We start from the raw sequence: 70,815 nt of genomic DNA, 5'->3' as shown, positions 1-70,815 counted from the left end.
TTTGGCGTAAGGTTTCCATCTATATCTATTTTAAAAAGAAAATCTCCTATATATTAATCTCGAGCATTACAACATGTTTTTCATAGTCACGTGTCATCACTAGGATGTTTATTAAAATCTTTAGAAAATATGTTTGGTCCATCTAAACATATATTATAACTTTTATTAAACTAACTATTAAATTGAGTAGTAGTGTATAACAAAATATTCTCCATAATTTCCTTAAAATAAAAACTACGAAATTAACTAATTTGATTAACACATATATGACAATTAATGATTATAAATAATAAATATTGATAACAATTTTTGTATCCTCCTTCATTTTTGTTTAATTTTATATTATTACAAGAAATGAAACAATCACATTAATTATATAATAAAAATTTAGGTTTTTTCTTATATGTTATATTTTGAATTTTTAAATGAGTATAAATTACTAAAATGTTACAAATTTCACTTTGAAATTTTTTTTGATCAATGACTTAATTCTTTTTTATAACAAGAGATACAAAGACCATAAAATCATATGAATATGAATTCTCATCTAATAGATATTCATATTAAATATATTTTCATTACAAGAAATCGATACAACTAAGATTTATTTAGAAGATATTGAAATCATATGGCGAGAGCATGGATTGCACAACAAATTTGTTTTCCTAATCCTAACCCCCTTTCTCTTAGTCGCAACACTGACAAGAATAATTTGGAAGTGTCGAATGACAATCTGAAATGGTAACGTTTTTTAGTTCAGCCCATCGAATTTTCCTTAAATTAGCCTAACAATTTTTAATGATTAACTAAATGAGCCACGTACGTAGTAAAATGTGTTATATATTAAGTTTAAGTATTTTAGCATAAATTATTCAAATTATATGTTATATATTATTTTACTTTTAGATTTTGAAAAATTTAAAATATATACGAACTTTAATTCTAAAAAAATAATTAAATGGTTTATTCGAACCCAATCCCAAACCGAATTCCCAAAGTTTCGAACCGAACCGAACCATACTCGTAAAGATCTAAACTGAACCGAACCTAATGGTATTCGAATGTACACCCCTAATCAAAGGTAAAAAAGAGTTGTTGATAACAAAATATGTATTGATTATAATATTTAAGTACAACATATTTTAAAAAAAAGAACTTATCTCGCGGAGAACGCCGATTATCATCTGAAATTGTTACTTGTAACGTCGGAAACATGATATGTGAACACTATAACTGCGGCATTGTGAAAAAACATATAAAAACATATTAAAAACTCGTACAAATAACTATATAATGCTAAAATCATATACATATCATCACATTTTCGACCTTGTAAAGTTTGTTTAAATTGTCGATCATAAACATTATCTTTTTTTTTTTTGAGAACGACCATAAATATTACTCTTTCTATTTCTAAAAGATCCACGTTCTGAAAAAAACCTTCGTTTCAAACATTTTTGTGTTTTCAATACATTGATTAAGACAAATTGTACATTTCAAAAAGTATAATTGTATTTATTAAAATCTTATTGGTTAAAAATTATGGGAAATAGTTCATTAAGAAAAATAATGCATTGATAACTACAATTTTATGTTTTTTTTTAATAAGTGTGAAATTTTTTAAACATACATCTTTTAGTAAGGGAGAGAGGGAGTATTAATCAGTTATCACCATACGTTTTTTAACTTTATTTGTTTGGTTTGTTTTCTGTTAGCAATTAGCACAGTAACAAATAAGAGGTTAGGTGGCAACACAATAACATGGCTAATACAGATCATATACAGTCATGTCTGGTACTGTGCATGATTCCAAATTTTATAGAATTAATATAAATATGGTTTATAGCTGTCAAAATTCTAAACAATTTTTCACTGGATTTTACATTAAAGATTATGATAAACAGTTTATCCCTTAGATTTAAGAGCCTTTTCTGATCATACTAGCCAAAATTTCGTAGACATCAGCATATGTATTTTTACCATGCAAATTTTGTTTCCGTAGGTTTAGGTATGGATTCTTTCAACTTTAACCGTTAAGCACTATTGTAAGAAATAAATTGTCGAGCACAAAACATCTTTGGACCGGGCCTAACAACTAAACTAAGCAAATAATGATTAATCTCTAGACTGAACCGTCGTGAATGCAACTGCTTACATCAGTGGTTAATGCTGAAACACTTCCAAAATTTCCAAATATGTTACTCACCGTACGAGTATAATGCTGAGAAGGGGGAGGTGGTTAGTTTTCCAGAAGTTAAATTAGAACCTTAAGTTTTCGCTAGTTTGCTTCAGTTGAGCAAAGGAAGTCGGCCTATGAAGATTCTTATTCACTAAGGAGCAGAGGAGGAACACAAATTAAACCATCAAAAGAATTTCAAGAAGTGAAATGGACTACAGTTGGAGGACGAGACAAACACAGTCGAGGAGGTTGCAATGGCGGTGGCCAATTCAACTAGCTCGGTTATAGAGAGAGTCGGCTCTAATCTCTCACTCTCTCATTTTAGCCTATTTGATATTGGTCTAATATTGGTCTTATTAAGACTTAGCAGTCTAGTACTTTCAGCAACCTGAACTTTGCTTAGACAACTTTCACTTTATTGGTTTTTTATGGTCTTCAATGGTTGATAAGTCGGTTTTGTTAGAAAAATAGAATGGTTACCTCATAAGTTCAAATGTGACAGTGGAGTACAAGAAAAACTTTAGAGATATTGTATATACACAAGATATGTTTTTGGTGGAGTAAGAGCAATGCAGAAAAGTACAAAACTTAGAAGAACTAATGCAAACAAAAAAGTGAAGAAGACTTGGTCACAAAAATATTTTGAAGAACAAAATATATATTCTCCTTGTGTATCTGAACAGGCAGTGCTGTTGTGCACACCAACTAACCTTACCTCAAGCTTGATAACGTTTATTGTTGAGCCTTTTTTTCCTTCCCTTTCTTTTGTTCTTCTTGCATTTCTATAGAATATTGCCTTTCTCTGTAGTTGATTGTTGTTGTTCCACTCAAGAAAATGGCTCGGATTTGTTGTGGATAGGATCTGATCCTCGTCTTACACGTCTCTTGCTTGATTGGAAAGACTTCTTTGTCATATTCGTTTGTTGTTGTGTCTTCCCAGGTTTAACTTTGTTCTTGTTAGCCTCCTCAAGAATGCGCCAGTTCCCACTGAGCATAACTTGATCTTCACGGTTGTGCCTATGGAGGCTCCTTAGCTTAGCAATTTCACCTGGATGAACTCCAGCTCCGTCTCCTTGCGTTTGTCTGAGGAAAAACTCTTTGTTTCTCAAGGCTGAGACCTTAGATATGTTGTCTGATAGTAATCCTATGCAGACAAGAAGTAAAAGCATCATCCTTGTAGCCAGCATTTCTGCTCTTAGGCAGACAAGAAGATTCAGATTATCTTTCTTGTTTTCAAAGAAATGAGAGAAGGTTAGGGATAATGAGAATGAGATTTGTATCCAATCTGATTTTTGAATTTCATGTGTGTTCCCTTCCCTGTAGATATATAGTCATGTTATATATCACTTCTTGGGATTTGGAGGGGAGCTTTAAAGTGTAAAAGCACACGGTGGGTCCCTGGGACCCTGAGGAATTTAGATTCACTTGCTTTGGAAATCTAAGTAAGATTAAGGCTGTTATTGGAGGAATCTGACAATGATTGTACAAAAGAGTTCAGTACACGGAAAACCGCTGGGAAGTTAAGTATCTTTCTTCATGTGTTTCTCCACATCACTCTTCATTTGTCCTTTGCTTTTCTCTAAGTATATACTTTGTCCATACCAATCTTCATTGAATAATCGGCCTATGTAGTTTCATGTCCTGCTAAACTGATAAGCTTATACTTTAATGAACACCTTGCTCATGTTTTGTGAGATTCTCTGTAATTCACCATCTACAAATTGCTTATTAGCCTAATCAAATGATTTGGTTATAACTTATAAGCCTCTTTAATATGGTGCTAATAGTCTATTTTGTTATAACGGATGCAACAAGATAAACATCAGCTAGATATATTTCTGATTATCATTGTAGTGAATCATACCAGATTTGAAGTATAGTAACATAAACAAAATGAAAATTAAGTTTTTTTTCTTATCTGGTTTCAGACATGGTATATTCACCCCCATCGAGTGCTTTTTACTTGATTTCACAATTTGTACTTTCGAAACATAACAATGCCTTTATCTTTTTTTGGGACAGTGTTTAATACTAATCATTCAAGTTTACGCCCTTTTGTGCTGTGGATTCTGGTTATGTCATAATTCCTTTGTTGTTAAGGAAAGTGATATTGTTTGTTAAACTCGGGAGCACAGCGGACGAGAGCCGTGGGCCATGCAAATCGCTGCTACAGCTACATGAACAAGCTACTCTTATAAAGCATTAAACTTTGGATAACAAAGGTACTACAACAGAGTAACATTCTTCGAAAAGAAACAAATACATTTTTTTCTCTTTAAAATGATTCTTTATATTACTCTAAGATATTCCTACCTTCACTTTAGGATTCATAGCTCACCTTTTTTTAAGCAAGACATCGGCTGCACTGCATGTTTTCTTGTGCTATCTCATCTTTTTCCTTCTCACAAAAATCACATTGATATCCCAAAAATATATATCTGTACTGTTAAAACAGAAGCAGTTTTAATAAATCTACCTATGAAAATTATTTTGGACTCTTTCATTTAATTCATTATTTTTTGGTCTTACCTTAAATTTAGATGAACAATATGTTACCATATATTTCTCTAACAATAATTTATTCATTTTTTTATTTATTCAAATCTCACTCCTAATCATTACTCTTACTATATTTATCATTTTGATTTTTAATAGTAAAAGCATCGAAACTAATATTTTATATTATCACTTTTATCATATACTAACATATGATTTAAAGCCAGAGAAGTTACATATATGTATACATTCTAACTTCCTCTTTCTTGTATAATAAAGTAATAATATCACACACATATATATATATATATATATATATATATCATATACTAAACTTTTAACTGTTTATAGTTTGATAGATATTTTCATATTTAAAAATGAGTTTTCTGAATATTCATGTTACCTTCACAGAAATGCAGAAATTCATTGGTTCTGTTAAAGCTAACCTGACTTCAAGGTATCAGTGTTGATTATTCACGTTTTTGAAAATTATTGGTTTAGATATTATACTTTCATATACTTTTCACTTAAAAACAAATTTATACTACTAAAAATATCATTCTAAAATCTAATATAAAAAGTTGTTGGAGTTATGTATAACTATTTATTAGTTTTTTGGTAATACCATTAATCATTCTAACCATACAATATTTTAAATATTGTTAACAAATCCTAATATTATTCTTTTATGATATCTTTTCTCAGAAATTTTTTTATCAACCACAATAACGTAAAAAAATATATATCAAAAGGTTGTTGGACCTGATATGGATGTAATGGGTCCACATCTGTTCGGGTATTTAAGATCCTAAAAAAATTCGAGATATCTAAATAAAAAACTGAAAATACTCGAAACACGAAAAGTACTTGAAACTCCAAAAAATACCCAAAAATTCAAATACCTAAAATTTTAAAATCTTATACAAAATCTGAAACGATGAACTGAAAAAATACCCAAAATTTTATCTAAATACCCAAAATATTTCTAATGAAAAATTTACCTGAAATCAAAAACTACAGTCTTAAACCAAAAACTTAAAAAAATATCCATAATACAAGAAAAATATTCGAAATATCCAAATATATCTAATATACACAACATATTTATGATCGGATTTAGGGTAGAACCGGACTCAAACAAACACATGCGGATCCAAAAAAATCCAATAGGTTATCTTCTCTGGATCTGAACAAAACCTATATTTTTTGGGTTGGTTCGATTTGTTTGTTTAGTCCGGATAAAATTATCATGCCTAGGAGAAAATTATGTAAGAGTATATATAAAAAATCACAAATAAACTAATTTATAAATAATCAATATTATTAAAAGGGAATGAGTTTTAATAAATCTACTTACAAAGTTTGTTTGGATAATTTCTTAGGAGCTAATAATTTCATGGTCCTACTTAAATTTCGTCTAACAATATATTATCATAATTTTCTCTGATTTTCTTTAGATATTATAAGTGTGACACTCCTATATTTATGGTAACTACATATTACTTTCTATAAATCTCATCCTTTCATTATAAATTTCTCCATTTAGTTATTGATATCTCATGTCGGGTCGTTCGTAGCCAAGTGGCTGCTGAGCTCTGCCTTCGGGCCCTGACGTCGGGGGTTCGACCCCCACTTACCTCAGTTTGAGGATTAAAGGTCCAAAAGTGACCAGTTGACAAAAAAAAAAAAAAAAGTTATTGATATCTCATAACCAACATTTTTTGATGCAATAATATAAACTCGTGGGTCCATAGACTAATCTATTACGTCTGTGACCATGTATATTATATAATTTTTACTTTAATTCTTAAATTCAGATCTATATAAAATGATATATGTCATTTGAATTAAAATAGTCTGGTAAGTAATACATGTATTAAAAATTAGTTAATGAATTATTATAAATAATTATCACAAAATCATGTTTTACTATAGAACCGATCAAACTTAGTAGCATATTATATTATTTACAGTTCATAAAAACGATATTAACATACAAGTACTGAACAAATTTGAAAAATGCATATGAAGTTAGTTAAAGATAATCCTCGGGCCAAATTATTTAATTGAGTTTTTACTATAATTCAGATACAACCACTTAAACTATATTATGGAAAATAAAAAAAAATACAAACAACTTAGAATAAGTATTTTATATCAAATTTTACTTTAAAACTCATTTTTCAAGTTGAAATTCAAGTTTATGATTATAGTATACATACTTTTTCATCATCTTTTAAATGTTGTTTTATGATAATAATATTGATGCTTTTTCAGTATTAAAATTTTAATATTTTTATCAATAGAATAGATACAATAAAATAAAATTATATGTTTTGATAATTAATATACACTAGATCTTGACCCGCCCGATCGGGCGGGTATTTATTTTATGTTTTTAAATTTTCTTTTAATTTTTAATGATGTTTTATAATATTTAAATATAAATTTAAATCGGAAATTTTTTTTTGTTATAATAAAAATAAAAATTAAAAATTTTAATAAAATTTTCTGATATAAATTTTAAATTTCCTAATGAAAATAATATAAAGGTGGGTCATAATTTTTTTCAATTCAAACATCTTTGCATCCTTCAAAAACAAAGAAAATAAATTTATAAATACATAAAATATATAACCATATTTGGAACTATAATTTTTATTAAAAAATAAATTTGTTGAAGAAAAATAATGTTGCGCTGTTTTTGTTTATTTCTAGAGCTTGACCCGTGACATTATAAATATTTCTTTCACTTTAAATTTTTTCTCTGTACTAATGGTATACTATATATATTTGTAAACTAAAATGTATTACATAATTGTTAATATAGCATTTTTAAAACATAACGATTTTATTTATTACTTTAATATAATTATATTTTGTGATTTAATAGTCTATTATATCACAGTGTATCATATAAACAAAACTTATATTTATGACTAATTGGACTTATATATGGAAGCATTATGCTAATAATATATGAAACAAATTATTTTATAGTTTATTTATATGTTATATAAATTGATAATGATGTGTGATTTTTTATTTTGTTTTTTATTACTAATAAATATTAAAAATATTTAATATGTCAATACGAAATATATTGGGAAATATATTTTAGTTAAAATTTTATTAAGGAAATCTTTTATTTAAATTAGTAAAAAATATTAAATGCTTAAATATATTATTTAAATTAGGAAAATACAATCATACTTAAATATAGCTTCATTTAATACTTCAGTGGCATGACAATGTAAATATAGTGAAAAACTAATGGTTAATCTAATTTTGTTCTTCTGTTTTAATAGAATAGATATAACTAAATTTAATAAAAAATATTGCTAATTACACTTTCATTCTCTTAATTCTATAATGTAAAACACATGAATTTATCTTCAAATATACAATCTAATTGACAAGTATTTTAGTAAATTTAAACATGACTATATATGAGTAACTGGATCTAAATTCTTAAACGGATATGAAACACACAAAGAAAACATTGTTTCAACTTCATACATTAGAATTTAACATCTTTAAATAACTTATAACTAATAAATGGTTAAAATTCTTTCAAACGGATTTATAAAAAAAAATATTCACGCTTCTTAGGCGCGGATCAAAATCTAATCTTAACTTAAAAGCCGGTTTTGCATGTGATATCATGTAGTAGTTTAGTATAGAACCTACTGAAGATTAATTAAGGAAATTTAAATAGGATGGATCCAAGAAGTTATTGAAGAACTCTGTAGTCTGTAGACGAGATACTCTTCTAAGTATCTACTGTAGAAATGAGAGATTCAATATTTCTTTGTGAAGTTTAAGATTCACCATAGCTAATTATAAGTTTCCTGCTATGCTTTTTCCCACCTTGTTTGATTCATCAACAGATCTTAATCCTCAATGCAATGATTCAAAGAGACCCACTTTGGTTTGATATAGTTCCCGTAATTATTAAAACATTTCTAATTTATTCATAAGGGATGATCTTTTTCTTTATCTGACCTCCCTTTTATTTACTATTGCCATTTTTTTTTTTGAATTATGTTTAAGCAACAAAATAAATGTTTTATCACATGGTACTTGGAACATTCTAAAGCATCAGGTTCTGTCTTAAAGCAACATATTATTTAAAATTGAGGATTGGATATTGCTTGCAGCCTCTAAAACAAAGTAGGAGGAGACTAGTCGTTGGTCCAGGAAAACAAAATACCCATTTGCTGATTTTGAGCTCCCACTTTTTTTTTCTCCATTATCGAGGTTAGTCCTAGAGTTGCAACTTTTCCTTTACTTAAAAATACACAAAATGTACATTTTTAAAATAGAGAAGGAGATCTTGAATGTTGAGACTGTGTTTGTTTTGTATATTTTCTGATTTTTGAAGTTAAAGTAGTAATATTTTTTTCCGATTGGGGTTCTTTGATGTGACTAATGAGATCTCTGATGAAAGGATCCAAAAGCAGTAAAAAGCAAACTTGGGTTATAACTGAGTTACTAGATCTTGACCCGTGCGACTGCACGGGTATTAATTTTTAGTTTTAGTTTTTATTTTTTTATACTAAATAGTATATTTGTAATATCTGATCGTTTTATATTGACTAAGCTAAAGGTGGATATTTGGGTATCCACTCGAATTCGGTTAAAATCTATTCGGATTTGAGTTTTTTGAGCTTAAAGATTCGAACTCTATTCGAGTATTTATAACCTTTGGTTCCGGTTTGATTCAGATCTTTGCGGATTTGATAACCCGTTTAAACTATTTTTAAATTTTCAAAATTTATATATCTTTAAATTTCTCTAAATCTAAAGCCAAAGTACCTAAATTAAAAATTAAAAATAGGTTTAACTTGAATATTTGGATGAAGAATAAATATATATTTTAAATATTTTTGATGTTTTGTATATTGTTTATCTACTTTAAATGTTAACTTTTGATTATTTTTTATATTTCAAATATTTTAAACAACTTAAAATAGCTTATATCTTGGATATTAATTCGAAAAATAGCTAGCATATTGAAGTATATAAATATGATTTAAATACATTTGAATATCCAAAATATTTCGTTCGGATAAAGTTTGGTTATGGTTCTTTAGATACCAAGTTTGGATATTATCTAGTTTCGGTTCAAATTTACTAATACTTTTTTCGTTCAGATTTTTTTAAATGAAAAGTTGATATTATAATTTCCAGAACTGTTTGTCTAACAAAACATATTTTTTTTTTTGAATTTGACATTGATTTAATGGAGAAGTTAATGAAGTGTATTAAATTCAAATTTAATTTTGGAAAACACATTAATCTAAGTGGAAAAAACAAAACATTAAAATAGGAAGTATCATTTAATTGTGTATTTAATTTAAATATAATTTTGGAAAACACATTAATCTAAGTGGAAAAGACAGCATTAAAATAGGAAGTATTATTTAATGTCAGTGGCATATCATTGTAATTAAAAGTGAAAACTAAGGGGTATTTTATATGGGTACTTCTCTTTTAATAATATAGATATTTAATTTAAATATAATTTTGGAAAACACATTAATCTAAGTGGAAAAGACAGCATTAAAATAGGAAGTATTATTTAATGTCAATGGCATATCATTGTAATTAAAAGTGAAAACTAAGGGGTATTTTATATGTGTACTTCTCTTTTAATAATATAGATGGATAGATGAAAGATGATGGTGATATTCCCTCGGTGGATAAACGTTTGCTGCACAATCATTATAAACAAATGGTTGTGATTGATTTCTAAACAAATAGTGATGCTGCTATGGACAAATCGAATCCCTATCTTGATTTAGTCTGGTCCTGACCAAGCTGAACTATAGACCGCCCTAGGGTTAACTGCTAAATTAACATTAAGAAAACAATGATCTTACCGATCTAAACCTTGGCTGGCATTTGGTTTAACCTAATACAAGCTAAACTTTTTTTTGTAACTTAAGCTAAACTTTTTTTTTAAAACTGAAGTTAGACTTGTGTAGTTGGAAATTACAAAACAACCACTTATCAAACCGTTCCTAGGCCTTGATTGGTAGAACATTAGCATTATGCTATACATTATTCAATCAACATTTATTAGAAAAACATTAAGAAAAACAATTATTAAATGTTAATGTTTTTTCAGGGCCGGCTTTAATCTAAAGCCCATAAGGCTTTGGGCGCCACCAACAGCTTTTTCTTTGATAGTAATAACATTTTCCTTTCTGAAGAAGATAACTACTACAGATAACGACCCATATATTATTAGATAAATAATTTAATCAACCAAACTTAATTATATCTTTTATTTCTTAAAATCATTTTTTAACAACCATCTTAAAATCAGTTTATCTTCTCTGTTTCTCATATAAGTATTTTTCTTTATTTCTTTTTTGAGAAAATCGCATAAAAACCTTCAAAATGTTACTTACTAACACTTTAAACTTTGAAATTTTTCACTAACAATTTTAACTTTCAAAATGCCAATTGTATTCATAAAAAACTTCTAAATTAAAAAATTGACCTGTAGAACTAGTCAAAAAATGAAGTGTCAGTTTTTTCTCAAAAATAATTATTTAAATAATATATAGAAAAATTAAATAAAATTTCAGAATTTTTAAATAATAAGTAATATTAATAAAATTAAATAAAAAATTCAGAATGTTTTTCAAAAAGTTCAGAAAAATAAATAAATTCTTATAAAATTAAATAAAAATAAAAAGGTTAAAAAGTTAAAAAAGACTAAACTAAAATATAAAAAATAAAAAAAAATCATTAATTTTTTTTTTTTTTGAAAATTCAGAAGTTCAAAATAGTTTTTTTTGTCATTTTCATTTATGATGTTGGAAGCTATTATCAAGATATGCCAAAACCATCATTGTTAATGGTTATGTGAAAAAAACATCATTGTCATAAGTGATATATTTAAAATTATTATTGTAAACAATTTGGGGGAAATTGCCACAAATACCACTTTCCAAATATTTTACAAACCCTTATAAATTCTTTTATTAGACTTTCTATATGGCTATAAACTATTTAAATGATTTAGAGTTCTTCTAACTAATTTATTTTACCTTTGTAAACCCTTATAAATTGTCTAAGCAGAGATATTTTTTTCTGTTTTATAAACCTTTATATATATATATATATTATTCAAATACTACTTTATAAAAACTTATAAATTGTTTTGATGTATTATCAGAATATCATAAAACCCAGATTTATAATAATATTAGTTTTAAATGTGACATAAACTGATTTATAAACCATTTAAAACCCTTATAAACCCCTCATAAATTGGTGTATAAAATTTATAAATTGTTTTTATAAACTTTATGAATGTTTTATAACCCTTATAAATTATTTAAATGATTATATAAAACCTTATAAATATTTGGTATATTCTTATAAGTGATTTTATAAATAATTTATAACTGATTATAAATGATTTATAATTCTTCATAAATGATTCATACACATTTATAAGTTTATAATACTTACAAAGCCTTATAGAAAACTATCTTCAAATTTGTTATACATATTCTTATAGACTGATTTTATAAACTCTTATAAATAACTTAAACTTTAATAAGATATTTAGAAAGCCTTATAAATTGTTTTGATAACCAATTATAAATAGATTTATGAACCTAATAAATGGTTTTATAAATCCTTATATATGATCTATAAATTTCTTTATAAAATATTATAAATGTCTTTACAAAAGATTTATAAACCCTTATATATAATCTATAAATTGTCTTATAAAAACTTTTAAATTTCTTTATAAACTTTATGAATGTTTTATAAACCCTTATAAATTATTTAAATACCTTTATAAACCTTATAAATTATTTTACAAACCATATAAATTGTCTTACAAGCCTTTCTAATGGTTATAGACTCTTATAAATGATTTAAATACATTCTAAATTTCTAACTGATTTCTTTTATAAACATTTATAAACTGTTTATAGACTTTATGAACTTCTTTATAAGCCTTTATTAACTGGTTATAAACTCTTACAAATAATTTATAAACATTTATCAATGATTTAAAAACTTTATAAATGATTTACAAACTTTGTAAACTGTTTTTTATAAACTTTACAAAAGATTTATAAACTCTTATTAACTCTTATTGATTATTTACATATTCTTGTAAACCCTTATAAATTATGTTACAAACTCTTATAATTTTTTTATAAGCCTTTCTAAATTGTTATAGATTTTTATGAATGATATAGGGACTTTATAGAAGCATGAAGAAACAAATTGTTTACATACCACCCTTTATAAAAGATTTATAGACTCTTTATAAATGATTAATAAGCCGTTATAAATGGTTTCTAAACCTTATAAAAACTTTTATGAAGTTTATGAATGTTTTATAAACCCTTATAAATTATTTGCATACCTTTATAAACCTTATAAATTATTTTACAAACCATATAAATTGTCTTATAAGCCTTTCTAATGGTTATAGACTCTTATAAATGATTTAAAGACATTCTAACTGATTTCCTTTATAAACATTTATAAACGGGTTATAGACTTTATGAACTTATTTATAAGCCTTTAGAAATGGTTTATAAACTCTTACAAATAATTTATAAACATATATCAATGATTTACAAACTGTATAAATGATTTACAAACTTTATAAACTGTTTTTTATAAACTTTACAAAAGATTTATAAACTCTTATAAACTCTTATCTATTATTTACATATTCTTGTTAACCCTTATAAATTATGTTACAAACTCTTATCATTTTTTTATAAACCTTTCTAAATGGTTATAGATTCTTATAGAGTAACTGCAACCGGTGATCTTTGATATGCTTCAGCATTTATTTATTTATTGGATAACTAAAGCAAAGCAGAAGGGAACGTACCAACAGGAATGAAGGTGAAATCTGAAATCCTTTGCTCAATCCTCTCAACAACTTGGTCATGTCCTCTTTTAAGAAAAGTTCCAGAGCTCGTCCTTACTCTGAACAGGGAGGACTATTAAGAAGAAAAAGGAAAACAAACCTTCCCTAGTTTGAGCTATTAAGTGCAAAGATTGTGGGAGGGGAGGGGGGGGGGGAGACAAACCTGCTATCTTTGCCACCACCGGTTTTCTCATCAACCACAGTTGACTTAACCATGTTGGGTTTAGCGAGGCTGATCAGGTGCTCACATTCTTCATTGGTTTGAAGTGTGTACTGAAACCCAAATTCATAAGGAGTTATAATTTTTTCTAATGTAATGTTCTGGGGGGGGGGAGACAAACCTGCTATCTTTGCTACCACCGGTTTTCTCATCAACCACAGTTGACTTAACCATGTTGGGTTTAGCGAGGCTGATCAGGTGCTCACATTCTTCATTGGTTTGAAGTTAACTTGTACTGAAACCCAAATTCATAAGGAGTTATAATTTTTTTTAATGTAATGTTCACTATCAGAAACTCTTTTCTTTTATATGCATCTATTCAAAGATCAAGTCAAAATCAATCCTATGTGGTATTCGAAATAAAATCCTAAAATTACTTGAAACCCAGATTTACAAAGGGTTATAAATTCTCAAAAACTGAATGTTCACTATCCAACTCTTTCTCTTAGATCCTACTATTAATATGTAACTATTTCTCTTAGATCAAAGCAACAAAATCCGAGAAAATTACTTACAACTTGTAGTTCTTGCTGAGGATTCGACATTTTGAGGTTTCGAGTCTCGATCTCGTCTGTTTTGTGAGAGAGAATACACTCGATCTCGTCACCGTTGCTCGATCTCGTCGCCGTCGATCAATCTCGTCGCTGTTGCTTGTTGCCGTGAGAGAAGACGCTTTGTTTTGGTCGCAGAATTTCATTTACAGAGAAGAGAAGAAGACGATGGTTGAGAAGAGTCAGTTTAGTAATTCACACTGTGGTATTTATAAAAATGCCCTTCTAAAGTAAAAATGAATAATGGTACTAAACATGTGGTAAAAGTAAAATTTCTCCAATAATTAGAGAAACAATTATATGATATATTTTTTAAAAAAAATAAAAAATGAATTTATAAAAAATTAACATCCGCACGAACGTACGGGTCATACTCTAGTTATAAGTTTATTTTAGAAGTGATACTATGGCCAAACCAGATTGAGAAGAAGTATAAACTAGATGTAAAAGGAAGAAGTAGAAACTAGAAAGAAAGAAAAAAAAAGAGAGAAAAGTTAGCAATGGTTTGCAGGCTTTGGTAAAAGAAAACATGAATCCTTTTTTTTTAACAAACAAGAAAACATGAATCTTATGGACTTTTTGTTAAAGGTGGCCTTAGTCTATGTAACCGGTTGCTGTAAGAAACTAATGGACTGATGCACATATGCTATATTGTTTTATAAGACAGGCCGATTTGGAGATCAGTTTTTATGGGTGCACTTAAAACATGGACAAAGATCAGTAATTGTGGGGTTTAGCCTGCTTTGCTAATAACTAGGGTTTTAACGACTTACCTACCTCAGCTCAGCGCAGCTTACAGTGAGTTTGAATATTTTATGAGTTAGTTCAACTCGGTTTTTATTATATAAGCGAATTCAAATCATCTAAAACATAAGTTAAATGAGCTAATTCGCGATCAAATATATAAAAAATTAAAATTATAAAATAATTTTGATAATATAATTTAAGTTTAGTCCAAAACATAATACAATTTTAAATTAATCTGAAAATCTATTCCACATAAGTGTCTTGAGATGTCATGTTCAGAATCTTCATCTACTCCAATCATAAATATATATATATATATATATATTCTGCATGAGAGTCTTAGGAATATTTGTATTAGATTTTAGTTCTAAAGATATGTGATGTGAGAATATGAGCTATTGTTTTCGGCTCATTTGAATGCCCAGTAGAGGGTCTATCCGTGGGTTGTACCTCCATTCGGAGGTTATGCTTGTGTCATCATTGACCCGGGTTTAACCCTTAAAAAAAAGATATGTGATGTGAGGATTGATATCAATATTCTTTTACATTTTTGTATATAATCATAACCTTTTAGTTTTACATTTTAATTGATTGTAGAATCACTTTTCATTTTGGGATTTTATTTTAGCACTGATAAATCCAAATAAAAATCTAAAATCATTAACTATTGAAATTGTAACAATTTTTAAGATTTCACTTATTAACTACATGTAACCATAAATCTTTTAAATATTTTCTAATAATATAATAAAAAGTGTGACATAATTTATATGATTTAAAAATCCTTATAAATATACATTTGTACAATTATACATACATTTATAAACAATTACAAACAATTATTTATAAATTTTATAAATTTTTTATGGTTTACCTTGTTTACAACTCTTTAATTCGTTGACTTAATAATACAATCGATCATTACAAAAAGATTTTTGTACTGTAATCTAAAATTTGAAGATAGTTGATTTTATAATTAATTTTTATTTTAGAATCTTTCAAAGATCAAGTCAAAATCAATCCTATGTGGTATTCGAAATAAAATCCTAAAATTACTTGAAACCCAAATTTACAAAGGGTTATAAATTCTCAAAAATTGAATGTTCACTATCCAACTCTTTTTCCTAGATCCTACTATTAATATGTAACTCTTTCTCTTAGATCGAAACAACAAAATCCGAGAAAATTACTTACAACTTGTAGTTCTTGCTGAGGATTCGATATTATGAGATTTCGAGTCTCGATCTCGTCTGTTTTGTGAGAGAGAATACACTCGATCTCGTCACCATTGCTCGATCTCGTCACCGTTGCTCGATCACGTCGATGTTGCTTGTTGCCGTGAGAGAAGACACTTTGTTTTGGTCGCAGAATTTCTTTTACAGAGAAGAGAAGAAGACGATGGCTGAGAAGGGTCAGTTTAGTAATTCACATTGTGGTATTTATAAAAATGCTCTTCTATTTAAAGTAAAGATGAATAATGGTACTAAACATGTGGTAAAAGTAAATTTTCTCCAATAATTAGGGAAACAATTATATGATATATTTTTAAAAAATCTCTTCCCAAAACTACCGGGCCTCAAATTACCGGGCCTCAAATTATCGGAGCCCAGACGCGGTACCTAGGGAAATTATTGGGTATATATACATAGTAAACACACGACCAAGGCAAATAGAGAAACTAAACCCTAATTTTTGGAAAGATGATGAGCGATGAATTGGTTGGGGAGAAGATACTGACGAGTACATCACCGAAGGCGGTTGGATCTACGGATGCGGGTAAAGAAGCAGAAGCAGAAGCAGCACCACCAGCGCAGCCGCCGCAACTGTTTCTGACGATGAATGGCGAGATCTACTCTCTGGAGAGGTTCCAAGAAGATTTTGTTCATGTGTCGGTAAACAAGGTAGATTTCCTCAATGACTTGGACGTATCCAAGTTATATCACTGCGATGGGCTGGTGTTATGCGTGGCTACGGACAAGAAGAAGGACAAGGACAAGAAGGAGGAACCGAAGCTGGTGTTGTGGAACCCTTATCTGTGTCAAACAAGGTGGATCGAACCGAGAGAAGAGTTCAACAGAAATAACAGGTTCGCGATCGGATACTCCTCCTCCGACGACGGCTCAGACTCGCAGCGCAACCACAAAATCCTGAGGTTTGGACCAGGAGACGAACCCGACAAGATGGGGTTCGAAATCTATGACATTAAGTGTAATACATGGAGGGTCCTCGAGGTGGTGATTAATAATCCCGTGTGGTGGATAGGTTATAATCAGGGAGGCGTGTCTGTCAAGGGAAACGCCTACTTTCTTGCTCATCATTTAATAGATGGTCTATATGGTTACCAAAGAGACGAAATTTTCTTACTCTCTTTCGATTTTACCCAAGAGACGTTTGGACCACGCCTCTCTCTTCCTTTTCATGACTCTTTCGATGGTTTCAGTGGTGACTGTATGTTCCTCTCAAACTTCCTTAGAAGAGGTGATGATGAGCAGCTTGCGGTTCTCTTTGGTGGTTATGAATCTGGCTTTTTTGAGATTTGGGTTACCCTTACTGTCGACCCCAACCGTGCGTCCTGGAGCAAGTTTTTGCGAATGGATCCGGGGCCCTTCTCTACCTACGGTTTTCAGCTCTGTACCCCACTTTCTGGTGGGAGCTTCTTTGTTGATGAGGACAACAAAGTTGCTGTCTTGTTTGAACTGTTTAACCACAAGCCTGTTCACAAGGCTTTTGTGTTTGGACAAGACTGCCGCCGCTTCAAATCATCCGTCGACCTCGGAGAAGCTCTCATACTCGAAAACCGTTGCCCCTTCACCAACCGCGTCAGTATGGCTGCTCGTCCCCCACTTGTTTGCTCTTCCCCTTATCGTCCAAGCTTAGTGCAAGTCATCCAACCTCCTCTTGTCCACAAACGGAAACGGAAACGCATGTCTCCATCTGATCAGAGAAAGAGAATTGTGTGAAACACTCTTTGCTTTTGTTATATGTCTTTTTATCTTTTCTGTCTCAAGACTGTTTTATCGAGCTCTTCGTTAGTCAGACTTGTTTCTAAGAATATTATTATTTTCAAGCTCTTGTGTTTTTGACATTATCCCCTAACCTTCTTTCGTTTTTCATTGTCATATCATCCTAAATCCTGCACCCTACTGACTAATCATACTTAGAAATTTAACTCTGTGTGTATCCATTCTCACCCATTTATGTGAATTTTAGAACGATAACATAAACTTTGTTAGAGTCCTTTCATTGCTACCCCAATGGCCCAATCGAAATGCATAGAAACAGCCATTCAATTTATCTGAATCTCTGGAGTGCAACAACGTTTTATACGATACACATTAATTACAGCCATTAATTTTTTCTTTCAGTCAACAGCCATTCATTATCCTCTAATCGACATCCGCATATTCTATAACTAACCTAAATTTCTTCATGCGATACCATACACAAAATCACTTCCTTGATAGTTCAATTTATATATCTCAAATTATATAATATTCATAATCATTTTATATATTCGCAGGTATAGCCTCATACACCTCATCGTAGCATAAAATGTCTAAAATGGTAAAATGACTCTATAAATGATAATTTGAAGTTTTTATATCGGAGCATAAAATGTCTAGTAGCCACATATAAACTACAGCAGGATCCATCAAAAATAATAAAAATAATTTTCGATTTGATTGAAATACCAATTCTCCCTAGACTTCTTACAATTGATATTTTGAAATCAATAGCCGATGGTGACTTTATCAAATAATTTTTATAACACATACCAGATAAATTTTGGTAATATATTGTCCGCATTTCGCATGGTAGACATTAACTTATATCATACCAAAATGTATTATTTTATATTCTATAGTGGTGAATTTTTTTTTTTTTTTTGAAAATAAACGTGAAGTTTGATATGTTTATTTGATCACAATTCAAAACTGTTACCTGTACGGGCTAGTGAACAAACATATGAAAACAAATTTCGGACCTTGATCAAAATGAGGAGATATCCTTGTATATTTCATATTTAGTCAATAAAAAAAATTAAAGATAAATATGTGATATATGATTGAAAAATTTAGAAGATAAAATGATGAACAGTATACTTACATTAATGTGTTTCCAAAATTAAATTTGAATTAAATACATTTCATTTACTTATCCATTAAATCAATGTCAAATTAAAAAAAAAACATTTTTATTGGACAAATAATTCATGAAAATTATAATATTAACTCTTCATTTAAAAAATCTGAACGAAAAAAATATTACCAAATTTAAACCGGAACTAGATAATATCTAAACGGATTTACCATTTTGGTATCTAAAGAACCATAACCAAACTTTATCCGAACGAAATATTTTAGATATTCAAATGTATCTAAATCATATTTATATACTTCAATATGTTAGCTATTTTTCGAGTTAATATCCAAGATATAAGCTATTTTAAATTCTTTAAAATATTTGAAATATAAAAAATAATCAAAAATAAACATCTAAAGTAGATAAACAATAATCAAAACACCAAAAATACTTAAAATATATATTTATTTTTCATCCAAATATTCAAATTAAACTTATTTTTAATTTCTAATTTAGGTATTTTGACTTACATTACTCAAATTTACATATTATATTATTTTTATTTTTAGATTTAGGGAAATTTAAAGATATATAAATTTTGAAAAATTAAAAATAGTTTAATCGGGTATCAAACCCGCAAAGATCCGAATCAAACTGAAACCAAAATTTATAAATACCCGAATAGAGTTAGAATCTTTAAACTCAAAAATTTTAAACCCGAATAGATTTTAACCGAATTCGAGTGGATATTCAAATACCCACCCCAAGCTTAGTCAATATAAAACAATCAAATATTATAAATATACTATTTAAAATAAATAAAAACTAAAACGGAATGGCACCCCGACGAACCTGAACCTATAGCTCCCAAACCATTCCCTGAACATAAAGTCCTGCATAGCTCGGCTCCTGAGTATCTCTCCAATCTTCCTAGTCCCTTTGACACACCTCTCAAGATCCTGTGGGTCACTGAAGTAGTTGAACCTAACAACTGGGTTGATCCTCACATCCGTTGAACCAACCTCAGCGAACCAACAGAGACTGGACCTAAGATCTTCTCCATTATGGTTGTGACAGGTACGTACAAAGGAGACGCTGGAGCTCTGATGAAAACAGAACGTAGAGGCGACGCAAACAGGATAACAGTGGAAGCAGCCTCAAGAAAAGCACCTTCCTCAGTAATACTCACCACTTGAATCAGCGAGTTCTCCATAGGAACAGGAGGAACAATGGAGATACCGTTCCTCGGGTTATCATACACAAAGTCCCCTACATTAGGCAAGTCAAGAGCCAGAGGGATCTTTGCTACCACCGGTTTTCTCATCAACAACAGTTAACTTAAGCATGTTGGGTTTAGCGAGGCTGATCAGGTGCTCACATTCTTCATTGGTTTGAAGTTAACTTGTACTGAAACCCAAATTCATAAGGAGTTATAATTTTTTTAATGTAATGTTCACTATCAGAAACTCTTTTCTTTTATATGCATCTATTCAAAGATCAAGTCAAAATCAATCCTATGTGGTATTCAAAATAAATCCTAAAATTACTTGAAACCCAGATTTACAAAGGATTATAAATTCTCAAAACTGAATGTTCACTATCCAAACTCTTTCTCTTAGATCCTATTAATATGTAACTCTTTCTCTTAGATCGAAACAACAAAATCCGAGAAAATTACTTACAACTTGTAGTTCTTACTGAGGATTCGACATTTTGAGGTTGTGAGTCTCAATCTCGTCTGTTTTGTGAGAGAGAATACACTCGATCTCGTCACCGTTGCTCGATCTCGTCGCCGTCGATCAATCTCGTCGTTGTTGCTTGTTGCCGTGAGAGAAGACGCTTTGGCAGAATTTCTTTTAGAGAGAAGAGAAGAAGACTGATGGATGAGAAGGGTCATTTTAGTAATTCACACTGTGGTATTTATAAAAATACCCTTCTATTTAAGGTAAAGATGAATAATGGTACTAAACATGTGGTAAAGGTCTTCTATTTAAGGTAAAGATGAATAACGGTACTAAACATGTGGTAAAGGTAAAATTTCCCCAATAATTAGGGAAACAATTATATGATATATTTTTATAAATATTTTAAACAAAATCTTCTAATTTCAAATAAAATATGTTGAATTTTAGAGTTTTATAATTTATTAATTTTGTTTAGCTTTTCTGTAGTTTAATTTGTCTTTTGTAAGATTTTAAGTTATTTTTTATTTTTATTTAATTTTATAAATATTTGATTTTCTGAACTTTTTAAAAATTGGAATATCTATTTAATTGTATGAATTTTCATTAAATTTCTGATTTTTATTTATTTTCTGATTTTTTGTTTATTTTATTAATTAGAGTATTATTTTTGGAAAAAAAACTGAAACATTACTTTTTACCTGTACAACCGGTCAACATTTTAATTTGGATTTTTTTATGATATAAATGTCAATTTGAAAGTTAAAAGTGTTAGTGAAAAAACTTGGGAGTTTAAAGCGCTACTAAGTGACACTTTGAATGTTTCTTATGCTATTTTCCTTTCTTTTTTTTTGCAAGTGTTTGTAATTTAGTAAGCATTTGTTTTTAAAACTTAAACTAAAATAGAGTTTTATTATTATGTGAAAAAAAAAATTTGTGAAGTTGATGTTAGCATATTTTATCATATGTTTTCTTTATCTATAAATTAGATCTTGTACTTTTTGAATTTGTAAAAAATGCTGCTAAAATTGTATTAAAAATTAAGCAAGTAAGGAAAAACAGACTTGAAAGCTTTTATTCAAAAAAGGAAAAAGAAAATATGAATTAACTATAATGTTTTAATGTTTTATTCTTTTGAAAAATATCTCTAGTTTTAGCAATATTGTGTATTATGATTCACAAAAAAAACAATATTGAGCATTATTTTAATCATATATAAAAAATACAATAAACGTAGTTATAATAAAAAGGCAACATTTTTTGAATCCGCTTCCGACAAGTTTGAACCGGCACTGTGCTCTCTTGCAAATGCTCTTATATGAAACTTTTGGTAAAGCATTTGCATTTACAATTTATAAATTTTAGAAAAATATATAATTAATTCATTTATTTGATTTAATAATATCATAAATTTATTTTTATATCCAGAAATGAAATTTGATTTCTGAAATAAATTTACAATATAGATATTTTTTTAAATAGTTTTTCACATCTAATATATAATATAATTTACAGAATTATATTATATTATAAATTATATTAATTCTATAATTAAAATTTATTTCACATTTAATTAAATTATATTAAATTATATTTTAAATGCGAAACATTATTTTTAAAAATGGATATTTTAATTGTAAATTTTATTTTTTAAAATAAAATTTTCGATATAAACATAATTTTTGAAATTAGGAAATAAAATAAATTAATTATATCTCTTTTATATTTTAATATATTAAATAAAAAGATATATATATATATATATATATATATATAATGATAAATTATTTATTTTATTAAATAATATTCAAATTATTTTATATCCAAAAATAAATTTATATTTTACTTATTTTATTTAATAATATTCAAAATTACTTTATATCCAAAATAAATTTATATTTTAAATAAATTTTACATTTATTTTTTAACTAATAATATTTCATATTTAAAATTTAATTTAATTTATACTATTAATTAAGATTTATTATTTTTAATAACATATATATTATTAATATATTTATAATTTAATATATATTATTTTATATTATATAATTACTTTTATAAAAAATATTAAAATTGTATATTGCTACTAATTTACCAATCATCTTATTAAAATTTTAAATGAGAGTATATATCTTTTACAGCATACTGCTACTGCTTCTTCATCAGCTATACTAATCGAGGCCCTAGTTTCTAAGTACGAACAAGATTGTTATCCATCTTAGCTTATCTTTAAGCCCATGTTTGGGAAAAAACTGCATTCAGGCTTGTTTTAAATTTTACCAAGACTTGCAAATGTTCAACTGTCTTGATATAATGTTCCAAATGAGCATGGATATTTGCCATTTTAATGGTACTGGTAAAACGGGCCTATGGATAAATTGGGCCGAGTGTATTTTTTTCCGAATCCATGTGATGTGAAAGCAAAATTAGCTTGTGCTGTAGTTACTTTTATTTTATCCCTTAGATATATTCAAGGGCGGACGGACATAGAGCCCTACGGGGTCATGTGACCCCATCTACTTTTTTAATTTCTTTAAGAATTAGTTTGATATTTGTGAAAGTGCCCCCAATAAAAAAGTATGTATAATGAAAAATTGTGTGTGTGCCCCCAGCTGATTTTGATCCTAGATCCGCCCCTGGATATATTTATGGGGTAAATTCGAATAAGTCGAACATATAACATGTGGGCAGAACGTCCCTGAAGTTGGATCCAAGACTACATAGGATTCGTACAGGTGGTGGCATCATGTGCACATTAGACAGTCTCGATTTACATCAATCAAGTACAAGTGATGTATAACATTAATGTTTTGCTTACTCCAAAATAAAGCTTGGTGAGGAAATCTATAAGTTTCTGTAAATTATCATATTGTAAATTCATCTTGCAAATATAAGGAATCCACCATTCTATATCACTGATTTGTAAAATGTTTGATTGGCAAAAAAAATTGGTGTTTCATATTGCCTCATCAATATCTGTTTTCAATCCAAAAATTTTACTCATCTGTTTATTTCTTCTAATCACTCAAACATTAACTGAAACTAGCTAACCAATTCTACCATATTTATTCACGAATTTTATTAGAAGATTTCAATCAAACCGACCGTCACACTGACTGCATATATCAGAGCTATAATTTAAAGGCACCAAGAACGTTTTCACATTATACTTAGAACAATTGGAAGGAAAAAAATTGCATTCAGACAAAATAAGATTTTGGCTACATAGATATCACGGGTTTCTCAAATACATGTGCTTGGATGAGACAATGAAAAAGATGTCTATAACTTCAATTTATATCTATCTCAGTCTCTCAAAATATTCGATGACCGTGTTGTATTACTTTTGTACATATGCTCACATGAATGAAAAAAAAAAGATTCATATAACCAAAAGGTTAGCCATCACAAGAAAATTAACAAAGTTTTCTAAAGAGTTAACACGTAAAAGGTTATAAAAATATTGTGAACATTTTTAAAAACTGGTGGAAATTATAAGAAACTTGTAAAAGAAAAAAAAAAGAAATCCGGAACACTTGTGGATTATAGATAAAACTATATTCATCTGCGAGATAAATTAAACTTTATAAGCCTAAGCCTCGTTTTCATGAACACATTACTTTCTTTTCTCTATATATGGTATGCATAATAACACGTACTACCCACCTTCTCATGTGGTTCCTAAGATATATTCATGTATACATATGGTTTGTCTTGTCATAAAACAACCACTGAGAAGCCAACATGCTTATCATGGTCGGAACATGATGATAAAAGCTCACTGTAATTTAATCATTTTGCTTCTTTCATTGATCATAAAAAGTTCCCCCCAATTCGCCTTTACCGCATCCACAAGCCTCCCCACCTAATCTACACACATATCACGCATTTTCTACATAGTTATATTAATCATGTTGACTCATATAGAATATTCCCATGCGTTCTTCGCCCCGACTTTCTCACAAAATCTCTACTTTAAGTTATATATATGGAAATCTACGCAGATACATAGGACTTTTTAAAACCACTTATAATATTAAATGAATACTTTTTTCAATTAAACCCTAGTCCTATGTTCGGCCACGTCCCCATGTCTTTCTTGTAACTATTCAAACTCAACTTCAGGTGCTGCTCATCATCATCATCATCAGCAGCTCCAAAATTTCTCTTATTTGAAGGCTGACATTCCAGGAAAACGATGTCGTTTAAGTTTCTCTTCTTATTCTTCTCCGTCAGCACTTCTGATTTGATCTCCATCAACGGAAGCTCCACTGATACCCTCTCGTTGTTATTGTTATTCAGTTTCGTCTCTGAGCTCTCCAAAGATGTCAACGAGCTTTCAACTGACCGTCTTGGCTGTGTAATTACTCTGTTTTCTGGTTTCTTGCACCACAAGAATCCGTCTTCAACATCCTCTGCTTCTTCGTATTCTTCCACTTGTGTTACCTCCGAGAACGAAGAACTTTGATTCACCATTGAAGCTAATCTAGAGAGTTCGGTTCTCGCAAAGTCCATGCCAAGAGTGGAAGATGTGTAGCCAGCGAGAGTTTGTTGAGCTTTCAGTAATACTGACTGTAAATACTTGCCTTGTGCCTCAATCTTCACTTGTAAATGCCTCTGAACCTAAAACCAAAACATTTTCAAGACCCTAAACATATATTACTGTGCTTAGTTAGATTTATTAGGATCTTGGATTGAGGCTATTACTTCGATTTGTTCATGTAGTTTCTTCTGAACTTCCATCTGCAGTTGTAAAGCTTCCGTGATCTGCACGCCTCTGTTTCAAAACAAGCCATACAAGTAATATTAAATTAAGTGAAATAACGAAAGATATTATTGTTTTGATTATCTGATCATAAATTACTCGTTAGCTGGATTGTTGTTTTCTACGTTGACACTGCCTCTGAAATCTGTAGAGTCGTTTTTACTATCAGCTTCTTGGGTTTCTGAAGCAGAGGAAACTGCTAGACCAAGTAAAAAATCATACATAAGGAAAAAAAATCAAGTTCAAAGATCCATAAGTTTTATAAAACATGATCAATGTTATAATAAAGGAAAAAAGAAATCTTAAACCTTCGAGGTTGTTATCATCAAACTTCAGGCTCTTTCCTAGTCGATATTTCTGCAGAAAAATCATAATAAAATCATCCAAACTTGATCTTCCAGAAATAAATAAATAAAATCTAAAACCTAAAACCACTGATCCAGTCAGAGATTTTTCTGAACATTAATTACTTGTAAATGGCTCTTCAGATGATACAAAGTAAGGCCAGGAATCTCCATAGCCTTCATCAAACCTTTAGGTGTTGCCTCTGCAGGTCACAAAACAGAACAAACCAAAAAGCTAATCAAGAAATGGATAATGAAGAGAGAAAAACTTAACGTGAGAAGAAGATGAAACAACTAAGTACATACTGTTTGGTCCACCGAGTTGATCAACGGCTTCAATGAATATGTGATGAAGCTCACAAGTCCATTTCAATCTGGGCTTAGCATCTGTTGACAACACAAGACTCATCTTTGCCTTCTGATTATTACCATTGGTAGTGTTACTCTCCATTAATAAACACATACAAATCTCTCTCTCTCTCTCTACCTCTAGTATACAATCAAGAACGACCCCAAGAAATATAAATAAAACGAAAGGGTTATTTGTTTTCAAAGATTGTTGGGTTTGGTTGCAAAGATATGGGGATTTATATGTATATATAAATCTTTGGAGTGGTTGATGTTGTCCTCTATCTTTCTCCTCTCACTCCATATCAGGAAACATGAGTGGGGTTCTGTTGGAGAAGGGAATATATGCTCTCTTGACCCTTTCCTCTTTCTTTCTTTAGTTTATTTTTATTTTTAATTAATGTCATTTTCTCCTCTTTTTCGATCATTTCCCCGATTTCACACCGCTTTGTTCTTTTTTTTTGTGATATATGTTGCCTTTTGTAATTTCGTGTTACTTTATCTTAGATATATGATGCAATTAGATCACATAAAAAGAGGTTTTGTACACTTCGTTTTTTGGTCGTATGTACATCGGTCTATCTAAGTGGACACATATCATATTGCATACCTATTCTTTTCTTTGTTTGCAATTGTTCTTACCGTTTTCTATTCTATTTTCAACATGGTCCTAATGTTACTTTCCTCTTTTTGTTTATTCTTCTTATGAAGCAATGGTCTTTTGTGTGTGTTTGTTGTGTATGATTAGGTGAGGCTCTATTAGTGTCGACATGGCCTTTAGGATTTGCTCGATTCGTAAAAGTCGTAGCCTTATAATATATCAGTTTTTATACATGTGATAGCTGAACTGTCTGGGCTGGAATTGATCAATAACAGTGTTTATGTATTGTATCTTGATGATTCGAGTATTGTTATGTAATTAATATCTTATAGGTTTTCTTGTACCTATGGATTTTATTTTATCTACCACACATTGTATAAAATATATTTCCAGGATAGATAGTGATGCGTTTTATAATGAAGTAAGGGTGTATAAATATACAAGAATATTCGCTCCTAAAAAGAAGGCTAAAGAAAAAGTATAAGGTTTGTTCTGTTGTGTCTCATATGTATCTTGAGTTGCTCTTCGGTAGTGTTGCCCCCACCATACTTGTATCTATACAATATATGTCCCTTACTATATTTCAGACGAATAAATAATATATATCTTTATACAATACCGATGTCGACGAAAAATTCATTAACATAGACTTTACCGATGTACGCATGTCGTATGCTTACAAATATATTAAGCTACCATGCATCGTTGTGTTCATGATGCTCATAAATCATGAGTTACTTGTAACTATGTAATAGCAAAAGGTTTACTGTTGCATAGTTTGATTTCTTTGTGCTGGGTAGGAATTTTTTGTCGTCTTCTTATTTATATATTGTTGAAAAAACTTGTTATATTCTTCATAATTAATGCTCCAAATTCTGAACCACCTGCCTATATTTTGAAAAAAAAGTGATTTTTAAAAATCATTTTGGGGTATCCCAAACCTATAAAAAAATCCAGAATAATGTTCAAATAGAGTTGAACCTACTAAAAATTGATTTTTTTTTTGTTAAATTGTAAATATCATTAAACATAACGAAGGTTTGGTTACAAATTTAATTGAAACCAAGATCTGCTTTCAACTATTCAGGATTTTGAGGGCCGCAAAAAGTTTTAAAAAACCCAAAAGAATCTAGGTGATTAAATCCAAGCTCCGGTGTTTGAAGTTAATAAAACATTGAAGAACAAAAGACAGTAAACTAAGCTCCCAATCCTAAGCCTTCTTGTTGTGATAAACTAACCAGAACGCAAGAGAATAGCCTGAAGTCAAGTTCAATCGAACACTCATCGAAGTGGCTCCAAGCAGGCATCGACAGAGCGTCAGGCACACACCCCGGAGCTCCGTCTGGAGGAAGACGCCGACGAAACAAAACCCAAACTATCGCAGCAGACGACGAAAATGTTGGCCCGTATCAACCCCGCTGGAAGTGAAGGACATGTTATGGTCAAGCGTAGACGGTAGTTTCAGTTCCCCATTCCGCTACGCGACACATAAGTTGCGGTGGAGACAACAAGGTTACATAAAGCAATCCGCTGGAGCTTTGGAAGAAGGGAATTGAAGCACATAAGAAGCAGTGACACTCCTTGAAACGGACGTCCTAACTGATAGGTCTTCCTCGAGAGAAAGAGGCACCGACACCTTGGGTTGTCCTCAAAACCCTAGGAGACGACGCCGAGAGCAGGAGAAGAAGCCAATCGATCAACATAGATTCGCCATGGTTACTGTCTTCCGAACTATGGAACAGAGGTTCTCGGTGGTGCGCCTCTAGGCCACCTTTGATGCGCCCTAAATCAGCAGCATAAACAAATCAAGAAAACTTGGCTTACGGGTTTTAGTTTAAACGAGATGGGTTTGATGATTTATGGAAATATGTTTATGGACTTGTTTCAGTCCAAAGAAAGAAAGACCCAACAAAAAATACAATCTATGGTCGAATAATATATCAATCTGACGGCAATTCCGAGACGGTCGACCATGCGGAAGCACGAGACCAGCCGAAGAGTGTGACGACTACAATCCTTCAATTTGGGTCAAGTCAAGATATTTATGATTTTTGGTTAATTCAAAGTCTTTGGTCAAGTCTTCCTTGTTTTTATAAATTGCTAAATTCTATGTTTGACTAGTCTTTTGTATTCCAACCTTTTGTATGCTTCGCCTATTATATAAAGGCTAGTTGATCAATGAAATAAAATAAGCTTGAGTGTTTATTTTTGGAACCTTGAGAGGGTATCTCACTTTTCTTGTTCTTGGTGTGGTTAGCTCCAAGTAACACTTTCTTTCTCGTTGGACCGGTGCGTCACATCCGGCAATAGATCGAGTTTGCTTCCTTGTCGGACCTGTGAGTCATATCAGGCGACAATCAAGCACCTCTGGTAGTATCATCGGGTCTTCCGCAACCCTTTGTGTCACCGTTCAATCCATCAGTTCTCTTCGGAGTTCACCTCTGGTAATATCATTGGGCCTTCCGCAATCCTTTGTGTCACCGTTCATCCCATCAGTTCTCCCTTTGGCGAGTTCATATCCTTAAGTCCGTTTGAGTGATCCTGTCCCGACCCAAGACGTATCAAGTGGTATCAGAGCCACTCAACCGGTACTTGTCTGTTCATTTTTCTCATCTTTCCATCTTCTTCATCCATCTTCTACCTTTCATCTTCTTTTCTAAAAAAAAAAAAAAAGTTCTACAAAAAGCCAAGAGATCATTCTATCTGAAGCTAAAAAAAGACAGATTTGAGGGCAAATCTTCTTAAAGAAGGAGGGAATGATGCGCCCTAAATCAGCAGCATAAACAAATCAAGAAAACTTGGCTTACGGGTTTTAGTTTAAACGAGATGGGTTTGATGATTTATGGAAATATGTTTATGGACTTGTTTCAGTCCAAAGAAAGAAAGACCCAACAAAAAAATACAATCTATGGTCGAATAATATATCAATCTGACGGCAATTCCGAGACGGTCGACCATGCGGAAGCACGAGACTAGCCGAAGAGTGTGACGACTACAATCCTTCAATTTGGGTCAAGTCAAGACATTTATGATTTTTGGTCAATTCAAAGTCTTTGGTCAAGTCTTCCTTGTTTTTATAAATTGCTAAATTCTATGTTTGACTAGTCTTTTGTATTCCAACCTTTTGTATGCTTCGCCTATTATATAAAGGCTAGTTGATCAATGAAATAAAATAAGCTTTGAGTGTTTATTTTTGGGACCTTGAGAGGGTATCTCACTTTTCTTGTTCTTGGTGTGGTTAGCTCCAAGTAACACTTTCTTTCTCGTTGGACCGGTGCGTCACATCCGGCAACAGATCGAGTTTGCTTCCTTGTCGGACCTGTGAGTCATATCAGGCGACAATCAAGCACCTCTGGTAGTATCATCGGATCTTCCGCAACCCTTTGTGTCACCGTTCAATCCATCAGTTCTCTTCGGAGTTCACCTCTGGTAATATCATTGGGCCTTCCGCAACCCTTTGTGTCACCGTTCATCCCATCAGTTCTCCCTTTTGGCGAGTTCATATCCTTAAGTCCGTTTGAGTGATCCTGTCCCGACCCAAGACGTATCAAGTGGTATCAGAGCCACTCAACCGGTACTTGTCTGTTCATTTTTCTCATCTTTCCATCTTCTTCATCCATCTTCTACCTTTCATCTTCTTTCTAAAAAAAAAAAAAAAAGGTTCTACAAAAAGCCAAGAGATCATTCTATCTGAAGCTAAGAAAGACAGATTTGAGGGCAAATCTTTTTAAAGAAGGAGGGAATGATGCGCCCTAAATCAGCAGCATAAACAAATCAAGAAAACTTGGCTTACGGGTTTTAGTTTAAACGAGATGGGTTTGATGATTTATGGAAATATGTTTATGGACTGTTTCAGTCCAAAGAAAGAAAGACCCAACAAAAAAATACAATCTATGGTCGAATAATATATCAATCTGACGGCAATTCCGAGACGGTCGACCATGCGGAAGCACGAGACCAGCCGAAGAGTGTGACGACTACAATCCTTCAATTTGAGTCAAGTCAAGACATTTATGATTTTTGGTCAATTCAAAGTTTTTGGTCAAGTCTTCCTTGTTTTTATAAATTGCTAAATTCTATGTTTGACTAGTCTTTTGTATTCTAACCTTTTGTATGCTTCGCCTATTATATAAAGGCTAGTTGATCAATGAAATAAAATAAGCTTTGAGTGTTTATTTTTGGAACTTTGAGAGGGTATCTCACTTTTCTTGTTCTTGGTGTGGTTAGCTCCAAGTAACACTCTCTTTCTCGTTGGACCGGTGCGTCACATCCGGCAACAGATCGAGTTTGCTTCCTTGTCGGACCTGTGAGTCATATCAGGCGACAATCAAGCACCTCTGGTAGTATCATCGGGTCTTCCGCAACCCTTTGTGTCACCGTTCAATCCATCAGTTCTCTTCGGAGTTCACCTCTGGTAATATCATTGGGCCTTCCGCAACCCTTTGTGTCACCGTTCATCCCATCAGTTCTCCCTTTTGGCGAGTTCATATCCTTAAGTCCGTTTGAGTGATCCTGTCCAATCTCAGGACGTATCAACCTTTCACTCTAAACAGAGAGGAGAAACTCTACTAAGACCTTGGAGCTACACAGAAGAGGAGACCGACTGGAGTGAGACGATGAGACAGAAAGCGGTGACGGCAGCGACGCGTCGTACATTCCGGCAAATCTCAGATCTCAGACCTGACCCAGATCCAAGCGCAATCGGTGACTAAAGGTATATCCAAGGTACCCGCAACTTACCCGACTAGCCAGACTTCGTTGGTGTTCCAGAGAGACCAAAGACACCTTTGATTTCAGTTTGATTCGTTGGAGAAGATTCAGCAAACCCAAACACACCAGACAAGGAGGAGAGACGAGAAGAGGAGGCAAGGGGTTGAGGCGGAGCGTTATGACCGGAGCACGAGCCCACGGTGATCGGAGACGAAGCTACAACGACCACCACAAGAAGGAGCTTTCTGTTGGTTGCAATTAGGGTTCGACGGCGGAGCTAATGGAAAAGACTCTAGAAAAAATATTTTCTCTCTCTCTCTCTTAAATTTTTTTTTTTTCGTTCCTCTTAAAAATTGATTTTCCTCACCAAGAATCTTATTTTCAGATCGAGTATTTACTGCATACCAAAAAATCTAGTTGAACCCACAATTTTCAGGATCTCTTAGTCAAACAGATCAGTAAGAGTAACAAATTTATTTGATCGTATTCGATAAGTCCAAAATTAATACTAGACAACACTATCACTGTCAAAGATAAGTTAGATAACCAAATTCCACTCTCCGGAATAATAAAATTTGAAACTAAAAAAAAACAAAAACACATTACGAGTATTAAATATTAGTATTCAGAAACATATATACTATTCAAAGACATGATTATAAAATTTAAAAGAGAAATTCGATTTAAAAAATATGATACGTGTTAGGATAATTGGCAGGTCATAAATAGTTTAAAAATAATTTTACATGTTAGACAATAAGAAATATATATTATTTATTAAGTATATACTAATCGGATAGCTGATTCAAACTTTACATTATTTATTAAGTAAATACTAATCGGATAGCTGATTCAAAATTTCAAACCATATATCGGGTATCCGTGCTCAGTCATGTATAAAAATATTGCTGAAGTATAAATATATATATTAAACATTTTGTGTTATGTTTTTGCGAATCTCTATAAACATATATGTATACATATCTTTGAAGGAAGAAAAGATGGGATTGATTGGCAGATTCACTTGGTTGTATGTAGAGTTGAGGGAATCTAATCTCAATATAACTTTAAACAGCACAATCCCTTCTTCTGCCTTAGTTTTCTTTTGTGAATCCAGTTAGATTTCGTATAATTATTGAATTAATATATTAAAATCCATTTAAGCGAAACAGTAACTAAAATAATTGATCTATATAACAACTCAACAATGCATGGTCTTCGTCTTGACCCAATAAACATATATAAACGCGTAGTCCAGAAATGTCAACAACAATATATAATAAGGCAGAAAGGATATATGGCACCACTAGAAAATATGCTGAAGTTTGTGATCCACTTCAGAGGAATCTCTCAAGTGTTCTGGGATCTGCATTCCTTGCAAGTTTCTTAAGAATCCACATATTTCAACACATTGCTTAAGTTAGTATGTATGAGCAAATATGAAACCCTGGGAAACAATCATTTTCGCGACGTAACACAAACGCACAACGTTTATTTAAGAACATGATTTTAACAGAAACATAATAGTGTCTAATTTTAGTGCATGTTTGATGTTTGTTACGTTATTTCTCCAAATCAAAGCATTAGTAGTCTTTTATGATTATCAGATTTCTTTTGGTCAGAAAAGAACTTATATTCAATAAATAAATACGTTTACAATAGAGCCTAAAGCAGATTTTTTTATTTTGTTTAACTGCTTAATCAGAGTAGTTGTATTCCAGTGCCGGAAATTTTAGTTATTAAAAACTTGAAATGTAACAGAGTTTTTCTTGAAAAGAAAAATGTAACAGAGTTTTTTTTTTCAAAAAACCTTTCGTCAAAAGAAAAGCCAGAGTTTTTTTTTTGAACAAAAGGTTTGATAAAACAGAGTTTTTCTTGAAAAGAAAATCTAACAGAGCTGTTTTGTAAGTATAAAAACTTGAGAAAAAATGTATTAACATACTGAACGTGTATTTTGATTTAACATCACCATGACACCATCCGTAAAATAAATTACATTCAACCGTAAATCTTGAAAATAGTTTAAATTTCTGAAGAAAAATACAGCCCTTGTGAATAAAAATTAAGATTCTTTTTTTTTCCTCTTAACATGCATGTTTTGGTTGTTATCTGGAGGGCCATTATACGACACTTGTTAGTATTAGCTAATCAGACTACAAATACTGAACGTGGATTCCATCAGAAACGTATAACGTGTTTTTTTTGGTTCAACTTTTTCTTAAATTAATTTGGGTACTCTAAATCTTCAGAAATAATCACCACTAAATTCTTTAAAAAATGCAGTCTACGGGTAGACAATTTTTTTCCGGATTGTTCAATATTATAAGAAATTACAAATAATTTCTTTTGGAGAAATATAAATAAATTACTTTCCTCTTTCGCATAAGTATTTTCCAAGTCTTTCTTGTTGCAGAAGCAATAAATAAATTTATTCCAGTAAAAAAATCTTAATTAGCTAGCTTTGAAGGGAAAATTAAAAATGTTGCAAAAACATCATTCCTTTTACAAAATTGAAGTCTGATGATACAAATAAAAGAATCATCGAGAGCCGTCGGTAAAAGCTGAAAATCTGATCGAGCTTTGATTGTTGGGGATTGGCCTTAAAAATCAAAATCTAATTATTATTCTCTTAATCCCTCTTTTCTATCTGAATATACATTGGTTAATTATTCATGCAGTGCACTACGTACAGTCGTACAGTTACCCTTATTGATAATATCACTAATTTATACAATATTTTTCAAAATGGATATACTGATAACTTATTAGAAAAAAGTTGAAACACAACTTATTTAAATATTGATACTCTGTTTTTTTTTTTGAAACACTATGTTGATTCCAATTGGAAGGTAAAATGAAAATATAAAGTATAAACAATAAAGAAAATAATTTAAAAAAAACAATAAAGAAACCACTGGTGTTATCATAAATTAGAGAAAATATTTGCATCCAATTGGGAATCAATCCACTGCAAGGAATGGATCCATTCGCAATAACTGTGATTTGGATTTGTTATTGAGCTTTTGCTCTGATGAGGCATAAAATCGTGAATTTTGAAAAGAATAGATATTACCATTGAGAAAACTAAGAGGAAATTTCAGTTACAACAAACAAAAAACTCAGAGGAAAATTGGGGGACCCGAAAGTGTGGCTTGATGTCGTGGAGAAGCATCTTCTCCTACTACGAGTTTCTGTTTTAGTGGACACCTTTCATTTTGTTCATTTCTTAAAGAAAGGAATATCGATAATCATTTAATCCAACTTGAAACACACACATGCATGCATATTAATGAGAGAGATGATCATATATATATCAAATATCGTGTGGCCCGAATGTTTGAAAAACAAGCAAAGAAAATCAGCAAAGCTAAGAGAGGATAATGATCATATAACTTTCTCTTTAACCATCTATTTAACATTACTTTCTTTTGATGCTAAAAGAAACATATTCTCTTGTTGAAAACCATTTTCTAAACCAATGAAGTAAATCGAATCAAGCTTATACATCATATCACATGATGAAGCGTTGCGTGTTGTATAAATAAGAATCAAGATATCCATGCCGTTTAGGAATGATAGTGACAAGATCATGTTCATACCATCGAAATATAGTATTTGAAAACGTATATTTCATATGTATAGAAAAGTAGAGATGGGCAAAACAAATGAAATGTAGCATTATATGCTTTAATCTTACAGTAGACTTCATTGTCTTCATCTTTACTAAGACGTATACAGAAAAACACTTAGCGATGACTAATCTAAGATAGAGTCCTCCATTGTAATAAGATAAATGATAATGATGAAAGTTATTAAAGGAGAGAACAAAAAAAAAAGATTCTTGAATAATGTTGAAAATGGATCGAAAGCAGTCTAAAAGAGAGATGCCTCATCGATTATTATTCTCTTTTAGCTTAAGGGGCCCAATTTCACTCGAATGTGCTTGTGATGCACAGATCCAGATGAACAAAAAAAAAGAACCTGTATTTTTTTAAGATAAAAACATGTAAAATTGATATATATATATATATATATATATATATATATATATATATATTAAACCGTAAATCCATTGTCAAACAAAAGTGACATCATTCATGTGTCACTTGTTGACAAGATGAAAAAAAAATAGCGACATTATTTAAGTAATAAGTTACTGGGAGTGGGAGTGGGAGTGGGAGTGGGAGGGGGAGGGGGAGGGGGAGGGGGAAGGGGGGAGGATAAAATATTGCTCAGAGACTTAAGAGCGTAGCAATGGTGAGAGCTAACTTAAGAATCTCTTATAGATAAAATAATTATATAAATTAATATTGTAACTAAACTTAAAATTTGAGGCAATGGGAGGGGGAGGGGGAGGGGGAAGGGGGGAGGATAAAATATTGCTCAGAGACTTAAGAGCGTAGCAATGGTGAGAGCTAACTTAAGAATCTCTTATAGATAAAATAATTATATAAATTAATATTGTAACTAAACTTAAAATTTGAGAAAATTAGATCAATGATATAGTGTCACATCACATATGCTAAGCAAAGCTCTTAGGACATCAGCATTGGCGATTCGGGGAAGAGGATCGTGGAAAAAAAAATTTTTTTTTTTTTTTAACTTTTTCTGTTTGCTTTTTTTTAAAAAAAAAAAATAATAATAATAATAATCATAGAGTATCAATCGCGGGCCACCACGTGTCGTGGGGCCCACGCGAAAGTTGACGAACCGGTTCACAACGAAGGGGCGGGACAAGCCGAGGTCGTCGTATTTGATTATTTTAACTTTTTTTTCTTTGAAAAATGCGCGATCCGCTCTAAGACTCGCCGATGCGCACGCTCTTAGCTTTGTGTTAAGTGTTCTCTAGCAAGAGCATTTTTTTCCTCTTTCTTCATTTACATTAAATATTTTTATTTTTAATATAATAACACTTGCAGGAACATTACGAATGTGGGTGTTCTAAGACTTAATTTGTAGCATAATTGGATGAAACATTGGCAGAGAATCTTCAATTTTTTTTAAAAAAGAATGTACATAACCATATAAATTTCAAATTGTTAAAAATAAAATTATATTGTTTAATTAAATTATTTATATCTGTAAAAAATTTATGATCATCCCTAATCATATGATAATTTTTTTTTGAAAGTTGTTTGATTGTTTTAAAAACATATTATTTTGTAATTTCAAGTTGGCTTTCTTACACCAGATATATAATTTAATTTATAGCTCAAATCAAACCAAATTTTTTTTTAAGACCACAAACCTTTCCGACATTCACTAGTAGCGGGCGTCGGCTCGCTATAAACCGTTGGAGACATTTTAGAAATGATAGCTTTGACCACTTCTTCCATTTTTCAACTTTCTTGATGAAACTCCACTAGTTGAACTGGAATGAGATATAGATCTATCAGTTCTATTAAAAATACATATACAATAGTTAAAAACATAAGATTTTCATTTTTAAAAAAAATCATAAAGTCTATAGTTTTTTTGTTCAGCCTGCCAAGAGTCAGCAAGATGACTCCGATTTGAAATTGAGAAAATTAATTCAGACACACTCCTCGCCAAAACTTCAATGGGCCTATACCGTGCCTAAAGGGGCCGTATAGACTTTTTAATTTTCGTTTGTTTAGATAGGGCTATAAACTCAAACCCTTCCAAACAAATTATGCCCAACTCTATCCACAGAACCGAAGTGAAAAAAATAGGGAAAATTGTTTTTTTAAGCCAAAAAATAACAACTATGTTCCGTTAATCTAATTTCTCTTTTGTACATTTTTCCTCTAATACCCTTTAGTATTTTCTAAAATAAATCAAATAAATAATTTAACAAACAAATAAAAATTCAAAATAGTAAATACTGATGAAATAATCATATCAATTTATAGATATATTTTTAAGTTCAAAAAATATTTAAATCATAAATTCATATTTTGTTCTAAAAAGTAGAATTGACATTCTACATAGTAGAAAATGTATTCTACTTTTTTCATTGAATCTACTATGTTTAGAATATGTGTTCTACTTAAATAATAGTAATCTAAAAATATTTAGAAAATACATTCTACGCTTAACCTATAGTTCTAAAATCTGTAGAAATCGAAATCTACACACATTACTATAAATCTAAAACCTGTAGAAATCAAAATCTACATATTACTATAAATCTAAAACTAGTAGAAATCAATTTCTAACATGTTTACTGTATTCTACCTATTTTAGAATATATAATCTACGGATAAGGATAATATTAGAAGAGAATATTTGGGAATATTCTGTTTCCTTATTTATTAATAAAATCTTTAAAAAAAGAAAATATATTTAAAAAGGAAAAAAATTTGTCCAAAAAAATTGAGATTTTTAATTTTTTAAAAAATCGTTTTTTAAAAAAAAATCTTTAGTAAAAAAATCTTTTTGAAAAAAAAAATCTTTTAAAAAGGAAATTCGTTTTCGGGTTAAAAAAATAATTGAAATTTTTAATTTTAAAAAAAAATCTTTTAGTAAAGAAAATATTTTAGTAAAATATCTTTAAAAAAAACTTTTAGTAAAAAAATCTTAAAAAAATATTTGAAGAAAAATAAAATCTTAAAAAAAAGGAAATTGTTTTCTGGGGCTAAAAATTTAATTGAGATTTTTGAATTTTATTTTCTAACTTTTTAGCAAAAAAGATATTATAATATTCAAAATTAGTTTTTTTTTTAATTGTAATTTCGGATTTTTATTTGAAATTTAAGGATAGTATTGCCATTTAGAAAACATTTAATCTAATATGACATAAAGTGAGAGAAATTAGATTAAAAGGACATAGTTATTGTTTTCTTGGGTTAAAAAAACAATTTTCCCAAAAAAATATTATAGATCAACTTTCTCTCCAGTCAAGGCCTTTCATAGTCACATAGGCTTAAGTGCACATACTACATAGTTTTCAAATATTCTTTTGTTGTCACACAAAGTACAGTCGTATTAATAATTATATGAAAAATAGTCGACCTAGGAATTGACAAAAAGATGATTGTATTCATAATGTCAAATCTTTTTGCATCGATCATTATTTTCTTACGTCACGTCCTCACTGCACAACGGAAATGTAGCACGCAACTATCGGCATGGTTTATATTAAGCAGGGATTACATTTGCAAAATACAAAAACAAAACGCTGGAAAAAGAGTTAAACGAGATAAGAGAAACAGATATGGTCCAAGCTTATCTTATTACCTGGAAATGCAACGTGTCAAACATAGTTTCTCTGATTACCACATCTTTCAATTTTTAATTTTTTTTGTAAACTACATCTATCAATTTTTTCTTGTAAAAAAATTACTTTACTTCATATGAACACAAGGAGAAACGTGGTACGTGTTGTGAATTCATTGGTCACATGCTTGACTAACAGCTAGTTTCGGCACTGGCATACGAACTGTTTAAAAGAAGATGGACCTACCCACACGTGTTACAGCTGATGTGTGCAGAAGTGTAGGAAGTTTCGGAGATGAAGTGGGCCCTTTGCCACCTGGTTACACAGCTTGGCATTGACAGGTTATGATGCCTTGTCGAATTACACATCTACATCTTCTTTTTTTTTTTTTGTCACGGAACACATCTACATCTTCAATAATCGATATATACTGAAAGCACTATGATCACGTATCTGTAGCTAATTCCGTCGAAAACGGGATATGATTTTAAAGGATGATATGCAGTTGTTTAGACATCACGTAATAATATGTAAGTTAGTTATAAAAAACAATATTTTAAAAATGTATTGTGAAAATAGATTCCTAGTAGGTTCAAGTATTTTCTCAAAATTTATAACCAACAAAATTTGCACCAGATAAATAAGTTATTCTTTATTTTATTTGCCATCAAAACGTTTGAAAATTATAATTGTTAAAAATAATAAATTTCGCACGTAACTTTATCTCATATCATGTGAAACTAATCAAGCTCAACATACATGGTAATGATATTTATGTGGATCTTTCAACAATAATTATGATCCCATAGAAAAGTTCTATTCAGGGTCTAAGCCTGATGGAAAATTTGTTTCAAACCCCACAAAATTTTTGAAATTTTTCATATGGACATATATTCCAAATTTGTAAAACAAAGCCAGCCATGGTCACAATAAACTGAATTGCTAGTGATTATTTTGGTGTTGCTAAAACAAAAAGATTATACTAATAGTATATATGAAGCTTAGACAACAGAAATCAGCTTCGAAATGAAATAATTAATATCTGCAATGATTTTCGAAGGTAGACTAAGAAGATCTAAGGATGTTCTTTCATTCACGTGTCTAGGCGAACAAACGAGATCTTTCAGTGTTTTGGCAAGACATAGACTTTTAGTAACAACTTCTACCTTTCTCGTTGGTTTTCTCTTCCTTTATACAATGATTATATATACGTCAACAATATCGAGTTTCGATTTGTAATATGAACTGGAGTTAACAACTAACCAGTCGAATACGGTACGTAACTGTTGTATACATTTTTTCTTCAACTAGTTTGTTTCCTAACTATTGTTACTACTAGTACTGTATGACTTTTCACGTACGTACCTCTGACTTTTTATCATTGTGCGTAGGTTTCTCTTTTTCAATGCGTTTTACATCGAATTAAAACTCTGGAGGATAACCACCACTACAAATATACATATATTCTGAAAAATGTTTTTTAGCTAAACCAGACACCTACTAGGAACCAAGTGTTTCTCTATATCATTTAATTATCTCTGTCTTTAAATTATTTTATTTTTATTCCCACGTGGCAACAAAGGAAGATGGCTAAAATCTTTTAAGCGGCACTAGAACAGGGGAATCAAAAAGAGCGTGAAAACGATCTTCAAAATGCCCACTTTGTAACACAAACAATGTGGCTCTCACAACTTCACAGGTCTCTCTCTCTATATGCTGATGTGTTATCATCCCCACTTTATCTCCCTCTTTCATGCACTATAGTCATTAATACCAACCAACCAACCTCAGCCCCTTGTATTATTCTCTCCTCCATAGTCTTTTTTCCCTGATCTAATAAAAAAACACAGGAGACGATAGAATTTATTTTTTGTTAAGCTGAAAAAATGAGTATGTTGAAATCTAGAGATAGGGAGATAAAATTGTTTGGGAGGACAATTACATCTCTTTCAGCTGTGAATCATTATGATATGAGCAAGGAGGCTTCTCCACCTTCCTCATCTTCTTGTTCTCCTGTGACTGGACCAAACATGGTATGTCACGAAAACCTCATAGTCCTGTTTTTTCTTATTCTTACTCTGTTTTGTAGTATTAATTTCAACTTATAAACGAACTTAGTTTGAGATACCGTGTCGGATCGGTTAAGACAAAGTTCTGTTAAAATTCTAGGTTTTAGCTAATAACCATGAGCAAGACAGCAGCAGATTCAAAGGTCCTTGCATATTGTCCGATCTTAACGAACCGCCAAGAGCAGCCTCTGAGATTTCATCACCAAGAAGCTCAAAGACCAATGGAGATCAACAGAGCGAGATCACAACAACAACAACAACAAGTACATCAGAAGATAAACCAACTACTCTCACGAAACCGGACAAGATTCTTCCGTGTCCGAGATGCGAAAGCGCGAACACCAAGTTCTGTTACTACAACAACTACAACGTTAGCCAGCCGCGTTACTTCTGTAGGAACTGTCAGAGGTACTGGACAGCTGGTGGATCCATGAGAAACGTCCCCGTTGGCTCAGGACGCCGCAAGAACAAAGGATGGGCTTCTTCAAACCATTACTTGCAGGTCACGTCGTCTGAGGATCATGAGAACAACAATAACTCGGGAACGATCCTCAGTTTCGGTTCTTCGGAATCTTCGGTTACAGACACTGGTAAACACCAAGAAAACAAAACCCACCAGGGGTTTCTTCCTCCGCAAGTAATGTTACCTAATAATACTTCTCCTTGGCCTTACCAATGGAGTCCAACGGGTCCTAATACTAGTTTCTACCCTATCCCTTTCTATTGGGGCTGCACGGTTCCTATATGGCCTACCTCAGAGACTTCACCATGTTTAGGAAAACGATCAAGGGATCAAACTGAAGGTGACACCAAAGATACTATTCTTAGAACTAGCGAAGCTACAAAGAACGTGGTGTGGCCTAAGTTACCGACAAAGCCTGAGAAGAAAGGACTCAGTTTGTTCAATGGATTTGAAACAAAGGGTAGCAACAGAAGAAGCTTGGTTCCTGAACCGTCTATCAATCTACAAGCAAACCCTGCAGCGATGTGTAGATCTATGAACTTCAGGGAGAGCATGCAACAATAATCAAACACTGATATAGTGTATATATACAAGTTTATATATGAAGTTAGATATTTGAATAACCTAATTGTTACCTTGTGAAAGAAGGAAAGGCAGTGAAGCTATTTTGTTGTTGGAACTATGTATTATTTTGTACACAAATAGAAATATTTTTGGGAGTTGTAGATATTCCTCTCCATTGCGTTATGAACTTGCAACATATATAATAAGCTTTTAGATTAATATCTCCCTGATCTATCCGCCATGTTGGCATAGAACATGAAGTTACAATTACGTTTTTGCCCATGATTCCTACAGATAAATATAAACTCTAACTCCAGTTGTCCTCTCAGTTAAGAGAAGAACATTAAGGCTTCAAATTATTAGCTTGTAAGTACTTGGTTAGTGTAGATGGTTCAAGTTAGTTCAAGATAAGAGAAGTAAAACTGGAATATGAAATCAAAGAAAAAGAAAGAAAGCAGAGCATCTTTCACTTTCATTTTTGGATTAAAGAAAAAGAATCCAACTAACACTGGAAAAAAAAGCCTAAAGAAGAGCATAAAGTCTCTCTTTCTGATAATAAAATTCTCGCTTTTCCAATGTCCTCTTCATCTTTTCATCTCACACTACTCTTATCCACAACTCATTACTACATTGCATTTTTTCCATTAACATTTATTTTGTATGGATACTATTGGAGATGGTTTTGCACCACCCATAAAATCTGGACATGTAGAATGTGTACTTAAACATGATTAGCTATTCTATACTGGTTAGATTTATGTGTCTTTATTCTGATAGACTCGCAATAAAAGCTGAGAGACTCATTAGTTATGTGTGTTTAATCTACTGGTTACATAATCTACTGGTTACATTTACTTAAGATTAAAGTTTAACAAAAATATACATATTACTATTATATGTATGAGATACCTTGTGAAGGTAAATGAGGATGGTCAAAAGGGTTCCCACTCTTGCTACAAATTCTTAATTATTTAAGAGTGGGATGATTCCTCAACATAGTCACAGACAAACAAGTATATCACTCCATTGTCACTGACAAAAGACTTGGGTTTAACATAAGTGCGAAATGGTTGAAACATTAAATAGTACTACAAAACAAAGAAACAGTTCTTGTTTGCTGCTTCCCATTAATCTCAGGAGCTCTGTTTCGACCTCTTCATAAGCTCTATGAACTCTCTAAACGCTGCAATCACAGACAAACAAAAACACATATTACAACAACTCTTCTGGCTTGAAATGTGTTTCACATTTCACCGTCTGATGAGAAAACTAAGGGGGAAGTTACCGTTGTCAGAGTCGTGAGGTCCAGGGGAGGCTTCAGGGTGGTACTGTAGAGACATGACATTCATCGCCGGGAAAGACAGACCCGCACAGCTTCCATCATTGAGATTGACATGTGTCACTTCTACCCCTCCTGGAAGTGAAGCCGGGTCAACCGCATAGTTGTGGTTCTGCCAAGAAAAAAACAAAGTCAAACTCTGTAACAAATGTTCCCTACCACCCATCTGAAAGCTGTGTATTAGTATACCTGAGCACTGATCTCCACCTGGCCAGTTCTGTTATTACGAACTGGGTGGTTGCCTCCATGATGACCAAACTTCATCTTATAGGTTTTACCACCCAAAGCTTGTCCGAGCAACTGATGGCCCATACAGATCCCGTAGACAGGAGCTTTACCAAGAAGCTCCTTGACCGTCTCAACAGCATACGGAACAGCAGAAGGGTCTCCAGGACCGTTGCTGAACAAGATCCCGTCTGGATTCATTTTAAGAGCCTCGGAAGCTGGAAATGTCGACGGGACAACGGTGATTTGGCATCCGTAAGAGGACAGGCGTCTTAGGATGTTATGCTTAATGCCAAAATCGTATGCGATAACCTTTCAAATTCCAAAAGAGAGAGAGAGTAAGAAGTTGCTGCATAGCATCTATAAGAGAAGAAGTGACACTAACTCTGTAGGACTTCCCATCGCGTGTGTTAGTGTTGAAATCCCATTCAGGGTCTGTTTTGTCGACCCACTCGTAGGGAGATTTGCAGGAGACATCACTTATTAGATCAATACCTACAAGAAAGGAGTTTTAATATCCCAATAAGTAGTTTCATATTATATTATAGTGAAACAAAACATTCTGACCTACGATATCCCAAGAACGGGACATTTGGAGAAGCTCATCGTCTGTTTTGGTTTGCTCTGTGCTTAGCACACCGTTAAGACTACCTTCTTCTCTTAGTCGACGAGTTATTGCTCGAGTGTCAAGATCATCTGACATTAATCAAACAAACAAAACCAAACTTCTATAACATGTGGAGTCTAAAAATAGCATATAGACACACAAGAAAACTCACAGATTCCCATGAGGTTCCTTTCGGTTAGATAGTCAGCAAGTGTCTTCGTGCATCTCCAGTTCGAGGTACTGAAAACATTAGCGGTCTTGAAAGGTTAGAAAAAATTCAAAAAACGGAGTTACAGAGGAATGAGGAGTTCAAATGAGTACCTGATGCTTAGACTTCTTATGACCAAACCAGCAAGGAAGCATTGCTCAGATTCTTCATCATCTATATAACATTAACAAGTGTATAAGAAGATGGTAATAAGAAACTTGCGTTAACTTTTCCTACTTACCGAGATTGACACCGGTGTTACCGATTTGTGGGTTTGTCATAAGCACAAACTGTCCAGCATAACTAGGATCAGTCAGAATCTCTTGATACCTGACAAAACAAAACTCAAGGTCAGAAATGAAGTAACCATCAGACTCAAACAAAGACAAAAGAAAGCTCTCTCACTCACCCTGTCAAGGAGGTGTTGAAGACCAATTCAGCAACACGGGTTCCAGGAGCACCAAAGGACTTAGCAGGCCAGATGGAACCGTCTTCCAACACAAGCCTAGCGTTATACGAACTCCACGGCTTCTCCACTGTACCTTAGACAAAAAGAAAAGGCAGAGACTTTACATCGTTTCGAGTCTTGGAGGATTCGAAAGTTTCATCCTTTATTCGAGAAAGCGAAAGAGGAGGTTACCAGAGGCGGTGGATGAAGTGAGAGGAGAAGCGGAGCATCGGACGAGTGAAAACCTGAATCCACCGCGACGGGGAGATAAACCCGTCGGCAAAACAAAACCAAGAGGAGTCGTCGTCGTCGTTGTCGTAGCCGCCATGGTTGTTGTTTTCTCACTCTCTCACTGAGGTTTGGTAAGAGAGAGAGAGAGCTGAGGGTTTTTGCTAAATGTTTTTTTAAAACCCGGTTCCGGTTTGATTTGATGTAAAGCATTCTAGTTTCCGGTTTGAATAAAATCCTCACAAATTCCAAAAAAGAATTAAATGTTTACTTTTAAAATCTTAAATTAAATAACTGAATGAATGTATACAAATATGTATATATATTGAAAAATATTTAAATGATTGACGGTCTACTAACTGATTCAACCCAAAATTCCATTAATCTAAAATATTTTCTGATTTGATCTTCTGATTGAGAGATAATACTTATTCTGGCAACATTAGTCAACCCAAAAATTCATTAATCGGTTGGATTTGATCCGCCAGATACCAAAAGAAAAAATACATTGGCTTTCAACATTAGTCAACCCAAACATATGGCTGAACCATGGCTATTGTTTGCTTCAGTAAAGAAATGTAAACGGCAAATGGCATAACGTCCATTTATGTATTCCACCGTTATGCAAGTTAACAGTCAGATTTCTATTGCAGGTGATGAAAGCATCTTTTTCTCTTTTGACTACAAGGAATGAATTAGCTCATCAAAAGTACAATGACTTTTACAACTTAACATATCGTATAAAAATAACTAAAATGATTAGAACAAGAGTTATAATAAGGAATAAAGAGGAGAAGTTTGACCCAAACAAAAAAAAGAAAGGAATAAAGAGGATATGTGTGTGACATGAGGATGCTGAGACGCATAAGTAAGAACGAATAAAAGGAGAAAACTTCTTGGAGGGAACAAAAACAATGCAATGGGCGTGAGAATAAGGTTCTAGAAATGGGTGTACGCGGCACGAAGACCCCGTATAGGCGGTAACTCGATCATAACCTAAACTATTTTTTAAAAATTCAATTTATACCGATTTATATTATTTTAAATTGGTTTAAATCAGTCTAATCGATCAAAATTAGTTTAAATATGTTAAAGTAAGCAATAATATTATTACAAATCTATAAAATTTTCTACTTTTTTGTATATCTAATTTTAATGATTTATCATAATAATTTTATAATTAATCTTAAAAATTAAAATATATTATATAACTGTATCACATATATAAAATAAAACAATAGTTTATTAACTTCTAGACCTCCTTTAAACCCTGAATAATCTGTCTAATCGTTAGTTTTATATAAAGCGTTAGTTACCGCCTAACCATTTTTATAATATTGATTAAGAGTAGATGTTCGGACATTTTGTTGCAGAATCTGAGCCTGAATCTTGCAAGTTGCAACCTCATCGATATCGCATGGTATTGTTGATTTCTGCATATTCCAAAAGTTGACAAACGTACAATATTCTCTTAAGTTTGACTTCTTGATCTCCGATATCTCTCTGCTACTCTCTTTTTTGTCGCTTCTTAATTCCACATCATCGTCCCATCTTTAACATATGTCACCTTCTCCTTCATATATGAAGCATGTTGTTGCTCTTACTCGACACATTGATGATGGAATGGGACACTTTCGTATAAGTTAAAGTGTTAGTTAGAACTATAAAGTGGTACATGTTTATACTTCAAATCAACTTTGCTTTTGAAAGAGAGACAATATGGCATGTACATTAAAGCTTTAATTAACCAAAGAGTGATACGTACGTAAATAACACGAGTTTAAGAATGTTGCATGGTACTAACACAATTAGTCTACAAATGGTTATTAATTAACGCAACAAAACTACATTGAATAGACTCGGAATCATCTCCTACTTCTTGTTAACTAACCTAATCTCTCTCTCTCTCTCTCTCTGGTTCATGGTGATAATCACACTGTCCCCAACCCAAGGAAATCGAAAAAGTGTGGTTCCTTCTTCTCGTTCATGCTCTCATCAAGCATCTCACACTTCCCTGTTTGGCTTAATAAATCGAATGTAGTGGCAGCCTCTCGTGTCCTTGAAGAGTAGTCCTCGACCATCATTTGATTTTCAAACATTCCATGATCATAACCTGAATGTTACAATAAGGAAAAATATATACAAAAACCTATATTAAGACAACTAAGAGTAGTTAGACCAAAACCAAATTAAGAATATAGAGGACAAACTCAAACCTGAGAAGCAAGGAATGGGTAACATAAGGTGGCTCTGGTCATTACCAACAAGGTGTATCAAATCTGACCTAGTAGGTTCAAAATCATCGCACGTGTGAGGATTAGGGTTAACGAGTGGCTTATGAGTAATCATCGTCTTCCTCCTAGTGTAAACAGAAGACTGTTCTCTAAACTTGCGAGCCATTACAACGTGCCAATGGTTCTTCACAGAATTATCAGTCCTTCCAGGGAAAAGCCTTGCTATCATCGCCCATTTGTTACCGTAAAGGTTATGAGCTTGCATTAGCCTCTCCTCTTCTTCCTCCGTGAAGGCTCTCCTGTTTATCCTCGGGTCTAGTTGGTTAAACCATCGTAGCCTACAACTCTTACCTGCTCAACATCAACACCAAAAACATCAATACCTTCAATCTTGAAAAGCTAATTATTAAGAGATAGTATTTACTTACCGGATCTTCCTTGGAGCTTTTCAGCGATGAGGTTCCAGTTTTGTGGGCCGTAGACCGCGACTAGTTCTTTCAGCTTAGCATCTTCAGCTGGTCTCCAGTGTCCTCTTGACACCGAAGCTTTTAACGAATTTCTGCAGCTTCCACAGTCTCCCCTCTCTTTCTTGCTGCTGTTGCTACAATTACATCGATTAGGGTTTTTCATATCTTCTTCTCCTTGACTTGCGTAGTAGTGACCTTTATCGTTGTTTAAAGAGAAATACTGCCATGAAGCGATCTGATCCATCCAACGGTGATGATCTTTCGACATGACAATGTTGTTGGTTAGTGGATGAGAAGAAGACGGGAAGTGAGGTGTAATGGAGGGAGATGACACGTTGGTATGAGCTATCTCCATCCCCATTGGAGGACATATTTAAATATGAATTGTTATACTATTTGATATTATTACGTATGACTCTAAGCTATGTGCGTGTATGTATATGTCGTGACCGTGTTTTCTGACAAAATGCTGTTATACAACTGTTAAAAGGTCTATGGACTGTCACGGACTGATTTGATAGCTGATGCATATCTCTATTTACCCATTAAATATAGCCTCGACAGGTCTAACATTCTAGATATTTGGTTTAATATAGTGTAATCGTAATACCATATCTATTGTCTAAGTTTTCTGTCTATTAACGAAGTTATAAGCAAACATTGATCAAAAAGAATAATTAATAGCAAAGCTGTATAATAAACTACATTTACACTCGAAACTGATAAACGTCCCTCACAACATTAACCATCGCTGAAAACTTGGTCAAAAAAGGAAAAAGCCATAAATGTGAAACCGTATAGTGATTAAAAACATGGTGGGAGAGAGAAAGAGTGAAGGGCAGGGAACACGTTTCCTACGTTGTGAGCAGTGAGATATGTTTGAAAAAGTGAAAGAGATAATGAAAAGTTGTTAAACATCCGTAAAACTATTTTTCTATCTTATCTCTACTTTTTGTTGTCCCATACATAACATCAATGTTTACTACTAGGATTGCTTGCCGGACATAACGAAGGTTTAGTCCTTGTAAACCAACATGGTTAATTAACTGATTGAACCAGTAGAATCTGATCTCTATGTGGAAAACCGGTTAGTTTGATCTCACTTGTGAAGAGGAAGAAACAAACACGTCGAAGAAACACAAGTCCCTTCTCTTTATGGTCTCTTCACTTTCTTTTTCCCGGCTTCTATGGATCTTTGTTTTCTCACTTTTTTCTTCCGGCTTTTCCAAATTTCACTTAAATGCCATTGACAAATAACATGATATATTAGATACATTGATTTGTTTCCATGGCTTTTCACCAAAATAAAAATATATACACAATTTGTAGTAACTTTTACTTCTATTTGGTGCTTTTGTTGCTGTCGTTGGTTGATAATGAAAAGTAGAAAACATTATTAAGGAAGAAACAAAACTGAGAATTAGTCTTAACGAACTGCCCAAAACGGCACAAATTAAAACACATTCGATTTGACTCTCGTGTCTCTTTTAAGTTCTAACCACAGCCATCATTCTCAAGCACACTGCCTATCCTTTCATTAACCCCACCCCTTCTCGCTCTCTCTCATTGGAATATTTGACACATTTTGGGTTCATAGAAAAATCTATAATTTGATTAAAGAAGAAAAAATTATAATAAAACCCTTTCCTTTCCTTGGCGCCTTGACGGGTCCCTCCATTATGATATTCAGAAAAATAATGTAGTCTGGTTTTCTTGTAGAGATCACTAGACAGGTTCTCTACCAATTAACGATTTTACAATAATTATCCAACCATATATTGCTTACGTAGCTGCAATAAATCACTTTGTAAGGGGTTGTTTAACATCTTGATTCCAAGAAATTCCTCTGCAATATGTATAAAGAAAGTTAACGTTCTGAATTAGTCGTGCACAGAGACTTGATATTTGCACATGGTGAGGCAAGCGACTAAAGTCAAATAAAACTAAAGAAAATAGGTAAGACTCTAAATCTAAAGTATTTGTTTTCTTATTTCACCATAAAGTTAAATTGGCAGAGGAATACATTAAATATTGGGATAATCATTCCTCAGGTTCAGAATGGTTGCAGATTTGTACGGTCCATCTGCAGAGATTAACTGAGCACGTCCTATACTCCTATGTTCTGTCCGATAGTTTTTTCTTGGTCAATAACTTTAAATGATATCAAGTTCGTATCATAAATAGATGATAATATGGGCGTTTACAAAAAAAAAACAGATGATAATATGGTTAGTTACCTTTTGTCAAAGAGACTAACCACCGTACTGACATTTATCATTATCACTTTAGCAGTGTGGGGGAATATCATACTCAGACACGCTTTCTCTACTTTTATTGCCCTTTTGAAGTCAATTGTATTATTATTAATATTTCATAATATTTATTTGAATTAACAAGATGTTTTCACCTATGTTCGTTCATTGGTAAGCCATTGGAATAACTTGTTTTGTGGTGAAGGTTTTCAATTACTGTAGGGGGGGCGGGGTAGAATTATTGGAATTAAATTTCAGTTTTAAATGCTGAACACAAACTTTGGGGAAGAAAACAAAATTTCGGAAATTAAAGATGCATTGGATCCAATTCATATGAACAGAAAAAAATACGTTTCAAGTTTACTGTGGTTAACATGTTCGACCCCACGAACCGATTTTGGCGTACGATGCCGCACAAACAGAACGTGAATGCTACTCATTTTACTATAGCCACACACATTGCTCAATTATAAATTGACCCCTTTCAGAGCACATAGCTAGTGACATAGCCAATAGTAGCTAGGTTAATAGGCTTGAATGCTTTGGGTCCTGATAGGCATAAAGCCTCATCAATACAATAACAAAATTTACTATGGCTCACTTCTATTGTTGTTTACAATATTTTTATTTTATATGAGGAAGATTCCAAATCAAAACATAAACTAGTTGTTGGGGTTATTGGGGTCATGGGATTTTTTTAATCAAATAGTTATGCATTCATACTAAACGAGCTACTCAGTAGCTAAATTCGGAACAATGTTTGCATAAGCGGTTTTTGCAAGAGCATCTGCAGAACAATTTGCAGTGCGAAGGATAAAAAAAAATAATGGAGAGAAGAGAGTAGCAAGATTTCTTATATAAACAAGAAGACCAATAATCTTATTCAAATCCAACCCATTTCAGAGCACATAGTGACATAGCCAATAGTTGCTAGTTTAATAGGCTTGCATGCTTGGGGTCCGGATAGGCATAAAGCCTCATCAATACAATAATAAAATTCGTTTTCTTGGTTTAACTCTATTGTTGTTTTACAATATACTGTATTTCTTTTTATATAAGAGGAATATCCCAAGTAAAAACCTAAATTACGTTGGGATTTATGTGATTTATGTGATTTATAATTTGTAATTTTTCTTTTAAAGAAAATTTCTCAACAATGAACATTTTGACCCATGTAATAAATCTCTTTTAAAACTAGTTTTAAGCTCTTAGGAAAAAAAATGACCCATACTATTTGAGTTGTTCTCAATTATTTTTGAAAATATAAATTTCAGGTTTTTTTCATGAGAGTATAAACTCTATGTAATACTCCCTCTGTTTTATTATAAGTGTCGTTTTAGACTTGTGCACATGGATTAAGAAAGCATTTAATTTTGCATATTTTCAATATAAAAACATTATTACCGATATAATTCAACCAATAGAAAAATAGAATGGAGAATAAAGTTAATAAATTTTGCATTAAAACTCTAAAACGACACTTATTTTGCAACGAAAAAAATTCTCTAAAACGACACTTAATATGAAACGGAGGGAGTATAATTTAATTTGAATGGTTTAGGATTTAACCATTAAGAAGAACTCAAATGAGTTCTTACCATTGGATTTTCAAAATACATAGATATGTATTTATATATAAATATTTAATTATAAGTACTTTAAAATTACGAAAATCTAACCAAAGTATCTGAAAACGTAACGGTGATAACTCCATTATAGAATTTTTTTTTTTGGTAAGAATGTTAAGAATATTTGGACATAAATTAGGAACGTCGTGGATTTGGACATAAATTAGGAACACAAGTGAGGATCGTATAAGTGAACAAGGACATGAAATCAGAAAAGCAGAAAGGAAGTGGAGATGATGACAACATGTAAACGTAAAATAAATGCTGGAAGTAATCACGAAGAGTACCACTCACTGTTCTGAGAGTCAACAAAATGACTACACTAATAATCTAATATATAGCTCCGTTGCCCTTATTCTCAGATCGATCACAATAATTTTTTGTAATAATCACTAAAATATCTTGCCATTCATTAAATATTCCACTCAATTTAAACCTCACCAAAAAAAAAGGAAAAGAAAAATTAAACCTCACCAAACGAACTCAAATCACTAGTCCAACTTATATTATCCTCTCGGTAACCCGGTCCATTAGCCTATTACGCGGCTCCTACTTGTTACGATAACTTCTTGGATGGAACAGGTTTAAAGATAACAAAATATTTTTTAAGACCATAAGACTTTTGTTTTTTTTTTGGGTCATAATCTCCTCCATTTGGAATCAGTTGTAGAAAATTATTTTTTAACACTCCATATATATCCTTTACAAAAAAAGAAACACTCCATATAAATATCTAAACCGGTACCACAAAGAAATCAATTCTTTTGTACAATATTTTTATAAAATACAGTTACAAAAAAAAATATTTTTATAAAATACAATGCAATTTTTTAGATATCAGAACGTATTAATTCTTGTAAATAAAACATGTATGTGGAAAAAACTTACCACCAGCTTATTGTAGAGCTTTTTATTCCTCAGCATTTTGAATTGATTGAACCAATTAAATAGATAAACACTATTGATTACTGACAGGAGCCTAACACAGACTGCACAACAGGATAGTGCATGCCATACAAAAATCACGCTAGAACAAGGCCTTGACAACCAAGTGCTCGTAGCTTGGTGGTAAAGGAGGTACAGCTGTACTGCCCGCCACCCGGTTCGAGCCTTGGCCACAACAGATTTAACATAGGAACCCACCTAAAAACTCTGATAAGCGAACACAGAGGCCTATATTTTTCAACCTCAAAATGCCAGCCACGCCAGACCACCAGGTTATCTTAGAGCTACATTGGTAGATAGCCATATAACGAGCCAAAATCAGTAAAAGGAAATAAATAAAGAAAATTCTGTACATTTAGAAATAGGTAGTGAAATCACTCATTGTTTAAATAAAATGTGATGGTATGTAAAATAGTGAGATAGCCAAGTGATCAAGTTGCTATTTCTTAACTGGAATTCGCTTATATATGTTTGCATTTTTTAAATCATTGTAGTTATTTGGGTCGGTCTCGTCGATCGATCCAGAAAATGTAAACAAGGATGGTAAACAAAAATATAGGAAAGAAACAAAGGTCTTGGCTACTAACACGTGTGGACCGTGATTACCTTACTCGTCACGGCACCGTCGTCGCCTCGAGCGAGTGGAGAAATTGACACGTTGGCCTTATTCGGTTACTCATCACGTTGGCCTTATTTGGTTACCGGTTATTTTGGTGGTTAGCCCAAATGAGTGGTCCAGTAAGATAAGCGGGTAATTCGTTGTTTCTGTTCTGCGAAGCAAAAGAGAGAGAATAAAACTAATGGGACGATCCCAAAGTTTCCTATTCTCAAGCTTTCAATTCAAACCCTAACCTCCGATTATAGCGGTCACACCTGTCGTCTCAATCGCAAACCTATTTCTTCTCTCTCCTTCACGATCCTTCTTCCTCCCTTAAGCTTATCTTCTTTCTTCCTCATAAGGAAAGTGTTTTCCTTTTCTTGTCTCAGCATCTGAATCAAAGGAAAGTTTTTCTTCTTAAATTAGGTAAGTTTTCTCTTCCTGTTTTTGACTATAGGTTTGCTTTTTATTTCCATATTTTAATATTTCTTCTTATGGGTTTTCCTAAAATTGGTAACTTACTTGTTTTATTGACGAAAATCTTTGAAATGGTTATTACATTTGCTTCACTGTTGGTTTCAAAATGGGTTTGTTCGTATGAGTTTCATGTTGGCACAAGGTTGTTCTGTTATTAGCATTTGATAGGTCTAAAAGTTATGCAGGATGGGCCGAGTGAAGTTAAAGATAAAGAAACTAGATAGCATTAATGCACGACAAGCTACGTATTGCAAAAGGAAAAATGGGATAATGAAAAAGGCTAAAGAGTTGTCCATCTTATGCGACATAGATGTTGTGCTTCTCATGTTCTCTCCCGCAGGAAAGCCTTCGCTGTGCTGCGGAAAACACAGGTCTGATAATTCTTTCTTAGTAACAAAGATTATGTTTAAACATGTTTCTGTTTTATATTTTTCTTTTGACAATGTTATGTTTTGGGGGGTTGATTTTTAGCATTGGAGAAGTCATTGCTAAGTTTGCTCAACTTGCTCCGCAAGAACGGGCAAAGAGGAAGTTGGACAATCTGGAAGTAAGTAGTTTTTGTGTAGCTCTGTTTAGTCTCTTTCTCTTCTATCCACTGATACTACTTTTTTACTCAGGCCTTGAAGAAAACATTTATGAAGCTTGACCATGATGTAAATATATCGGAATTTCTAGAAAGAAGGTGTCTATCTATATTATTGCATATACTGTATCAAGAATCTAAGTTTCAGTTTGGTCTTGTTGTGTTCTACTGATGTAACTTGTTTTTTTTAAATCTTTTCAGTAAACCAACAATTGAGGTATGTACCACTAGTTTACTACGATAATGCTGAAATATCTCCTAATTCAAAAAATTTCACTTTTTTTTTTCGCAAACGGGAACTTTCAGGTTCTAAGCGAACAAGTTAGGTTTCTACAAACACACTTATCAGAAATACACACAAGGCTAAGGTGCCAAGATCATATATATACACTTTCACCTAAATGTTCCTTTGTTATTTCATTTATTAGTTATATTTTATGGTTTTTACGATATAGCTATTGGACTGAGGTGGAGAAGGTTGACAGCATAGATGATTTGCAGCAACTAGAAAATTCAGTAAGACAGTCTTTGTATCAAATCCGTGTTCATAAGGTATAAATCCATATCCCAAATAACTACTTAAGGTTTCATTTCATCAAAGTAATGCATCATATTTGGAACTATAGGAGAACTTGCTGCACCATCAGCAGCAGCAAATTATGTCCATTGAATGCAAAAACGAGGTAGTGAATCAGTTTATAACATTACATATCATCTTTTGGATAATTATGTACTTAAAGCACACAAATTGTGTTTATGCAGTTGCAGAGTGACATAGATCTGGATTTTGGAATTGATATAGAGCAACAGCTTGAGAATTTTTCATGGGTTCGTACTGATGAAAACATGAATGCTCCTCTAAAAGAAGAAGACCCTAATCTGCAGTTTTATCATACCTATAAGGACCTAGCGTGCTCCGCAAGTTCATCTCTTGAGAGCTACTCCGGATTGTTTGGTAAAAGCTCAGATATCAAAACACCAAAACTAGAAACCGGTGGCAATCCCGGGCCTTTGGTTGATCCAAATCTGCAATACAGCAACCTCAGTTTCCTAAATGATCCAAAGCTTCAGCAACTAGCTGAATGGAACCTATTAGGAAGTCCTGCGGATTACTACGTTAGCCAAATCTTGGAAGCTTCTTATAGGCCTCAGTTTGGAGGAAACTGGCCTTCTTCTGAGACGTTAAATTATCCTTTTAACGTCTTTGATGATCCTCTGCTTTCACGGGTAAAACAAAGTTTTTCCTCATCATTCATTTGCTTCACAGTGCTGTTATTCCATGTCTTGATTGTTTCCGACATATCTAAAAATGCAGCAGCCAGACCTATAAGTAGCTGTGGAAAAAACACGAAACGTTGATCCGAAAACGGGCCTTGTATTTGAGCAGTCACGAGAACGCGGAAGAAGCTATAGGATTGATGAGTTACAAGGGAAACAAAAAAAAGAAAATACTAAAAATATACTCCTGATACAATACCGAGTTGCTTGTTAGGTACACGACCTTGGATCATTATAAATTGTAAGAAAATAAGAATGAGTAAATTCTAGATTATAGTTTTGTTTGTGATTGGGTTTGGAATTGGATTTTATAAAATAAAAAGTTACATCACCATCCTCGTTAAAGTTTTTTAAATTTTAAATCTCCTACAGTTTTTTTTAATATATTTTTTTTTTCAAATTCCCTAGAATATATTTGAGAATTGATTTTGCCACATGTCCTCTCTACAATCAGTTTTACAAAAAAAAATGGCTTCCGAAAAATATGACATGGATTATTTCATTTAATATTGATTTATATTTTTGGTAAACTTTTTAGAATATGGTAATAACCCATACCTTACATTTAATATTAATATTTATTTTTGGTAAACTTCTTTAAATATGATAATATCACATACATCATCTATAAAATAAATATATTCATATATAACATTAAAATTTCAAAATTATATTTTATTTTATTTTCTATAATTATACAATTTGTATTACTAAATCTTTAAAAAATTGCTACAATTTTTTTAAAAATTTGATTTCTAATCGTAAAATTATTAGATTCTTATATATCTACAGATTCTATAAATATTGTTAGTTCAAATTTTTAATAATTATACAATATATTTTTAAATAAAAAATCATTTTATATTAATTTAATATTAAATAAATAAAATCTATATTTAATATCGGTAAATAATAAAATCTATAATATTTAATAAACATTTCTACAATCAGTTCCACAAAAAAATGACATGGCTACTAAAATTAATGACATGGTTTCCGAAAAATATGACATGGATTATTTCATTTAATGTTGATTTATATTTTTGATAAACTTTTTAGAATATGGTATAACTCATACTTTACATTTAATATTGATATTTATTTCTGGTAAACTTCTTTAAATATAGTAATATCACATACATCATCTATAAAATAAATATATTCATATATAACATTAAATTTCGAAATTTTATTTTATTTTATTTTCTCTAATTATATAATTTGTATTACTAAATCTTTAAAAATTGCTACAATTTTCAAAAAATTTGATTTCTAATCGTAAAATCATTAGATTCTTATATATCTACAGATTCTATAAATATTGTTAGTTCAAATTTTTGATAATTATAAAATATATTTTTAAATAAAAAATCATTTTATCTTAATTTAATATTTAAATAAATAAAATCCATATTTAAATATCGGTAAAAATAATAAAATCTATAATATTTAATAGAATATGGTAATATATTTAAATGAAACTTTTAGAAAATTAGGAAAACTTCATATATACGGTAGCAGTAAAATATATTCTTGTCTAAGAAATAACATTTAAGAAAAAAATCTCAATGTAGTATTTATTAAAAAAGTTTAAATTTTTTATTTAGATTTGAGTTCAATTTTTGTGATTAATTTTTAGGGTTTAGTAGTTAGTGGTCTCACAAATTATATTAATGTCTTTTCGTCAAACTATATTAATGTTTAGTTAGAGTTTTTGGAAGAATTGGACAAATTGTGCCTTTTTTTTTTGAGGCTCAACTCAAAAGACTGCAGCTGAAAATGAGAATGTGCTAGTCTGCTAGATTGCAATGGGCTTAAAAGTAGCCCATAGATATAGAAAAAGAGGACGGTATTAGATATGTTGGCTAGCAATACGAATGATGGGGGACCTCCCGTAGGATTCATGTGGGTAGTTTTTAGGACAAAACAATATGTCAGACGAGCACATGGCTTCCGTTGTTCTGTATCACTCGTGACTGTTAGTTACTACGTGCACCTCAGTTTCTGATTCTCCTCTTTTTCTTTTTGTTGTCACGATGTATTGTTCGCATTCAATTAAATTATTATTGCTATTATTATTTGAGAAGAAAAACATTCTTATTCACATTTTTATTTCTTTTTAAAAATCAGTTATATTTCTCCGCAAATTGCTGAATTTCTTGTCTGCAAGTTAATGAAATAGACAAAGACGTTAAAAATATGGAAGTACGTACTCGAGCTTATATTCTCTTAAATTTACCGTATTAAATGAATACAGTTTTGCATTAAACTTAACAAGATACTTGTTTAACTATCTTTATTAAACAAACGAGTTAGTATTTTATATGTCTTTTAGGCTTCTAGCCCACTTTTGCATTACATATGTTCATATACATGAAATTATATACTTTTCTAGCAAAATTAACATGTCAATTTTTACCAAAAAAAAACTAACATGCCAATACTCAAACTACACGCGACAATATATACATACATAAGGCCCGGTGACGAATTAATTGGTGAGATTGATGAATGACCGAGTCTAGCTATATAAAAAGATTATTCATTGATGCCTAATTTGTAGAATTTACAGTTCTAAACAAATCTGCTACCTTTGGAGAAAAGTGAATGGACGGTTACAACTGGGTGTTTATACATGACGTGAGACGAATGTATATTTTTCCGAAAAAATTATAATTCACCATTTAGGTATAAATATAATTATAAGGCATCATACCGTTAAGAATCAAGAGCATCAAATGACCATAGCTCTTCACATACACATGCAATTAATACATTTTTTTTTTAAAATGGTCGGGAAATAGTGTCTTTTTGTTAGGTTAGTTGCTTGAGAAACGAAAAGATATTTAGAACTTTGCTTTTTCCATGCAATACATGTGAATTATTTTATAAATTTTCAATAAATATATACCGGACGTGAACATAGTAAACAGTATATATGGCGATTCAAGACTTAAAAATTAAAAAAAAAATAAATCCTCAACGATCTTTATAAAAGTTGAAAATTTACAACATAGATGACTAGAAAAGAATGCAAATCGAACAATTCTTGAAACATGAAACTCTCCCTCTTGCTTCAAGAGGGGGATAACAAACGGAACTTTACTATAGCGGGTGGTACTTAACTCCACCTCTGCACCAGTAAAACTTTAAACCAAACCTTACCAAATGAAACACATGTCCCAAAAGATGACGTCATCAAGGCCTTGTGGAAAATCAAGCACTCGAAGCACCACCTTCTTTTAGGTGAACCTTAAACTGAAATAACGTAGCAAATTACTAATATGACCCTCTAAGCTTTCTACTACTACTGCAAACACCACACAAGAACCGCTTGTTTTCACGTGGTCAAATCTTATATCTGTGCTCCAGTGAAGGTCTGGCCGAAGGACCAGCCTGCGGAAGCGACGTTGTTAGATACGATGGTGCGACCATCGCTCGTTGTGACTTTGAAAGAGAGAGCTTGTCCGTTTAGGTAAGAGTTACTCTGCCAGTTTTGTCCCCAGTTTCTAGACATGGCTTGCCATCCGGTTCTCGACCCTTTAACCCACGCGGAGTGAACATCTCCGGCTCCTCCTACGTTCGTAATCAGAACAAGGTTGAAGTAAGAATGTCCGTTTATCGTAAACCTTATTCCTCCCCTTCTCACGCATGGCACTCTTCAAAAACAAAAAAAAAATCAAAAACAGAGTAAGATACTAAACAAATACTCTGTTCTGGAACAGAGGAAAAAAACAGAGCAGCTCTGTTTCTTGTTTTATTTTTTTGAGGTTACCTTCTGTAAGCGACGGGGACAATGCCAGCTTTGTATTGAGCGATGCGTTGAAATACGGGCTGGGAGAGATCGAAATGCTGCTGAGGAGGGTTACACCAGCCTCCCGCGTTGTTAGGCAAAGCGTTGTTTGGAGGGCAAAAGTTAGTCGCTGTGACGACGATTGAGCCAGGGAGACACCATTTGCCGTCGTTCTGACATCTTATCTCGAAGCAAGCGCCACAGCTCAGACCGTTGTTAAACAGAGTAGTGCTCAGCGCTGCAGTGTTGGTTCCATAGCCTTGGCTATAAAGGTTTCCGTACCCACAAGCACCACCTGAAAGAGACCACATGTCAGAGATTCCAACAATACTGATATTTGAAAAAATTTGAAGCTTTTTGAAGAAGCAATTTACCCATGGTGCCGGAGGCATCACCACCGCCGTAGAATGTAGCGTGTGCGTTCACCCAACCGCCATCGTAGCCATTCACAGTTGATGTCATTACTCCGACAATAACTATAAACAAGAAGCCGACAAGACCCATCTTGTTATAACCTGCACATAGGTAATAATATTGATCAGTTTCTAGAAGGAGATGAAAGGATCTAAAACTAGTAATGTGTGTGTGTGTGTGTGTGTGTGAGAGAGAGAGAGAGAGAGAGAGAGAGAGAGAGAGAGGAAATGATTACTTGGAAGCTTTGATCTTGTTCCTTTCTTAAAGAGGAAAGATAGAGAGATGATTATGTGAATCTGTTGTTTGGTTTAGAATTGGAAAAAGCAGAGGAGGCAGTAGTTCAATATATAGAAAAACATAGTGAGTGGAAATTTACGTTTCTGCCACTGGTTATGCAACTACCATGCACTCATTTTCAATTCATTATTATTTTCTTTTCAATTAAATCAAGGCAAAGACTCGGAATGCTATTTCTTTTCTTTTTTTTTTCGTTTTTCACATTTTTAAAATATTGGAATTATTAAATGAAACTATAATGAAGGGGGTAGAGGAAAATAGTTACTATCTCGGTTTCGAATTAGATGTTGTTTTATAGTAAACATTTTATTTCAAAATAAGTGTCGTTTTATGATTTCAATACAAAACTTATTAACTTTTTATTTCAAGTTGTTTTTTTATCGGTTAAAATCTGGTTAGGTATATTGATAATGATGTTTTTATCTAGTAAATTAATATACAAATTTAAATTCTTTATTAATTGTGTGCCGAAGTCTAGAATGACAAGTAAAATAAAATGGATAGAATATTTTATTGTTTTTTTGACAAACATAAATGGTTAAACCCGGGTCAATTAGTGACACAGACCTAACTCCCGGATAGAAGATGCAGCCCACGAATAGACCCTTTCCCGAGTATTCAAATGAGTAGTAAGCATAGATCCATATCCGCGTGGCCACGTGTGAAGTTAGTAATCTCGCACTAAAGGAGAGTTGAACTCTGGCCTAGATCATCAGAGCACTCTTCCTCTAGTGGAAACCACTGGACCACCACAACATGGTTTTGGAGTATTTTATTGTTGGGGGACAAAAACCGCTGAAGTCGTAAATATTTAATGGCATGAAAAAGCAAAGAGGCAAAGACACATGTTAGCTACAAGACGGGTCGTGTCTTTTCTTTTGGCGAGGCGTCTAGCTTCTCCATTGGAAACATCTCATTGAGATACTCACAAACCATAAACATTGTATAGTTTACCAGCAAAGTATCTTATGTAGTGCATTTGTTCAAAAAGGTATCAAGTATATAATACTAAAGAAAATCAAAGCAATAAAAAAGACATGCAACATAAATTCTTACATGTTTTTAAAATAAAGTAAATGAATATAATTTCTTTTTTTAAGAGAGATTCATGTAACACTCTTACCATTGACAAGAATATCTTATTTGAACTTTTCAAGATGATCAGTTTGTACATATAACGTTACAATTGATTATATTTTATTAATTTAAATTAATTAATAATTATATTACATCTTAATAGTGATATTTTTGTATAAGAATATCTTAAGAATATAGATGCTTTTAAACATAAATTTCAGTTGGAAAATATATTTAATCTATCAATAAATAATTAAGATATTAGGTCGCGTGAAAATAGTCTGGTATGTTTGATGTAAATAGTTATGGAACTTATGGTTTGTCATTCAATAGTAAATAAAAGGAAAGAAAGGAAAATCCTGAAAGTAAAATGAAGACAAAGAAAATTCAAGTTGAAATCCAAGTGGGTCACAAAGTGGTCTGCTTTGAGTTCGATGTATCACGAAACGTATTGCTTTGTCGTTCGTTTTCCCCAATCCACATTTCGATCTGTAACCATCTTAATAATTATATCTATTTAAAAGCTATCAAAACTATGTACTATCAATGCAAGTCGTGTCTTGGTTTTGTGAGAAAATGTCGCTAAAGTACATTAAATAAATTACTTAATGACAAAAGAAAAAGTTACATGTGTTTGATGATGAAGTATCTAACTTGTGAGGATCTTCATCATTCAAAAAAAAGAAGAAAACCTGTGAGGATCTTCTTCTGTATTTCTGCGGAAGTCTTTATTAGGTTAGTTATAGTATAGATTTTGAGATGACATTTTACTTTGTGCATCGAGAAAACAAATACACATACACATTAAATTTATAAGGTGAAAAGTTCAACGGCAGAGATGGACGGCCAAGTTTCCGTAATTTCAGCTCAAAACAAGGGTCCACAAAAGATCATGGACGGTCCGTTTGCTAGTTTTCCAATCTTCGAAATATTTTTTTCATAATAATAGTAGAATAAAAACATATAAATTTCTCTAAATAATATAGTAAGTAGTAGTAAAATTTGATTAAAAAAAATAAGTAGTAGTAAAATATAAATAAATGAAAAACAGAGATACACACGCATGTGGTTGACAGACGCCGTTTCAAGCTACCGTGACAAAGATGACACGAATAAATCCTCTTTCAATTATTTACTAGTGTTGATTGATTTCATCTTCAAATGATTAGGGGAATCCCAACTAATCATTGGTGCTCATCTCCTACGTTTCACGTTATTAATCTATTCACCTATTTGTAATTATTTCAGATTTTTTTTTATAAAGTTCAAAAAAAAAACAGATTTTTTTTATAGTCAAAATTGTAATAACAGTGGGCTTCTGAAACAATCGAATGGGCCTGCAGTCGAAGCCCAAATGACTTCAGTTCAACCTCTGTTTCAAGCCAAGGAAGAAGACAAAGCTCCTGCTCAACGGCTAGTGAAGTCACGCAAGTGTTGCCCCCGTACGACGGTTCTGCCAGCGCTAAAGAATAGGTTTAGCTGTCTTATTTCACAGGCTGTCATGTGCTGACGTTTGACTGAAAGGATAAGGTTGTAAGAGTGCTATATATGCATCTCAATCATTGTATCAAAGGTTAAGGAAAAACATTTGAAAGTTTAAGAAAAGCTTCTTCCTTCTCTTGTTCATATTGTGTTTGTCTTTATGGTATCAGAGCACACGGTGCTTTTCTGAGCCATGGAGGACACTGACGCAGTCACTGCGCCGTCACTGAGCATCTCTCAGTGCGTCACGCTCAAGCTCTCATCCTCAAACTACTTACTGTGGAAAACACAGTTCGAATCGTTTCTTTCCAGCCAGTCGTTGCTTGGGTTCGTTGATGGCTCTTCTCCTCGTCCTGCTCCAACAACAACATTGCAAGATGGCGAAGAAGCTGTAGCTCAAGCAAACCCTGAGTTCCTCAAGTGGATTCGCAAGGATCAACTTGTTATGGCTTGGCTCTTTGGCTCTCTCACCGAAGAAGCACTTCGCTCTGTCTACAGCCTCCACTCTGCTCAGGAGGTCTGGTACTCTCTCAGCAAGAAGTACAATCGAGTCTCTGCAACTAGGAAGCTCGATCTCCAGCGAAAGCTTCAAGGTATGAGAAAGAACCAGAAGCCAATGTCTGAATACCTAGGAGATGTTAAGAGTGTCTGTGACCAACTAGACTCCATAGGTTGTCCTCTCACTGATCAAGAAATGATATATGGTGCGTTGAGTGGGTTAGGCAAAGAGTATGAATCTATCTGTACGGTGATAGAGCATTCGATGGACTCAGTAGAAGATATGCGTTTTGAAGATGCAGTCTTCAAACTGGTCAACTTTGATGACAAGCTTCAGGTCTACAATCAGTCCACCGATGTGAACCCTCACTTGGCTTTTCATGTTGGTCGTGGTTACACTAACAACAGAGGAAGAGGAAACTACTCAAACAGAGGATACCGTGGGAGAGGCAACTCGTACTCGACAAGAGGACGCGGCTTTCAACAGCAGTTCCCAGGCTCATCTGGATCGAACGCCTCCTCAAACAGACCAACTTGTCAAATCTGCAACAAGTTTGGTCACTCTGCTGCGAAGTGTTACAGTCGCTTTGATCAGGCGTTTGAAGTACCAGATGGGAATCATGCGGCGTTTGCAACAATGAAGTTGTCTGATCAAGAACAGATGAGTGGTCAGGAATGGTTTCCAGACTCAGCTGCTACGGCTCACATCACGAACAATCCGTCTCAGTTGCAGTCATCTCAACCATATGTGGGTAATGATCAAGTGATGGTTGGAAACGGAGATTACTTGCCCATTACACACATCGGATCCATTCCTCTTCATGTTCCACAAGGTATCCTCTCTCTTAAAGATGTCTTGTTGTGTCCTGAAATCACTCGCAATCTGTTGTCAGTCTCCAAGTTAACCAAAGATTATCCTTGTGAGGTCACTTTTGATGATGAGTGTGTGTTTGTTAAGGACAAGGTCACCAAGCAGGTGATCACTCAAGGAAGAAGACTTAGCGACTTATATATGTTGAAGGATGAGAAGTTTCAGGCTTTCTACTCTACAAGGCAGAGAGTCACAAGTGTTGGGGTTTGGCATCAGAGGCTTGGTCATCCACACATGGAGATCCTTCAACAACTAGTCAAGAACAAGTCCATAGCAGTGAATAAAGACAGCCGCAACTCAGTGTGTGATGCTTGTCAAGTCGGAAAGAGCTGCAAATTACCTTTTTTAGCTTCAGATTTTGTTTCCACGAAGCCGCTACAGAGGATTCATTGTGACCTCTGGGGGCCTAGTCCAATAATTTCTTCTCAAGAATTCAGATACTATGTTATCTTTGTAGACAACTATTCTCGGTTTACTTGGTTTTATCCATTAAAGTTAAAATCAGATTTCTTTTCAGTCTTTGTGAGTTTTCAGAAGATGGTTGAAACTCAACTGCAAGAAAAGATTCTTCAGTTTCAGTGTGATGGTGGAGGTGAATTCGTAAACACAAGGTTCCTCAACCATCTCGCTAGCTGTGGCATCAAACAACTTGTGTCTTGTCCACACACACCACAGCAAAATGGTTTGTCTGAAAGAAAGCACAGACACATCACGGAGCTTGGTCTGACAATGCTCTACAACAGCAAGGTCCCTCTTCAGTTATGGGTAGAAGCATTCTTCACTGCTACATTCCTTGGCAACCAGTTACCTTCTTCAGTGTTACCAAACGGCTTGAGCGCTTTTGAGGTCCTCTATCGCAGACAACCAGCTTATACATCCTTCAGGGTCTTTGGATGTAAATGCTATCCTTACTTGCGGCCATATATGAAGAACAAGATGGATCCTAAGTCCCTGATGTGTGTCTTTCTTGGTTATAATGCTAAGTACAAGGGTTATCGATGTTATTACCCACCTACTGGAAGAGTCTACATAAGTAGACATGTGATCTTCGATGAAGAAAGCTTCCCATACTCTGATGTTTATGTCAAGTTTCACAAGGAAACCGACTCACCGTTGCTGCAGTCTTGGCGTTTGGGAAATTTGCAGTCGAAGCCTGAAGAAAATGAATAAGCTCCTGCTTCTGTTGAGGTTCTGCCAGCTCGCTTTCAGCATCCCGTAGCTCAGCCTCAACAGCATCAACCGGTTCCCAACAATGATGATCATGAGGTCAACAATGATGATCCTCATGAATCAGAAACAGAGTCCTCTGCTTCTGAAGGTGCAAACGATGACATAATTCCTCCTGCACCTCCTGTAGTACAGAATCCTCATTCGATGACTACTCGAGCCAAGTCTGGGATCATCAAGCCAAATCCTAAATATGCTCTTTTCACTGTGAAATCCAATTACCCTGAGCCTCGAAGCCTAAAAGCTGCTCTCCTTGATCCGGGCTGGAATGGCTCCATGACGGAGGAGATTCACAACATGAAAGAAACATGAACGTTTGTGTTGGTCCCTCCTAGCCCTGAACAGAAACTGGTTGGCTCAGGATGGATTCACAAAACGAAACTCAACGCAGACGGTACACTCCTGAAGCTTCGTTCTCGTCTGGTTGCAAGAGGTAACGAGCAGGAGGAAGGTGTGGACTTTCTTGAAACATTCAGTCCAGTGGTTCGCACCGCCACTATACGTACTGTTCTTCATGTTGCAGTAACAAAGAAGTGGGATATAAGGCAACTGGATGTCTGCAACGCGTTCTTACATGGTGAGCTCAATGAAGAAGTGTACATGGTTCAGCCTAAAGGGTTTGAGGATACTGACTTTCCAGATCATGTTTGGAAGCTTAAGAAGGCTATTTATGGCCTCAAACAAGTCCCGCGTGCTTGGTTTGACAAGTTCAGTAACTTCTTGATTGAGTTTGGCTTCAAGTGCAGTTTTCCTGATCCCTCGTTGTTCATCTATCATCAAGGGTCTACGGTGATCTATCTCCTTCTATATGTTGACGACATGATCCTCACTGGTAATGACGACAAACTTATTGAGAAACTGTTAACGGCACTTGCCTCTGTTTTCCGCATGAAAGATATGGGAGATATACATTACTTTTTGGGGATTCAAGTACACAGACATGGAGATGGGTTGTTCATGAATCAGTCGAAGTATGCTCAAGACATCCTTATAGCAGCAGGGATGCAAGATTGTGCCCCTATGCCTACCCCATTGCCAATGAAGCTTGACCTAGTGCCTGGTCAAAACGAGAAGTTTGCAGATCCATCTTACTTCAGGAGTCTCGCTGGTAAGCTTCAGTACCTCACGCTTACGAGACCTGATCTCCAGTTCCCTGTCAACTATATTTGTCAGAAAATGCACCAGCCTAGTGTCTCGGATTTCAACTGTCTCAAACGTATACTAAGATATGTGAAAGGCACTACAGAGCTTGGAATAAGCATTAAGGCTGACACACACTCCAGTCTCCTCTGCTATAGCGACAGTGATTGGGGGGGTTGCAGGGATACTCGTCGTTCCACAGGCGGTTTCTGCACATTCTTAGGATCTAACTTGATCTCTTGGTCTGCAAAGAGATATGAGACAGTGTCAAAGTCTTCAACCGAAGCCGAATACCGCACCATGTCTATGGCTGCGTCTGAACTTGCTTGGATACAGAACCTTCTTCATGCGATGGGTCTGTCTCCGAAGACTACTCCTCTGCTACTTTGTGACAACTTATCAGCTGTTTGTCTCACTGCGAATCCTATGTTCCACAAGAGAACAAAGCATTTTGAGATTGATTTTCACTATGTTCGTGAGAGAGTTGCCATGAAGAAGCTTGAAGTCAAGCACATTCCAGCCTCACTTCAGCTAGCCGATGTTTTTACCAAGCCGTTGGGACAAGAACCGTACTTCCGGTTACGCGGCAAACTCAGTGTCTCTCTGCCTCCGACACAGAGTTTGAGGGGGTGTAATAACAGTGGGCTTCTGAAACAATCGAATGGGCCTGCAGTCGAAGCCCAAATGACTTCAGTTCAACCTCTGTTTCAAGCCAAGGAAGAAGACAAAGCTCCTGCTCAACGGCTAGTGAAGTCACGCAAGTGTTGCCCCCGTACGACGGTTCTGCCAGCGCTAAAGAATAGGTTTAGCTGTCTTATTTCACAGGCTGTCATGTGCTGACGTTTGACTGAAAGGATAAGGTTGTAAGAGTGCTATATATGCATCTCAATCATTGTATTAAAGGTTAAGGAAAAACATTTGAAAGTTTAAGAAAAGCTTCTTCCTTCTCTTGTTCATATTGGTGTTTGTCTTTAAATTGGATCTGTTTTAAAATATTTGCATAGTCGTTGCGTAAATAGATATGGGAAAAGGAACACAAGTGAGAACAAGTCTAACATAAGCCCTTTCTCAAAAAAAAAAAAAAAAAAAAAACAAGTCTAACATATGGTCTGTTTAGTTAAACATCAACATTAAGCTAGTCTTGAGTATTGATGCATATTGAAAATTTTGACTTTAATTAGATATGCATATAATCAATGAGAGAAATCAACCATTCGTTTTCAGTGACTTTTTCATGCCTCATACAACACCTCTCGATCATCATACACTAAAGCAACTCAAGCTATGCCCATGGCAGTTTTGTATTATCCACTTAGTGTTTTTTTTTGGGAAATTGGAGGCTATAGCCATGAAAAAACCATAATTGGTACACTAACCATTTTACCTAACAAATCTATACACTCCGTTACATATACATATTAATACTGTATTACCCTTTCTTTTGACCGGTGAAACCTGAAGATAAAAAATAATAATTATTACAGTGTGATATAATTTATGGTAATTCAACATCCACATATCCCTTCTTTGTAACTTTTTACAGATTAGATCGACATCGTGACTACCATCTGAGTTCTGAAAATATTTTGTTATCTGAAAACTTTTTCCAGAATTCCAATCTCTCTGCTTTTGAAACATCCGCTGCAGTTATCGTCGAGGCGGCGGAGATCATCACGCGAGCCGATTCCTCTCCGTATATATCACACGGGTGAGGGGCATCACCCCGTTCCATGCATCCATCTTTCAATCCAAGATTTTTCATTGAATGAAGACGAAACGTGAAAAACTGTAAGTTTCTGATTTTGGGTTCGAAGACGAGGCAGAAGATGAAGATAAACAGTGAATGTGTTTCTATACTATCTTATGAAATGGAACAGAATGTCTTTCTTTCAAATTTGGCTCTTTTATTATTTTAGTTTGATTCTTGAAAAAAAAGCACAATCTTGTTTGTTATTTCATGTTCTATTGATATGAGTTTTGTATCAGTGTATATATGTGTTTATATTAGTGTGTAAATGATTTTGTAAAGAGGAACAATATGTTGAACGTAAATGGAATAGAATTTTTTACTATATCATTTGTCACCTTTTCTATTCTATATGCTCATGAAAAATTTAAATGCATCTTACTGATAAGTGAAATTTGAGTATTTAATTTATAAAAGATTGGGGTTGACATTGGATTAGGGTTTATAATTCCATGTAAGGTGTAATTAGTGGCTAGGATTTAGTTTATGAAGATTTAGATTAACCTCGGATTAGGGTTTATATTTCCGTGTAGGGTTTAGTGATAGTTAATAGGGTTTAGTTTATGTACAATTGGGGTTGACATTAGAGCAAACATTACCACCTTTCATGAAGGCATAACCATATCAACATTTGAGAAATATGTTAAGATGATATATAAAGTTCAACTACATTTTCACATTTTCTATTCTATATGCCTCATGTAGAATGGTAATGCATCTTACTAATCTTATGGAAGATTAGGGTTAACATTGGACTAGTGTTTATAATTCCGTGTAGGGTTTAATGTTTAGTTGATAGGGTTAGTTTAAAGTTCACTATTCAAATGTTGGGGTTAGTTTTAGTATTTCGTGGTTGTGAATGGAGTTAGAAATCTATATTATTTTGGCGGTATAGAATAGAACTTTGGGTGCATGTGTATGTGGTCAATAAAGGCAGACGTGGATGATTTCTTCTTTTGTTGGCCACGTTATTCTCTTTCACTTTTTTACCTGATACCTACAAAGACAAAGGATAAAACCGGGTAATTTGGGACACAAATGTTAGAAAATGAATTATGTCAAAATCAATGCTATTTGGTTAATTTACACTCAAAATATGGCTAGTTGGCAATAACCCCCTTTTTTTTTTGAAACTATAATCCACTCAGTGTGTTCCATACTAAAGATAACACTACAAATCCTAGAGACTTATCCTCCGAGGTTGAGTTGGATATTCACTGCCGTTCTAAACGTCTTGGTACCCCTAACGGTATTCTTTGGTGAAATTCTACCAGATTCATGTGGGTGAAACATATTTTCTTCTTCTGCCATTGGGCAGGTAAATACATAGATTCTAAGTTTTACTGGCTACCAAAACAATGTTTCTTTGTCTACTAATTTTTAATAAATGAATTGTTTTTTTTTTGTCGACACACACTGTAAGATCAAGGAGAGACAAGTTTGGGTCGTTCTGAAGAAAGAAATTTTTTACTTCTCGCCTTTTTGATGAGAAAGACTACGCCGCATCCTAAACTTGGGGATATAAGAGATGCTGAAACCCGAAAAACCGTATCAGGTTTTCATGAAATTGAATTTGTTTCAGAAAATTTCATTTTGTAAAAATTAGTGGTCATCATGAATTTGGAAGTTTTAAGATGGATTTGGGGATTTAACTAGATGATACGAGATCTCAAACGTTTTGTTGTTTACTTAAAAATCCTTGTCGTTTTGAAAAAAAATTGTGTTTGTTTATAACAAATCAGAATATACATTGACAGATAATTACTATTTGATTTGGCGATGTTATAGATGAATATACAGTAATTTGCAGATTTTTTTGGTGATACTTTTGATCAAAAGATCTGATTCATTTTAGTCGATACTTTCTCTACTAGACCATACCATATACTAATTAGATATGCATATAAAAGAACTTAATTATTTCCGCAATCAGAAATCAGACAATCCCCCTTTAAGCATGTTTGTCTCCCTATATAAAAATATTCACAACTACTAGCGTGATAGTAGGAGAAAAGAAAAATGAGTAAAAGTTAGTATTAAAATTAGAGAAATTAAGCAAGAGCAGCTGCCGAATTATATGACCATACCAGATTTTAACTACCTTTAACTTTAATTAATTCCGTGTCACAAAATCATATCTCTTTGTTTTTTATATTTAACTCTCTCTTTGTTGGCAAAGTTATGTTTAATCTTTGTTCTATGGTTTTGGTATCTATGATATTTTATCTAAAATCATTTTCTTTTCAACTGAGTAGTTTAAATATGTAAATATGGCAAAATAATTTTGAAACTGAATTTAAAAATAGTAATATCAGCAAGAGACATAAAATAGATATTTTAAAGTGAGAAACTCTAATGTGATATTGATCAATAAACACTAAAATTCTGTTTTTGAAGTTAATAAAAGGAGGACCAAACAGAAAAAATTAGATTGTATAATTAATATTCGACATCTACGCAAAAAATTAAAGAAAATAACATCCGCACGGGTGTGTGGGTCAAAACTCTAGTATCATCTTAAATCACAAGTAGAAAAAAATTCTTTCAAAAAAAAAATCACAAGTAAACCATATAAAATATTACTCTTTTCTTTTACCTATTTTCCTTACTGGAGCGCTAACTCCTTTTTTTCATTAGAAAATCCTTGTGTAGTGTATTCTTCTGCAAACCAAAACCATATAAGATTGACTTTACGTTTTTTTTTTTTGAATTTTTTTTTCATAATCGCATGTTCTTAATATTTCTAACACCTTCTATTCTTTTCATTCTAAAATAAAATAAAAAGAAGTATGAAATAAAAAACATTCCAACAAGATTATTT

At 32.8% G+C, this 70,815-nt stretch overlaps 8 protein-coding genes and 1 long non-coding RNA gene across 11 annotated transcripts; 3 read left to right on the top strand and 6 right to left on the bottom strand.

Annotated features, from left to right (window-relative positions):
- Positions 1-2,659: 2,659 nt before the first annotated feature.
- Positions 2,660-3,475, bottom strand: LOC108826373 (CLAVATA3/ESR (CLE)-related protein 45-like). Its single transcript, XM_018599762.2, has one exon. It carries the CDS (start codon positions 3,364-3,366, stop codon positions 3,007-3,009), a length of 360 nt encoding a protein of 119 aa, XP_018455264.1. The 5' UTR covers positions 3,367-3,475; the 3' UTR covers positions 2,660-3,006.
- A 13,303-nt stretch (positions 3,476-16,778) lies between these two features.
- On the top strand, positions 16,779-18,200 carry LOC108824335 (F-box/kelch-repeat protein At1g24800-like). Its single transcript, XM_056993889.1, has one exon. It carries the CDS (start codon positions 16,820-16,822, stop codon positions 18,077-18,079), a length of 1,260 nt encoding a protein of 419 aa, XP_056849869.1. The 5' UTR covers positions 16,779-16,819; the 3' UTR covers positions 18,080-18,200.
- A 1,651-nt stretch (positions 18,201-19,851) lies between these two features.
- On the bottom strand, positions 19,852-21,046 carry LOC130499618 (uncharacterized). Its single transcript, XR_008938513.1, has 2 exons — positions 20,885-21,046; positions 19,852-20,609 (listed from the first exon to the last, which is right to left on the bottom strand). It is a non-coding gene; the product is annotated as an uncharacterized LOC130499618 (long non-coding RNA).
- A 3,796-nt stretch (positions 21,047-24,842) lies between these two features.
- LOC108833335 (myb family transcription factor PHL8) lies at positions 24,843-26,661 on the bottom strand. Of its 2 annotated transcripts, none has more exons than XM_018606765.2 (6): positions 26,303-26,661; positions 26,123-26,199; positions 25,961-26,009; positions 25,752-25,851; positions 25,595-25,664; positions 24,843-25,510 (listed from the first exon to the last, which is right to left on the bottom strand). In XM_018606765.2, exons 1-6 carry the CDS (start codon positions 26,457-26,459, stop codon positions 24,941-24,943), a joined length of 1,023 nt encoding a protein of 340 aa, XP_018462267.1. In that variant the 5' UTR covers positions 26,460-26,661; the 3' UTR covers positions 24,843-24,940. The 2 variants fall into 2 exon arrangements, with proteins under 2 accessions (XP_018462267.1, XP_018462269.1); XM_018606767.2 differs by having other exon boundaries at positions 25,752-25,848; positions 26,303-26,660.
- Positions 26,662-40,631: 13,970 nt separating this feature from the next.
- LOC108827223 (cyclic dof factor 5-like) lies at positions 40,632-42,094 on the top strand. Its single transcript, XM_018600584.2, has 2 exons — positions 40,632-40,868; positions 41,005-42,094. Exons 1-2 carry the CDS (start codon positions 40,722-40,724, stop codon positions 41,929-41,931), a joined length of 1,074 nt encoding a protein of 357 aa, XP_018456086.2. The 5' UTR covers positions 40,632-40,721; the 3' UTR covers positions 41,932-42,094.
- Positions 42,095-42,798: 704 nt separating this feature from the next.
- Positions 42,799-45,134, bottom strand: LOC108823663 (carbamoyl-phosphate synthase small chain, chloroplastic-like). Of its 2 annotated transcripts, none has more exons than XM_018596918.2 (10): positions 44,951-45,134; positions 44,720-44,852; positions 44,552-44,640; positions 44,424-44,484; positions 44,275-44,342; positions 44,063-44,191; positions 43,881-43,990; positions 43,460-43,807; positions 43,217-43,382; positions 42,799-43,114 (listed from the first exon to the last, which is right to left on the bottom strand). In XM_018596918.2, the coding sequence occupies exons 1-10, from the start codon at positions 45,084-45,086 to the stop codon at positions 43,065-43,067; spliced, it is 1,290 nt and encodes a 429-aa protein (XP_018452420.1). In that variant the 5' UTR covers positions 45,087-45,134; the 3' UTR covers positions 42,799-43,064. The 2 variants fall into 2 exon arrangements, with proteins under 2 accessions (XP_018452420.1, XP_018452421.1); XM_018596919.2 differs by having other exon boundaries at positions 44,720-44,846; positions 44,951-45,133.
- Positions 45,135-46,692: 1,558 nt separating this feature from the next.
- LOC108826465 (transcription factor MYB105-like) lies at positions 46,693-48,063 on the bottom strand. The gene is made up of 3 exons (XM_056993684.1): positions 47,649-48,063; positions 47,203-47,571; positions 46,693-47,099 (listed from the first exon to the last, which is right to left on the bottom strand). The coding sequence occupies exons 1-3, from the start codon at positions 48,046-48,048 to the stop codon at positions 46,918-46,920; spliced, it is 951 nt and encodes a 316-aa protein (XP_056849664.1). The 5' UTR covers positions 48,049-48,063; the 3' UTR covers positions 46,693-46,917.
- Positions 48,064-53,256: 5,193 nt separating this feature from the next.
- Positions 53,257-55,772, top strand: LOC108837836 (agamous-like MADS-box protein AGL30). The gene is made up of 10 exons (XM_018610848.2): positions 53,257-53,536; positions 53,773-53,958; positions 54,059-54,134; positions 54,205-54,269; positions 54,372-54,387; positions 54,477-54,538; positions 54,626-54,722; positions 54,797-54,853; positions 54,933-55,397; positions 55,486-55,772. Exons 2-10 carry the CDS (start codon positions 53,774-53,776, stop codon positions 55,498-55,500), a joined length of 1,038 nt encoding a protein of 345 aa, XP_018466350.1. The 5' UTR covers positions 53,257-53,536; position 53,773; the 3' UTR covers positions 55,501-55,772.
- A 2,641-nt stretch (positions 55,773-58,413) lies between these two features.
- Positions 58,414-60,046, bottom strand: LOC108824021 (expansin-A1). The gene is made up of 4 exons (XM_018597352.2): positions 59,891-60,046; positions 59,616-59,756; positions 59,224-59,536; positions 58,414-59,107 (listed from the first exon to the last, which is right to left on the bottom strand). The coding sequence occupies exons 2-4, from the start codon at positions 59,743-59,745 to the stop codon at positions 58,804-58,806; spliced, it is 747 nt and encodes a 248-aa protein (XP_018452854.2). The 5' UTR covers positions 59,746-59,756; positions 59,891-60,046; the 3' UTR covers positions 58,414-58,803.
- Positions 60,047-70,815: the final 10,769 nt, after the last annotated feature.

The sequence above is a fragment of the Raphanus sativus genome, chromosome 9, assembly GCF_000801105.2.
Source record: "Raphanus sativus cultivar WK10039 chromosome 9, ASM80110v3, whole genome shotgun sequence".
Lineage (NCBI taxonomy): Eukaryota > Viridiplantae > Streptophyta > Magnoliopsida > Brassicales > Brassicaceae > Raphanus > Raphanus sativus.
This window is presented reverse-complemented; position numbering and strand designations above follow the sequence as displayed.

Bases quoted from the DNA above. Each gene is read 5' to 3' on its own strand.
- LOC108826373 (XM_018599762.2), bottom strand. From the start codon at position 3,366: ATGCTGGCTACAAGGATGATGCTTTTACTTCTTGTCTGCATAGGATTA.
- LOC108824335 (XM_056993889.1), top strand. From the start codon at position 16,820: ATGATGAGCGATGAATTGGTTGGGGAGAAGATACTGACGAGTACATCA.
- LOC108833335 (XM_018606765.2), bottom strand. From the start codon at position 26,459: ATGTGTTTATTAATGGAGAGTAACACTACCAATGGTAATAATCAGAAG. The intron at 25,665-25,751 runs GTAATTTATGAT...GTTTTGAAACAG, and splicing joins AACAACAATCCAGCTAACGA to AGGCGTGCAGATCACGGAAG. The intron at 25,511-25,594 runs GTAATAGCCTCA...TTTTGGTTTTAG, and splicing joins AACTACATGAACAAATCGAA to GTTCAGAGGCATTTACAAGT.
- LOC108827223 (XM_018600584.2), top strand. From the start codon at position 40,722: ATGAGTATGTTGAAATCTAGAGATAGGGAGATAAAATTGTTTGGGAGG. The intron at 40,869-41,004 runs GTATGTCACGAA...TTAAAATTCTAG, and splicing joins CTGTGACTGGACCAAACATG to GTTTTAGCTAATAACCATGA.
- LOC108823663 (XM_018596918.2), bottom strand. From the start codon at position 45,086: ATGGCGGCTACGACAACGACGACGACGACTCCTCTTGGTTTTGTTTTG. The intron at 44,641-44,719 runs GTGAGTGAGAGA...TTGTTTTGTCAG, and splicing joins TTCAACACCTCCTTGACAGG to GTATCAAGAGATTCTGACTG. The intron at 44,343-44,423 runs GTACTCATTTGA...TAATGTTTTCAG, and splicing joins ATAAGAAGTCTAAGCATCAG to TACCTCGAACTGGAGATGCA.
- LOC108826465 (XM_056993684.1), bottom strand. From the start codon at position 48,048: ATGGGGATGGAGATAGCTCATACCAACGTGTCATCTCCCTCCATTACA. The intron at 47,572-47,648 runs GTAAGTAAATAC...GATGTTGAGCAG, and splicing joins AAAGCTCCAAGGAAGATCCG to GTAAGAGTTGTAGGCTACGA. The intron at 47,100-47,202 runs GTTTGAGTTTGT...TGTAACATTCAG, and splicing joins ACCCATTCCTTGCTTCTCAG to GTTATGATCATGGAATGTTT.
- LOC108837836 (XM_018610848.2), top strand. From the start codon at position 53,774: ATGGGCCGAGTGAAGTTAAAGATAAAGAAACTAGATAGCATTAATGCA. The intron at 53,959-54,058 runs GTCTGATAATTC...GTTGATTTTTAG, and splicing joins CTGTGCTGCGGAAAACACAG to CATTGGAGAAGTCATTGCTA. The intron at 54,723-54,796 runs GTATAAATCCAT...TTGGAACTATAG, and splicing joins ATCAAATCCGTGTTCATAAG to GAGAACTTGCTGCACCATCA.
- LOC108824021 (XM_018597352.2), bottom strand. From the start codon at position 59,745: ATGGGTCTTGTCGGCTTCTTGTTTATAGTTATTGTCGGAGTAATGACA. The intron at 59,537-59,615 runs GTAAATTGCTTC...GGTCTCTTTCAG, and splicing joins TGATGCCTCCGGCACCATGG to GTGGTGCTTGTGGGTACGGA. The intron at 59,108-59,223 runs GTAACCTCAAAA...TTGTTTTTGAAG, and splicing joins GTCCCCGTCGCTTACAGAAG to AGTGCCATGCGTGAGAAGGG.